Source organism: Gnatocerus cornutus, chromosome 5, assembly GCF_029298725.1.
Source record: "Gnatocerus cornutus isolate USDA-ARS CGAHR chromosome 5, icGnaCorn1.1, whole genome shotgun sequence".
In the NCBI taxonomy this organism is placed as follows: domain Eukaryota; kingdom Metazoa; phylum Arthropoda; class Insecta; order Coleoptera; family Tenebrionidae; genus Gnatocerus; species Gnatocerus cornutus.
Window position 1 is genome coordinate 17,582,344 of NC_142237.1, and position 56,462 is coordinate 17,638,805.

Sequence of the window (56,462 nt, forward strand, 5' to 3'; positions counted from 1 at the left end):
GGATAAATGATCAGACATTGATATATCAAATATACGCGCATACAATATTGTTCTTTAGAGATTCAGTTGCCGCCTAAATAACAATGCTGACTTTACAATAGAGTTAATATTAACTAAAAGGATAATGATAGAATTATTCGTTTACAATCAAGCGTGCATTGTTTGGTTAATGATTATTTTTACTGATGCGGCATTTTTGTGCAACGTGATGCTTTTTACGATTTGTTGGCGCTAACGTGTTGCTGAATTTATTTTTTAGGTCGAACATAATGTATGGTCATTGTATAAAATAATGACCTAAATTACAGAAAGAGAATGTGAATATAAAAAAGCAAGTTAGGTAACAACAGAAAGTACCTACACTATTATTATAAATAAAACAACAGCTAATGTTTAGGTATCCCTTTATTTGTTTATTTAGTATTTAATCAACAAAATTAACAGATATAAGAAAAAAACAGCATGTCTACATACCTTATGCTGTTTCAAAATATTAACATTAAATTAAATTAAATATTAAATATTAAATATTATATTTTTTTTGTACATTCATAACAATTTTCTCAAAATTTTTTTAATAAGAAGCAAAATATATGCCCATTCAAAATGAATTCAGTTTTAAATACTCAGTAAATTGTTCATAATCATAATTCATATTATAAAAAACCTGTTCGTTCAGTGCAAAAGTAAACCAAGTCCATTTGAGCTGAACTAGATATTTGTCGTCAAATCTGGGATTTGAAAATTTTAGGAAAGAAAAAAGAATGTTTTTTAATTCTGAAATAATAACCCATCAAAGAATCCAAAGCTGTACCTTTCTGTTATCCTTTTAATAAAATTGAAAACGCATTTTGTTCATAAATGGACTTAGCAACTAAACAACCTATGCCGACGACATTTGAACTCTGTGTTTATACTCATAATGTATTTAATACTCAAAATAATTTATTGTTTATACTCATAATTTATTTGTATTTTTTAATTTCATTTACTCTGCAACAACTATTTGAAGTCTTCTTGTCTTAAAGTCTATTAAGAGAAAAAAGTTTTAGTAAGTCTTTTTGTTTTCGAGATAAAATTATATAAAAATTTTAATAACTTTGATTGTGTAGCTACTGATTTAAAAGTGAACAAATAATAGAGTTTTTAGTTGCTTAAAAAACAAGTCATTTCAGGAGCGTTTTTTGCCAGTGGTGTAGAAAGTACGTGGATTGGAATTAAATTTACCTTGTCACTTTTTGATTTAAAAATTTACTTTTCATGCTCTTTCTGAAACAGCGCAAAACTGTTATGTATATGCATTTCAAAAACACCCTGTATTACATAGTTGACGCAGAAAATTTAATTTATGATCCTCTTGAACTCTGAACGCCCCATCTATAAAGTAAAAATGGTTATTTTTGGAATTATTTGGTAAGGTAAAAAATTATGCATACCTACATGAAACATTGGATCTGCTAACAAAACATTATTACCTTTTTATTTCAATGGTGCAATTAATGTACATAGTCCAAATTTAAAAAAAAAAACAAAAATAAAAAATATGTGTCATCTAAATTAATAAAATTTTTGTAAATTTCTATTTCTAATATTTCGTCATACATAATTGCAAATGTTGCATCCACTCGTACACCGGAACTACACAACCGTGAAAGACGTATTACGTCATAACTCGTTCGCCAACCAGATCTCCGAGAATTTTAAAAAACGAAAGTGGTCCAAAGGGTATTTTTCCTGCAAAAATTTTTATGTAGGCGTCAAATTTAAAATGCGGCTATGTGACTGGTTGTTCAACAGAGCGAATTACATGATGCTGATTTTTTAAACTTCTGCAATTCCTGCGGAATGTCAAACAAACACTCATATTTGTCACATTGCCACCAAATTGTAAGCGCATCAGCAATAAATTTGTCTGTGTTATTTTCAGTGCGAATTAGCAGATACTTTATTAGGTAAAATTGACATGTATCCACTAGTATCTAACTTATCTCTTTCAAATCGTGCTAATGCATATTTAACATTGCTCCTTTTTAAATCAGTAAATTAAAAAGACTCCCAGTTGTTTTTTACTACAAAAGTTATCTACTTGGATTAAAACAAAAACAAGCTTTAATCCGCAAGTAGACCAATAAAAAAAAGTATGATGAGCAAAGAGTGAGTCATGTCATGAATGAAGTAAGTTTCTTGTGATATGCAAAAGGTAATTAAATTACAGATAATTATAATTAATAACAAAGTTTGTTAATATTTGTATTATCTACGATTTAATTTTACTGTTGGTTCAATATAGAGGTGTCCGGAAAGTCGCGTACCACCGGACAATCCTATAGATCACCGAAAAAATGTTTAAAAAAATCGATGTCTTCAATTTTTCGAAATATGATGGATTGAAGAGTAAAAGTTTATTGTCAAAATTAACGATTTCTGTACTACAATTTCACTTTTAAATAAATTTAATACCTAAAGGCATTTTTCGCAAAGACATGGTGCAAAAAAAATCGGAAAAATCTTGTGAAAAAAAACTGTTAACAAGATTTTTGAATCAACAATGTCAATCAGTGTGGCATCGTTCACATACATGAAACCATAGTTACATTACTCGTTCATGAGCCAACTTGATTAACGCCAACAATACAACAGCAACCTTACTATGGTTTTGAATACTGGAAATTATTGGGGGAACACTTCAGCAATGTTGCCATTTTCCTAATTTTATTTTGGCCCTATTGCAAAAACAGAGAGTGTAGAATTTTTTTTTAAATTGTTTTGGTACTCTAGGAGGCCACCAAATTACTCCCATTCAAAGTCGTGCGTTACTTTCCGGACACCTGTATGTAATAATTTTGTATAAAATTTTGAGAGTTTCTTGTAGTTTTAAGTGTGATAAAGAAGTGTAAATACCTAATACATATCTACTTTTAAATACATATCACAAATTTCAACTATTCTGTTTACAATTGGCAGCATATAACCTATTTGTACAAATGTGTCAAAATTGGCAGATCAACACAATGAGATACACTGTAAACTGTAAAGCAATGTTACAAGTACTTAAATTCGAAAAAAAGATAAAAAACTTGGTAGATAAGTATAAATTAAACAAGAACAGAGTGAATATTTAGATTTATTTACGCTTAGATAGTAGGTACTCGTAGATACATTAAATAAATAAAAAAATAGCATATAAAGTGCTTGCAGTTTTGTAAGATTCATAAGTACATCGTTTAAAATTAAAAAAAAAACGCGGAAAAAAGCATATACCATCAGAAATAAGAAACCTTCAAAAGCAACATCATTATTCATTAAACAGATGGTTTTATAAAGTAATAAGTAGTCATAATTACTTCAAATTTGATAATTACGCAATAAAAAATAATCCAATCCGAATCATATTAGCCACCAGGCCACAAAATTATAAAACATAATTCTCATAAGTTAATAAGGCAAACGGTAATTAAAAGTGTAACCCTTAAGTAGGCACCCCCAACGAGCTTGTTTGAAAGTTGAGTTTCACCAGACTTCAGTTTTATAAGAAGATATACTGATATCATTAGAAGATATCTCAACCAATGAGAAACAAAATAGGCGGAGTTTAAACAATCGATGTGAATGGTGGGGGACGATCCTATGGCGACAGCAACAAGTGTTCAAGAATTCAAACCTGAGAAAATAAACCACTAATCCAATTCTTGTATTACAGGCCTATTAAATCCGGTTGCAGATTCAATTTCGCTAAACGGAAATTAAACGGCGTTTGTAATTTCACACGACATTTAACTATTAACTTCAAACTTGCGAAATTTTTTAAATAGATGACATGAGAAAAAAAGTAGCATTTATCTTGAAGCTCCTTCCACAGTTGAAGGTGTAAGAAATCTAATAGTAAAATTACACATCTGAGAATGCACAAAGTTGATCTTGAAGTGACCACTCTTGATTATCTTATCTACATTAAAAGAAAAAATACTTAGTAGACACCAATTTGTTGTAATCCCATAGAGTGACTTTGCATGTATCTACATCGTTTATCTATTATCTGCGGTAGGATTGGGGGCCGAAATTTGTATAATTCACGCGCATATCACGCCCTCTTTCATGTCCCTCCACCCTCCTAAATCAACAAGCTCGGGGAAGTGTTTTCAGATCACAGCGTGGTGCCAGTTCATCTCTATTCCAACCCAGTGCAAGTTCTAAAACTAACATTTTCACAATCGTGAGAAAATTATGCCCTGAATATCGTGACTTTGTGACAACCACCACAATGTCATCACCGAAACCCATTCACAACCAAGAACATATCAAGCGTCCCATGAACGCTTTCATGGTCTGGTCAAGAGGACAACGTCGGAAAATGGCCCAAGAAAATCCAAAAATGCACAATTCGGAAATTTCCAAACGTTTGGGCGCCGAATGGAAATTGTTAAGTGAATCAGAGAAAAGACCGTTCATTGATGAAGCCAAGCGATTAAGGTAAGTTGTTTGCATCCCTTAACAACGTGGTGATTCCCACACGTATTATTGGGGGTGGAATAATAGGAGCTCCTCATCTCAATAAACAGAGATTTAGAGCGATTTTGTAATACAAAGCAGGTCGTCTGTTTTACAAAAGATAACAGAGCACCCTGTGAAAATGGGCCTTATGGCTCCTTTTATAAGGGGTGGATTAGTCGCGGCATATTAATAAAGTCATAACGTGGTATTATAGGGTGGCATCTCTCTATTTTATGGATTATACTTAAACAATGCTGCGGAACTCAGGGAGTCATATAAAGGGTGAATTGATAACCCCCTAATCGGTCAATCAAAAACAAACATTTTTCTTGTAATCGTCGACGTAAAAAACGAAGCATTACGGCTATTTTTTATTATTATGAAATCAACAATAACATTGTTTGTTGTGTGTATTCCCAAGACAAGGTGTTTGTTGAGTGATAAACGAAAGAATGAACATTTATATCTATACAAAGGTGGGCATTATCTAATATACACACGTTTTTTCAAAAATATACCTACAAGGAACCGTGAATCAACGATTATTTCTGTTTTGTGTATAGGTAAATAAGGAAATGCTTTATCAGTAGTTCGGATGATAAAGTACTAAAGTGATATTTATTCAGGTTTAGAGTTTAGATCAATGTAATTTTCTCTATAGAATATTTCGAGGGTAAATAAAGAGAAGAGTGATTGCTTTGTTTGAAGAAGAGAGATGTGTTTTTCGTTAACTTCTTAGTTGTGGAGGAGCGCACATTTCTTATCAGTTTTATTTTGTCAATATTTAAGTCGACAAATTAAACAAATATAAATTTTTGAGCACAAAACTTAGAAGCACACATTATACAATAAAAAAGACGACGGTTGTAACAATTTAAGCCCCAATTTAACTGAATAAATAAAAATAACGACGACAACGTATTGAGCAGCAAAAATTTTATTAAAAATTTAAAAATTATTGTTTTATTCTAGTCATTGTCACTGTGTATTTATTTTTAAAATTACTTTAAGCAAATATAAACTTCGCCTAAGACTCATAACCCGTGGAGGATCCGACAACTACTTACGAATTCTGTCTTGCAATATAAATTTGGTTTGACGAACATAAGAATTGATCATTATATCTTTAATTAAAGCAACTTAAAGTTAAGAAATCACTAACGTTTATTGATTAATATTTAATTATACAGAGTGTTTTACTTAGCAACATAATTTTTGTCGCACTGAAAAACGCCTGGAATACTTATTTATCACCTGGTCCGTGGTTAAGTCCTTCGCGACTTCTGGGACAGCCTATATTTCATTACTCCGTACTTTCTATCTAATAATATAATATCACAAGTATACACAATTTAGTATAAACTTGTTATTTAATTCTTGTAGCGCAGTAAAGTCTAAATAGTAAAGCTGCAAGTTCACAATTAAGCTCAACTTCATAACCATAAACTTTAAATTTAAATAATTAGAAACAGTATAATTTAATATTTCATATTTCTAGAATTTAAATTGGATTTAGGTATTAATAAATTTTACGAAGTGTCCTCTCTTCTTAGTCTTCACACACTAGGTAATTTTTATACGGGGTATTGTAGGTGCCTACAACTATTTTTTCTTATAGGATCACAATTTACAATAAAAAAATCATGTTTAAAATTGGTAGTTAAAAATATCTATTAACTATTATTAACTATTAATTTTTTTTTGAAAATAGTTCTCACAATTCACGATTTTAAGTTTTCGGATACATAAATAACAATTTTAACAATTTTATTTTTTATTATTAGTTCGTAAAAATGCGTCTCTTTAAAATTAAGTTTAATTGTTCAAACTTCAATTAGCTTTAACACAGATGTTATCCAGACTCTAATAAAAGATTCTAACAAAATGAGTATTTTATCAGCATTTTAAAAATCATTGCTCACACGTTTTTGCGACTTTTTGTAAAATTTTGAATTTCTACTCTCCAATTACAACCTTATAATCCCCAGTTCCTCAGACATTTTCGGTAATTTCATTGTAATTTCCCCGCACGCTCCCATCCCTGAATGTGTTGGCGTCCTGGGAGCGGCGGTGGAGGTAAATACTCCAATTGCTCGGATAGAACAAAAGGAGGTGGCGCGTGAAAGAGGCATTGTAGTTGAAGGGATTGGAGACAGAGCGCGAGCCGAGACAATCTCCCTATGAATAGGATCACAGGAGGTACTCAATGTGTCTTTACAATAGAGGCATTATCTTTTGTCGCCAGCTGAATATGTTGGCTTAGATAGTGTATTGTTAGAATTCCAAGCTTCGAACTAGTGTCCTATTACATTTACAAATATTTTTATAGACGACATTCCGCAGAATAATAATTTACACAAAAATATGAGAGTCGCTTTACACAAAGCTTGATAAAGTGATAAAATGTTCCCATTTATTTGTACGAAATTTACTTAAAAAAGCGTCGCTGTCGTCTTATGCTACAATGTAGATAAAGAAAGGGGCATAAACAAATATCCGGTGTTTTGGGGTGGCTTGTGAACAAAACCACTTTTCGTATGTGTAAATAAGACTGATAACAAGCGCCCTTGTGTACTTCTTACCGGGGAAGGCATCCGGAAATGAATTATCTCGAGTTTTGTAATGAAGGTTCTTGAAAAGTGGGGATTTTAATTGGATAAATTTATCTTGTAATTTCAGTTCCAACTGACTTTATGGTCATTTGTAGCTTTTAAACCATATCGAAAATGTAATATTCTAATATTTCTCTCTTTCTTTTCAGGGCTCTTCACATGAAAGAACACCCCGACTACAAATACCGTCCACGTCGAAAACCCAAGCCCCTCCTGAAAAAGGAACCCAAATTTGGTTTCTCAATATCCCCCCTCATTTCGCCTCAGATGGACGGCCAAAATCTCCCCCGATCCATGATGCCTCCCATCTCAGCCGCGACGACACTTCCATCCCTCCTCAGTCACCATCCAGATCAAGATCCACTAAAAATCCCTCGTGGTCTCTTCCCCCCTCTTCCATATCTCTACCCATTCCGACATCCAGATGAATCAAAATTTGCAGCCGAGCTAGCACTTCTCTACAGTAACAGTCATTTGTATCCTCCTAGTATAAATTGGCCAATCAACAACCTCACCAACAGTGTCAATAGTCCTTGCAACATTTGTCCTCCCGCCTTTCCACGAAGAACTCCAAGCCCAGAAGGTATGAAGAGACCTGTTTGTGTAATCATGAAAAACGATGAATTTCGAACTGAAGGAATACCAGCAGGTCACGTTATATGAAAACCACTTCCGGTTCTTCCTGAACGGTTGAACCTGGGAACTTGGTTTAGTGATATTGCAAATTTAGCGACTAGTTCGGTAGGGTCATCATCACAAACGACGAGTTCTTTGAATGCGGGCCAAGATGGTGGCTCTGGAAGAGACAGCTGCAGTCCAGAAGCCATGAGTGACAAAATTATTAGTTCTTATAATAACTGAAGTTTGTTGTGTGATAAGGTGTCTATATTTACAAATATCAAATTTTAAAATAGAAGAATATCATGTGTTATAAAAATATTAACACGATTGTACGGTTTTAGAATTGTGGAGGGACAGTGCAATTTTTTTAACAGTTTCATGTTAAGATTGTGGGACGGTTTTGTTTTGCAAAGAATAACAGTTTCATTGTTAATTACATTTGTAATTGCTATTTTGTTATAACGTGTATCTATTACGGATAATTTTGTTATGTTCAGTACTGTTTGGTCCAGATAGGTTGTAGAATTAACTAAGTGTAATAAAATTGTTACGTACTATAGAAAAAATTAAATTTTTTCAGAAATGTCTGCGTCTTATTTTTAACCCAAAACAATATTAAAGCACAAACAAAAACAATAGATATAACGCACATGTAAGTATTTCTCGTTTTAGCAAAAATGGTGGATGCGCCGGGTTTAATTCATAATTACTAATTATACATACACATTTTGATTAGGATAGTTTTTTACAATAAATAACATAGTAAAATAATAATTCTTGTACATAAAATCAATGCAATTGAAAATAGTAAACCATAGAACCGCAGTTTTTCGAAAAAAATGTTTCTACATATTAAATTTACTGACAATTTGATACCTATAAAAATGTTCCTAAAAAGCTCAAAATAACAAAGTTAAGCTATAAATAACTCATTTCTCATTACTGATCTACCTGATTTGCTATAATTAAAAAAAAATACAGAATGTGCTTTCTTTTGTAGTTTACCGACTTAAAATTTTAAATCCGATTTAACTCAAAAAGTGTCAACACTAATGTAAAACATTACTTTCTAAAACTAAAAGATAAATTTCATTATTAGAATAATATATTTAATAGAATTAAGGAAATTAATGAAAGGAAAAGTAAAATCGGTAAGCCCTTAACAACCCATAAAATCCTTACAAATACAAGTCATTCAAAAACTACAAGTATGTACTTACTTTCAAATTTCTTCCCAAGAAGTATTATTTAATTTACTTAAAAATAAATTAAGCAAAATTAAGTGAATGGTACAGTATCCTCCCAGATTTTCCATGACAGTGTTTCATTTTCCTTGCCCAGTGCATTTATACACTGTCACATAATAGAATCTCTTCAATGTGAGCTGGAGATTCCCAATGAATATAGTCTTTGTACCGATGCATTCGGTCGTTACAAATAAAATAGGATTATTTTCACACATGTCGAGTTCGTGTGTATATTGTCGGAAAAATCAATGATAAAAGGAGTATTTTTTCCTAGATTGTTTCAGGATCTGTATTTAAATTGTTGCGATAAGGTTACGCCTCGAAGTCGCTGTTTGAGTTAATTACTTAGTTGAGACAACTTGGGCAATTTGTAACAATTAAAAAGTTTTGTTTGCTCTTAGCATCTGATACACACAGTGTACAAAGTTTACATATGCTAATTATAAGTTGGCGTTGTTAGGAAATGACACTTAATTACCAACTAAATGAACTATAAATCTCCGTTACTTTGAAAAGTTTAAGTGGATTCACTTGTTCGTTCCGAAACATAGAGATATAAGAGCGCTTCACGGCTTTATCTACACTGTTACCAACAGAGAAAATTAATTCATATGATCATGTCACTAACTAACAATCACAAATGTAGGTGGTCACTTTTTTACTAATCAGTGAGCATTTTAATAAGATGAGAACCGTCTTAGCATCGAGTTTCCTTCAAATGCGCAATAGAAATCTCGCTCAAGTTTTCCAGTGTACTCCATTACCATCGCTGATTATTCGCCTGATAATGTTTTCCTTATTAAATTTTGTAAGCGCCTCTAATGATGTTCTGATACGTTTAAGGCAGTTTAATTATCATGTGAATAATTACATTACACATCGTTTAATATTGTTATCTAAAGTTTCCGAGATTAACTTCTTCCAACTGCTAATTAATATCTCCACAACCCTTATCAATGTCTTGTTTGCTTACTTAACGGTTAAATAATAGCACTGCGTGTTAACATCGATGCTTTTTAATATCAGTCAACGGAAAATTCGCAAAAACAATTTTTAATATTTTGCTACCCATTTAAAATCAAAGAGCTCTTAATTTTTAACGAAATATTATTTTTTAATTTTTACGCAACCCCTATCGAACGCTCGTTCGCATCTGCAATAAGGACCCTTTAAATGCAACCGAGTGGAAAATAGAAACAAAAGTGGATACAACGGCACATTATCACATGGTAATAACGTTACTGAATTGAGATGCTAAATTACTTTCAATTGAGAAGCACGTATCTGGAAAAATAATATCTGATATCGAGATTATCTCAAATAATCCTGAATAATTAAAGTGGCAAAATCTGACTCTGTCGTTGTTTCTTCTTAAAATTTTCCCCATTTACTTTGTTATTTCTCCTGTTAGAGAAACCTGGAATAAAAGCCCGACAACAGTCCCACACAACAGCGATGATTCGTTGAATTGTGCCCGAATTGGCTAGCAACTCCAGTGAATGCACCCTAAAGACCACTCAGCTATTGCGTTATTCCATTCCTCTAGTGCCTTTCCTTTGTCGCGTTTTTCTGTCTCTACACTGATTTCCGCTTTTCTTGTAACCCTTTACAATCGGTGTACAGCGCCGCTTCCATATTCCATTGTAAAAGATAAAGTCATTTTGAAGGGAAAATATAATAGACTTGGACTCATTTCAAATTACATTCTTCATTTTGTTCTCTCCACAGAGTGATGATAATAACGTTTTCTGGAAGTGGACGTCAAGCGTCACAACGCGATAACAGCGTCTTCAAAATAACCAGCTGCGATTATTTCATTGCAAATAATAAATAGAAAAAGGGTTACTTAACAGTCCAATAAAACCATATGGACGCCTTTGGAACAAATCTGTTTGTTGATAAAGTGTAATTCGTTGTGTTTATTGAGTTTATTTACTACTTATCGTTTTATTGTTAAGGCTTAACGCGTGACAGAAGCTATCATTAATAATTTCGGTGCGAATCGATAAGCTCATTCATATTTTTACTTTAATTCAGTACATTGAGGGAACACAATCGCGAAATAGAAATCGAATTCACAATATTTAAAATAGACTGGAAATATTTATTCTGAAATATCTTTGTCGGTATCGGTGAACACATATTTCCACACATTTCGGGAGGCTTTCTATTTAGATAAACATTTGGCGGTCACGAATATATGAGCGTCTTTTGGTCAACTTCAGGAAATACAAGATGACTATCACATGACGTAGTGTCATAGCTGACCACTTGCTTCCTTTTATTTACTTGCCCTTTGCCATTTATTTTCAAACCCTAGCCAACAAAATCGACCAAAGAAATGTATTAATTTAGATCGATCTTTTTATTTTCCCACAAAAAATAACGGACGAGTTAATCAAATTTGCCGAACCAGTGTTTATTTGTTTTGAATCTATTAATTTTAAACAAATATTAAACATTCAATTCCACGAATCAGTTGAGATAAAGTTTGTATGATTTTGGGAGAAATTTTATCATCAAATTCTGTGCAAAATTTTCCATGATTTGTAGAAATGTAAAAAGTGGACACATTAGACTAAAAGCACTACCAATGTAAAACTTATTATAAGTTGATTAAGACGTTTAAAATCTTGTTTGGTTACTTTTTTCACATGAAATGCTGCGTCGTTTCAGATGTAAACAAGATCGCCGCCAAGCCTCTCATTGCGCCTCCCTCTTTACGAATGGACAATAGAATATCTGTCAGGATCCCCAGTCTGTGTCAACATGAATTAAACCCAACAAATACCGCAATAAAATGAATCTGAATTTAATCACATTTTTCCATCAACAATTACCGGTTTTAATCATGCAGAAGTAATTTCAAGTTTTAATTTAACTGCAGCATTGTCGAGAAATGAGGTTTTTAATTTGTTTGTTGTTAAGTAAATGGTTAAATATTTGGTCTATTTTCTATTTATCTGAAACCCGTGTTGGAAATTAAACCGATGATGGATTTTTTCGTCGAGGTGCTATTAAGCATTCGCAGCGTGTCTCTACACTTGGCATTGTAAATAACCCAATTACCAAATAGATCTTCAATCTTCAAACAATGAATGCGTGAATGCTAAACACCGAATATTCATGCTGAATACATTCGATCTGTGCGACATCTCGCGTTGTATTTGCTTCAGCCACTCTAGATCACGTGCAAATGCGAGCTTTTGTGCTCTGATTGGGCCCACACGTGACTTGAATGAGAGCTTTATGGTATGACGCGCCAATTCGCATCTTCATCCATATATTTTCCTCTATACATGATAGCGAATTTACATTCTGTACCAAAAAATAAAAAAAAACTCCCTTTGTGGGTATGTTAATTGTCCTGTTTGTTGCGCTTCACAAAGAGACCAAAGAAGAAAATCTTTGCCTTTTTTATCTAAAAAATCATGCCTAAGCAGTTTTATTTTAATCACGCTATGCTGATTAAGTTAGCCAGCATACAATTACTTTTTATTTGTCCCTTCATCCCTTGCGTCCTTATTTCAAAATCTTTGTCACTCCCCCCTCATCAAAGTATATACACAAATGTAGCCCTACCCCTCATCGTCAACCCTAGATGAAATTGATTTTTATGTGTGGGTACTTTCAATTAGAACCTCTAACTGTAAAAAGGAATTTGTTTGCGTGTTGATTAAACAGACATTTATACGGCTTTGCTCAATTCAATAAATGCAATATGGAAATAAGCATATGTATCCCATGCGACACTCCACTAAATCAAATAAGATTTAAATGCTGTTGTAAATCAAGCTAATTTTCATTTACACGGGGTTATCATTTATATGAGTAAAACTAAAACTGAAAAGATAAAAAGTGCAATAAAGATTATAAACAATGAATAAATAAAAATCCAAACCCGAATTACGATAATAAATCAACTGATATATCAAAGGTGCGAAAAGTTCCAATAATACAGTATAAACAAAAAACAGATACCTAATTTTTTTCTACGATTACTATTCAAACTTGCATTTTTCGCAAATCTAAACCATTCTTAAACGGTACTTTTGGTTAATTGGGTGTTTGTTTAATTGTTTAGTATTAAGTTAGATTGACAACAATAAGCATTTCATGTAAAGCCCGTTTTTTTTTAAAAACAACCACCAACCCACTCTCCCAACACTTTACAACCGGCAACGTCCTCTATGGTGACTTTTTGGTGAAAAAATCAAATACCTAGGTTAGGTTGCCTAATTGACAATTTGATTACACAAAACAGCCTTTCAAACAAAACAAAAACTATACCAAACTTCTGATTTTCCGATATCTCGCTAATTTTTTAGAGTAAACTTAAGTTATTTACATCAGTGTACGCAGAATTTTCCGCAGATTCCAAATCTGAGATTTAAATTTAGATCCGACAACAAATAACTGAGGTATGGCCGATCAAAGTTTAGGAAAGTTGATTTTCTTTTTTCCTCATTTTTCGTAATTTTTAAGGTTAAATATCTCGAAAACTATTTGAGATATTGAGATGCGGTTTGCGCCATTCTTTTTCTCGGCTCATTTTACGTTAGAAAATGTTCTCAAAAGCTTAAAATTCGATAGTCGATTTTTCGCGAAAAAAAAATCCGACTCAAACGATGAAAATTTTTCATTTTTTTTATTTTTGGCTATAGCTTGTAAACTATTTGTCCGATCGATCTCAAATTTACCCAGTAGATAGATTTCGCGCTCCTCTTTCGACTGATCTATAATTCAAAGCTTTTAAACGTCGTTTTCATTTTAAAAACATTGATTGAAAATCACCCTCAAATGACGTTTTCAAAACAGTTTTTGACCATTGCCTCGTTTATTTACTTAGCAAACTCAACAAATTGGGATATCATTTTACGCAGAATGTCACGCTGAATCCAAAAACATGAGAATTTTCAATTTTCGTCAACAAATAACTGAGTTATGGTCGTTTGAATTTTTGGGTTGTCGCCAGAGGGCCAAATTTTTTAAGGTTCGAAACAATTTGTGTTCGATATCTCGGAAACTATTTCAGATATTGAAATGCGGTTTACGCCATCGTTTTTCTCGCGATTTTTTACATAAGAAAAAGTTCTTTGATTTTTCTAAAGTCGAAATTTGCAAATTTTCGCAAAAATTCACGACTAAAACAATGCCAAGTTTCTGATATCGATATCTCGTTAATTTTTAAGAGTAAACTTAAGTTATTATATATCAGTGTACGCAGAATTTTCCGCAGATTCCAAATCTAAGATTTAAATTTAGATCCGACAACAAATAACTGAGGTATGGCCGATCAAAGTTTCGGAAAGTTGATTTTCATTTTTCCTCATTTTTCGTAATTTTTAAGGTTAAATATCTCGAAAACTATTTGAGATATTGAGATGCGGTTTGCGCCATTCTTTTTCTCGGCTCATTTTACATTAGAAAATGTTCTCAAACGCTCAAAATTCGATAGCCGATTTTTCGCGAAAAAAAATTCCAACTCAAACGATGAAAATTTTTCTTTTTTTTTTATTTTTGGCCATAACTTGTAAACTATTTGTCCGATCGATCTCAAATTTGGCCAGTAGATAGATTTTAAGCTCCTCTTTCGACTGATGTATAATTTAAAGCGTTTAAACGTCGTTTTCATTTTGAAAACATTGATTGAAAATCACCCTCAAATGACGTTTTCAAAACAGTTTTTGACCATTGCCTCGTTTATTTACTAAGCAAACTCAACAAATTTGGATATCATTTTACGCAGAATGTCACGCTGAATCCAAAAACATAAGAACTTTCAATTTTCGTCAACAAATAACTGAGTTATGGTCGTTTGAATTTTTGGGTTGTCGCCAGAGGGCCAAATTTTTTAAGGTTCGAAACAATTTGTGCTCGATATCTCGGAAACTATTTCAGATATTGAGATGCGATTTACGCCATCGTTTTTCTCGCGATTTTTTACATAAGAAAAAGTTCTTTGAATTTTCTAAAGTCGAAATTTGCAAATTTTCGCAAAAATTCACGACTACAACAATGCCAAGTTTCTGATATCGATATCTCGCTAATTTTTAAGAGTAAACTTAAGTTATTATACATCAGTGTACGCAGAATTTTCCGCAGATTCCAAATCTAAGATTTAAATTTAGATCCGACAACAAATAACTGAGGTATGGCCGATCAAAGTTTCGGAAAGTTGATTTTCATTTTTCCTCATTTTTCGTAATTTTTAAGGTTAAATATCTCAAAAACTATTTGAGATATTGAGATGCGGTTTGCGCCATTCTTTTTCTCGGCTCATTTTACGTTAGAAAATGTTCTCAAAAGCTTAAAATTCGATAGTCGATTTTTCGCGAAAAAAAAATCCGACTCAAACGATGAAAATTTTTCATTTTTCTTATTTTTGGCTATAGCTTGTAAACTATTTGTCCGATCGATCTCAAATTTAGCCAGTAGATAGATTTCGAGCTCCTCTTTCGATTGATGTATAATTCAAAGCTTTTAAACGTCGTTTTCATTTTGAAAACATTGATTGAAAATCACCCTCAAATGACGTTTTCAAAACAGTTTTTGGCCATTGCCTCGTTTATTTACTAAGCAAACTTAACAAATTTGGATCTCATTTTACGCAGAATGTCACGCTGAATCCAAAAACATGAGAATTTTCAATTTTCGTCAACAAATAACTGAGTTATGGTCGTTTGAATTTTTGGGTTGTCGCCAGAGGGTCAAATTTTTGAAGGTTCGAAACAATTTGTGCTCGATATCTCGGAAACTATTTCAGATATTGAGATGCGGTTTACGCCATCGTTTTTCTCGCGATTTTTTACATAAGAAAAAGTTCTTTGATTTTTCTAAAGTCGAAATTTGCTAATCATTTTTCCTAATTTGTCCGATCGATCTCAAATTTGGCCAGTAGATAGATCTCGAGCTTCTTTTTCGATTTACTAATTTGACCAAAGTCATTGGTGCGGGAGAAGCTGGTTGATATTATAAAATGTACATTTTTTTAATAAACAAAATTTTTTTTAAAAATGTATTTTTCTAAACTAAAAAAATGAAGCACAATTTTCAGCGGGGTGCGGAGACCTATTTTCAGGTTCAAAGGGGTGCGACTTGAAAGGTTAAGAAACAATGATTTATGGCAACAAACATTTGACGTGCATTTGAAAGCCAAGACATTGTGCATGCGGAGCGTTTTTCATCGGATTTTTGAGTCCGGCGATTTTCGAGCACTCTGTGCGTTCTTAGCGTGGTATTTATGAACGCTCAAAGTCGAGTGACAGAAAGCATTGCGCATCTTGATGAACGCTTTTGTGTCACATTTTACACAAATTTTACACCGAGTGATTTTTATGAACGCAGCCCTGGTATAGACTTTTATCCACAGTGAGATTAAAAATATCAAAATGTCAATTGTATTCAAATCAACAACACAGTTCCATAAAATCACTACTCTAGTAACAATGGTAACGTAAAAACTTACCTTAATCGCTCCTACTCGTATTTGTCTATTCAAATATCACGTTTTGAGCACTTTAAGCCTTTTTACAGGCTCTAGACTCTGTTCTCAGCACAAGCACTCACAAACCATAAAGCAACCACAATAAAACACAATTTTCACTGTTCACACGGCCATGTTCGCGCCGGAACCTACTTGATCCAAAATGTAAAAATCTAAGCGGCGAGTGCGGCGCGAAATTTGAATTTCGGTTACTGCCAATGATCAAACTTAGCTACCAAAATAAATTCTGTATGAGTTGGGTGCTGAAAAATGGGTCTCGTTTAGGTTGAATGAAAGAAAACAAAGTCCCGTTTCGATATTGTTTTTCTTTTTCTGTAAACACGTTAGTCAAGTTTTGATGAGAAATTTAATTAAAGGAAACATGAGAAAAGTGAAGTACCAATGTAGGTAGTAAGTACAACATTGAGTTTCCGTCATCAGGTAATGTACTTTTAAGATGGAACTGTTTTCAGACATGAAAAAGCCAAAGCACCTCGACAATGCCGCAGAACATCAGATAAATGTCGCCGATAAGTGGCAATAATAAGTTTGAAAGGTTTAATAAGGGTGTTTACGAGCATGGTCGCCCTTTGGTGAAAACAAGCCTTGGGCAATAAATCGAAAATATAAAATGAGTAAAGAAGTGACATTAGGATGTTTATGTGTTGGCCGGGCGCCGGGCGTTGTGCCCCCTTTGTAGGGCGCTAATTTCGGCAGTGTCTGCGCGCTATCTCCGGGAGCGGCGAAGAGCCGGCAATTTATAGCGGGCGGCGCACGTGCGAAAGATAGTGATAAAGTATACGGGTTGCCTCCCGTGATAACGCCCACTGTATAATAGGATTTACTATACGTAACATAATGGTCCATTCTGCGCCGTTTTCTTATTCTTTCTTGAGATAAAATGTTGGAATACTGGCGATATCTAGTTATCAGTGTTGCCGCAGCGAGCTCCCGGAAATGAACGAACCTGTGCGATATCAGCGCCACGACGCCACTCCACAATGCGAATATAATGTTATCTGGTGGGTTTTTATGCCTTTTGTGTTTAGACCGCGCTTCTTTCCAAGCCCTTTGTTTAATACAATCGACGCTGATTGTTAATTGAGTTTCGAGGATGTCGCTAAATGAATTTATGGAAGTTTTCTCTTCCAAACACTCTAACGATGGCGGCTTTTCAAGCATTTCAATCGCTGCCAACACCCAATTAGGGATTAGCCAAATGCCAATTCCTAACCAACTACCGGGCTTCCCCGGAGGTACAGGAATGCACTGCCGAAAGCTCCCTCGACGAATCAAAACTCTTTTCCCAAAAATGGACCTTTCTCTTCTTCAATCAACTTTCTTTTCATGCAGTACTAATAACGATAAAAATTATGTCTAAAACAAAAAAAAATAAGAAAACACAACTTCTCCAGCGCCAAAAACTAGATTTCCCTTTTCCCTTTTGTTTTGTCCTTGGGGGTTAACGCTTTGTCGCTTTAGATGATCGTATTTCGATGAACACCATCCGTGAAACAACGTGGGAGGTAGGAAATTGTTTCGCCTCTCCTTAAATTGTTTCATGCAGGCGATTAGAACTCGTCCATGTGTAACTTAACATTGTTATCCAGAAAATTGTCGTTGATGGAAATTTATGTTAGGTGCCAATACTTCGCCAGCGCCTCAAGCGATATTTGCAGTATTAAAATTATTTTATAGGTCAACAGTTTTTGTTTTAATACAAAAAATTCGGTCTTACATTATTGTGTTAACTTTGCAAACCGTTTTTCAGACGAACAATGCTGCTAACGAATACGTTTTTAAAAATGCACAGTTACAAATGAACACAAATAAGAATGAGCGTTCCTTGTAAACTTCTTCAAAAGCCAAACTCGATTATACTCAAACTCAGTTATAAGAAAATTAAAAGTGAATTTATAAAAGTTTTATGTTCTCGCAAACACATTTTTAACACTGCTTCATAAAGCGCGAGAACAGAGATCATCAAAATGTTGAAGCAGTTTTGTTATTACCTCTAGTTACTACAAATCCTGCTTCATCCCAATTAATACCAAATCTGCATTTAAAAGTGAGCGTCCAATTTTGAGAAACACTTTCGTTTGAACAATACCTCGTTGATGACACCCTCTCTCCGCTGAAACTGTTTGAGATTCACTCGTCACACAATTAGTTTAAAAATTGTTGGCTGAAAAAATATAAGCGGCAATTGGGCGCTGCTTCAATACCATCTAATTCAATGTCTGCAAATCTCGCGCGTCGCTTTATTAAAATTTAAGGGAAAAATCTTTTATAAGCTAAGTTTTTTAAAACTCTTTTAAAAGTTAGATGAATGCAGCATAACTAACGTCATGAATATTCATCAATTTAATTACATGATTCCATTTAAGGCAGCTTCAATCCATGCACTCGCACTAAATTGGGGCCATAATTTTAAAGTTGCATGCAAACAGACTTTTTCAGGATTCTAAACAACGTTTGGCGGAGGCGCCTGTTCACTTAAATGTTTACTACATTGAATAATAAAACTTGAACTGTGGACTGATTGGACATATTGAAGGCCTATTGATCGATCACTGTTCTGCCTCCAAAATTGCCAATTGTACCGCCAGTATTGTAACACAGTCTAATTTCGAGAGGTAATGAGCGATATCACGCCAATTTGGTGGTAGATACCTCGTTTCAGTTTCAGTTGATACCTCTTTAAACCACCGTGAACGACGTAAAACGAATTTTCTCGTCGCCGTGTTGTTATGATGAGTATTGCAAATGAGAGAGAGGCCGGTCTGTATTTTCTGCCAATTTGCACTAATTTTGATGGCGTTGTGACGTCGAGTTTTTCTATTTTTCCTGTGATGATTGTAATTTATTACGCTTGAAGGACTTCGACGCGCCATGGTTGTACATTATTGGGTTTCCGCATGACATTTTAAATTCATTTAACCAATAATATTTCAGCCAAAGGAGGTTCATCGCCTGCACGCTTATTTTACGAAATTACTGGATTTTTGGTGCGGAAGAAATGATCATATTTAAAACACATAATGTCTTGGCGGTATTATTTGAGCGTTGGAGTAATAGTCATTGTTTAAACTGAATCGCGTTTGCTACAAAGGCCATTGCGGTCCATTGTTGACTGAAGTCCTCCAGAATGTCCAATTCATCAAATTCAATTATCGCTTTTCAGATGGTGCTTTCTTTTCATTACAAAGCTATATTTGGTGTACAAACACTCAATAGCATCTGTGTATTTATTATTGCTTTCGCGACTTGCATCAGTTTTTCCGAGTTTCTCTTTGTAATTATCCGAAGAAATTGGCATTAAATTTACGGTAACTATTGAAATGGTTTCGTCCTCGTCAAAGAATCCCTTTGTGAGTCTTTGCGCGTACAAGCAAAGGGTATTTGTGTATCTTTTATAATAGTTTATTCGAATCCATTCAGAGTTAGGGTGCGGAAAATGTAAACGCATAACATAAATTGAACTTCAGACGAAAGATTTATTGAAATTTAATCCACACTTTGTAATTTATCCATGCGTCCATGCGACGGCGTAATTTGTTTAAGTTATTAAGGATTATGATCTTGTCTATATACGTCCTATTCAGACGAATATACAAGAACGATTTTGCTTGTTGAGGAAATTCGAAGACGCGGCAAAACGAGGTTTTTCATATTTTTTGGTCTATTTAACTTGTAAACCAATGCGTATATTGAAGCATATTGAAAGGCGCGTTCCGTTTACAATCGCTTTAGCATAATGTCGGCGGTAAAATAAATCGGCGCGGCAATAAAATTCTATCATTATTTAAGACAAAAAAACACGTCTTCTTGCAACCCTGTTTACTTAAAACAAAAATAAAAACAACATTCTAAACTTAACATTATTATGCCAAAGTAGCCCTGCTCCCGGGGGCAAAACCGCCGCTGCCGCCCCCTTCAAACTTACGATATCTGCAAGAAAGTGTTAAAATCAACAATAAACATACTCTTCTTACATTTGTTCATATTTCATTCGTTCCGCTTTGGTTAAAGATGGCCTCGTGTTTTCTAAGGCTTCCAACAACTGAACTTGCTGAATCTCCTGTTGAAATTCTTCCATGTTCGCCTGTAAAGTAGAAATGATTTGTTCTCAACGTGCCCCACAAATAATATAAAACAGAAAATGATTAATTAGTCTCATTGAAAATAATTCAAAGCAACAAATTCGATATGGTGTCAACAATGAGGCAACGAGGCTAAGTGAAGGTAAAATTAACAATCAAAGCTCATTCAATACACACACAAATTAAATTAAGCGAAATATAAGCATGTATTTAACAGGCGTTAATTGCGATCCCATATTGAAATTAAAACAGCCGGAACAAACGAACTCGAATCAAATATTGTAATTATGAGGGTGCTGAACGCACTGGTGGGATTCCCCGTTAAACTGGTTCTTGGAAAACCAAAACGACATCTATTAGAGGAATCATTGTTTGGGCATTAGTTACCAGGAGGAAAACCTCCAAGATAAATTAGCAGGAAAATAATCGCACAAAGTGGTTTTATCCACGTGTCTCTACGTAGAATTTTCGTACGCTCCCCTGTGCACTTGTGCTAGTTATATTTAATTAAGAGTGCAAAACGCACGCGGGATTCCCTTTAAAATGCGTATTTGTCAGAATGTGGCGCTCTTAAAACAACGCGAGGGGGCGACATCTATTAGAGCAATAATTGCCTCAGTCATTAGCCGTCTTCATTAACGGAATTAAGTTTTGAGCCACGAAATATCATTTCCGATTTTCTTTTCATTTGTGTACTTTCTTTTATTGGTTTTGACTCTTAGCGATATCCATTGTCAATGATCGATTGATGACACGGTTTTTACGCGATACCTCTTCAGAAGGAATCAACGGAAGTGACGTCAATAAGGAAACGACTGTGCCGGCAGGCTCAATACTTGCTTCTCATTATAAAGCAATCAAGATACTACCTAGCGCTGTATAATCCGAATGATATTGTTATCGTGTAATGTGCCTAGAGTAGTTAGCGGCAAACCAAGACTCCTATCTCACTAACTTGTCCAATAAAGCCCAAGAAAACGGTTTCGGGCGGAATTGCTTACCTCGTCTTCGAGGATGGCTTTCACTGAATCCAATTGAGCGCTATAGAGAACTGCTTGAAGATCCGCACCAGAAAAACCCTCACTCGCAACGGCCAGTTGAGCCAAATCCACGTCGGGCGACAACTTAAGGCGGTTGGACAACACTTTCAAGATGTCCAGTCTGGAGATCTAAATCGAAACTTAAATTTAAACATTAAAAACTCAATGGTACCACCTCATCAGGTAAAGGACAGTGAATGTGAATGTCCAGACGACCAGGACGCAAAAGAGCCGGATCAAGGAGATCCGGACGTGATGTGGCCGCCAACACAAAGACGCCAGAGAGGGATTCGATGCCGTCGAGTTGGGTTAACAATTGATTCACGACACGGTCGGTGACTCCTGTGTTGTCGTGGCCCCTCCTGGAGAAAAACGCCAAAAAGAAAGATTTGCATCTGGTAGCGATTTAACAGCGTGCAATTTTTTATTACAAAGTCGGAAATCCAAACTCAATAATCAAACAAAACGTCCGGGAATCTGTCGTATAACCAAATCAAATTATTTCATATTTTTACGCACCATTTAAAGTCAATAATGATAAAAAAGTCGTGATAAAAGAAATTAAATTTTGCAGCTAAATTATTAGGTACAAGTTACTTGATTATTCAGACCTCTATTATCCGGATCACCGATTTAAAAAAGAACACGTGGCGAAAGGTTTTCTGTTATCTCTTTAGATTACTGGTCTGACGCCAATAAAAAATGCGTGCCAAAGAGTTTCTTGGTATTGCGCGAATTCGAGACTTGGCCGCCATTAAGAAGAAAAATTGTACCTATCAAACAATTACAAGGTATTCAAAAAAAAAAACTTATCTAATATTTGTGTTTACATGTTTAACTTTTATAATAATCCTAGTTTTGCATTATTTTTTGTTTTTTCATATATTCTATTAAGCGGATTATCGATTATCCGGATCACCTCTGCAACAATTAGTCCGGATAATCGAGGTTCTACTGTATTTTTGAAATTAAGTCATACATGCCATCCATATACAGGTGTCCCAGAACTCGCGCCCCAGAAAGAAACGGCTTATGGAGGCAACAATTCTAAACCAAAATATTGAAACCATAATTTTTTAACTCAAAAAATAACCGAGATAAGACAAAAAAACTGTAGCCAATCCCAAAGCTGAACAGAATTTGAAAATTGGTAACTATGGACACATACTATCATCCATTGGTCAATTAAACATTAGACTCTCGTTGCCTAGGAAATTGGGATGGCCATTTACTCCACTTCGCGAATAAGCTTTTGGGATTGGTTGATAACTTTTTATCAGTTCTCGAATACTATTAAACTTAGTCAATTTTTGTTTTGAAATTTACCATCTGCATTGCTGTCGGCACCCTCCCTTGCTCTCTGGGGCGCGCGTTCTGGGACACCCTGTATTTCAACGTGTTAATTAGAAAATTCAAATTAACTTAAAAATGAATGATCACCAAATCCTCGAAAAACGGCCTTTTTTATTTCTAAAGTAATTACAAAATATCCAACGTCCGCATGCAAGTTCGCGGCACTCACCTGGGAGCCAAGCTGTCGAACTCGTCGAAGAACAATATGCAAGGTTTGGCGCTTTGTGCTCTACAAACAGGAAGAAATAAATCGCCAATTACACACTCACTCTTCCCGGTTCTCACCTTTGAAAAACATCTCGAACAGCTTGCTCGCTCGCTCCAATATACTTGGATAAAAGTTCCGGTCCCTTTATGGAAATTAAGCGAAGACCACAATGTTTGGCAGCTGCTCCTGCCAATAAAGTCTTTCCAGTACCAGGAGGACCATAAAGGAGCAACCCAGACGGTAAACGAAGGGGTGCATCGTTGAACAATTCAGGATACTAAAAACACTGCGATTTTACAGTTGCAAAGTAGAAAATCTGACCTACTTTAGAGGGCCACAGCATTGTTTCGCGTAGAATTTTTTTAGCTTCCGAGAGACCGCCGATATCGTCAAGATCTTTGTCACCAGGTGGATGTAAATTAATGTTGGATAGTGAGGTTTCGGTGACGGTTTTTAGAGCCGTGTTGAAATGCTCACAGGTGATTTTCATGATAGTTTGGTCGGGGTCTAAAATCGGACAAAATAAAAAGGTGCAAAAAGTGTCCCCCGAGAATTTACCCTCTTGATAAGACTCAAACAAGGTCTTATTGGCCAGATCAACAATATCTTGCATGACGAAACTCTCAGTTTTTTCTGCAATTTTTGTTAAAGCAACATCATCAAGTTCGTAGTCGCGAAACAAAAATTCCAATAGTTTCAATCTGTCTATCTATAAAGAAAAATTGAATTTTCCAACGGCACAAATTCCACTTACTCTAGTCAATTGTTTAATCTCGTGCACATTTTTAAACAGATGGTTGCCTCTTGTCGCGTAAATATTCTTGTTTAATTTAGAAGTGGATTCTGCAGTCGCCAAAATTCCAATCGCGTTATGTTCGCAAAAGTTTTGAAACAGACCTTCCAACATCTCGCTTACCCTAACAGTAAAAATTTGTTCCCTAGAACTTCAATGAATATCCTTTATAGTACCTGTTAAAATACACAGCTTGTTGTGCCAGAGCATCTCCTTCATTAACATTTTCGCATAAAACCTCCAGATCATCCAAGATCAAAACGGAAGGCTGATGGTGAATCAAATCAAAAAATGTCGTTGTAAATAATTTATGTAACGACTCCACGGTTTTTCCTTTGATCGATTTACAACTAATTTTTTTCGAATAAATGAAATAAGGGAACGAAGTGATAAGATTCCCAATCATTTTTAAAAGAGTGGTTTTGCCAGTTCCGATCTTCCCTGAAATATGATTTATAATCGAAAAAAACAACAAAAAGTGCAAATACCTGTCACCAAAATGTTATACATTTTCCGGAAAATTTTGGTATTGTAAGCAAACAAAAACAAACATTTATCGATAATATCCTGGTAATTCGCGATGTCTGTTGTGTATTTATCCACCGAAAATTCGCTTTTTTCCACAGGTTCTCGCTCGGGTACAGTTTCATTTACAACCACCAGTTTGCAAGTTCTTACAAAGTCAGAATTTACAATGCAGAAATGAGCCTGCGGAGGTTGAAATCTTAGAAAACATCTAAATTTACTGGTAACGTCCAGAACGACATCAGAACTGAGCACAAATTTTTGGTTTTTACAATTATCTGCTAAAAATTGTTGAAAAGTTTGAGCAACATCAAGAGCGTAGTTTTTTTTAGTGTGAATTTCCACCTCGTTGACATCAAAATAAGGTCCAGTGTGAGGCTCTAGAACTACTCTAGTACCTATATCACAATTAAAATAGTTCAAAAGTGCAGGACTTATGAAAATATTCTCTAAACAAACACTATTTAGTCTCAAGTTGGGTACAAGATCGTCAAGTACGTACAGATGAACATAAACTGCTTTTTCGTTTTCTGTGGTCAAAAGTTTCATTATAAAAACCTCAAGTTTGTTCGTTGCGTCATTGACGTGATTAGTAGCGGTGGGAATAAAAACATTAAAAGGTTGACAAAACGATCCAAGATCTTCGCTCAAATCAGTAAAAGGAACAATTCTTCGAACTAGTTTCTCTCTGTGGTTCATGTACTCTTCCAAAAAGTCAAATGTAACAGTACTACTTTCAGAACTTTTAGTTTTGCTGTTTTTTTCCGGATTTTCTTTTATTCTGCAGTCTTTTTCCGGCGGTTTTATAACAACTTCAGTTAGATTATCGATTTTACCCGGAGAAATCGGTTTTATCGTACCTACAACGCAGCTTAGTAACAAAATGACGTTGTAAAATCAATTACATACAAACTGAGACAGTAACATAGATGTTTTTGCCTATCCAGATCACAAATTTTTGTCCCTCATATAAAACCCTGATTTGATTAAGAAGCGTGGATTGAACAGTCTCCGCCAATGATTCCTAAAGTTATACAATTAATTCCTGAGTAAAAAGTAAAAAAAAATTACCAAAACTAAATGATCATTCTCATCTAAAGTTGTAATTGTGACACTCTGTATAGTTGGAACTTTAGTGACTTCAGATATGGCAACTAAAGTGTTCTCTTCGAGTCCTAGCGCCTTCGCATACAATGAATTTATACCAAAACTTTGGTCATCAAGAGCCCCAAAGGGGGCCACCGTGACATAAGCCTTTTCGTTATCATAAAGCAGCCTGACAACATTCTTTAAATGAAGAAACATAAAGTTAACGTTCTGACATCTACGGGACTACTCACACTTTGCAAATGCTTAAAATTCTTAAGGGATAAAGTACAAATAGAGTCTTTTGAGGTTAGATATTTGACAGTAAGCAAATCTTCGAACATTTTAAGTCTTCCATATAAGTTTAATTACTTGAACGAGGAGTAGTCGAGGTGACACGGCAGTTGGAAGTTAGCCCATCGCACAGATTTTCTTGGGAAAATGTTCGAAAATGTGCTGGAAAACCTACAAAACTTAGCGATTATCTAGTGTCCTGGAATGCGATAGGTGGCACCAGCTACACAACATTGATTTTCATTCTTTCGGCAAAATTAGCAATTCTGTGACGTGTTTAAAACTGTCACAGATTAATTAAGATCAATCGATCCCATTCGACTAATTTTGTTAAATTTGGAGTGACACTTAACCCGAAATTTGTTAAAAATAGAATTTAATTTAAATTTACCGGGGTTTTCCCTACTCCCCAAATTTGAATCCGACCAATGAGGTGCAAGCTGTTAAACGGTTCAAAACAACTGAAAGCTGAAAGCTTCAAATCAGCTAAACATCAACGAACTTCTCATGTGAATTTTACAATATTTTGTACATTTTCTACCCAAAAATTTACACTCATTTTATAAGGTACGTGGTCTTTAGACATTACTCTTCTTAGTTTTAATTAGCAGCGTCAAGAATTTTATCATTCTAATTTAAGTTCTAACGTTTTTGTCGGCGGTGTGGTAGCGACATTTAACGAACTTTTTGCTTGTTTTTCTAACATTTCTTGTGGTATTTTAACGTTTGATAAGTTTCGGAGCGTGTAATTTCATCGTTTAACTGGATTTTTGGGAAAACTTGCGATTTCGAGTATTGGGAAAAAGGCGGTAAAGGTTTGTTTGGGGTAGGTTACACTGCATGTTTACTAACTTTGATTCATGTTTCTGCAATAAAAACCGACCAGTTTGAATATTTATCATTACATTTAATCTGGTATCTAGAAATTACTCATAATTTACTAAAATTTTGGCCAGGGTGAGGTTATACAATGTGTGTTTATTTCGTTTTTTTTTCTTTCGCAAGGACTTTCGTCATAAAACGCCCCTTTTTGTGTGATGAAAGTTGTAACTGAGGTACGTGTTTGCCCACATGATGACCATTTTTGATTTCTTCCTTTTTTCCAGTTTTTCTCAGGAATGGCCCCCCTAAAACAAGTGAACCGGGTTCTTCCTAATCCGCCCCGAGCAATCCAAAAACCCGCTGCAATCACTACTAGAAGTAGAACGTCGGTATCAACAGCCCGAGCGAAACGAAAAGCCGAGTTTTCTCCAGTCAAAGAAAATGTCAAAAGAACCGCGATGGGTGACCTCACCAACTTCGGGAAGGCCGATGAGAAGAAGAAGGCCGCGGCAACGAAACAACCCATCAAAAAAGCGATAGCACAAGTTAAAACTCTGCCTTCAGTGAAAACTGTAGTTAAACCTAAAGCTAGCGAGAATGTGCCCCCGCCGAACGCGCCGTGTATTCACGGGGTCGTGACGAGAGCTGGGCTGAAAAATGTGGGGTCTAATCATACTGCTGTGAAACCAAAGGAGGTTTTAAAGGAGGCCAATGTGGCTAGAATTAAGACAAGATTAAGCAATGAGTTTGAAAAGACTGAAGAGTCTCTTTATTCTTCTGCTTTGGAAGAACTGTAAGTTGAATTTTATGAATATTTGCTATGATGATGGGATGATTTTCAGAAATGACTCAATTAGTTCCAGTGGAAAAATTAGGGAAGACAGGAGCAGATCCAAGGAAAGGTCGTCCGATGCCAACACCTCGTTGGTGTCGTTGATGGCCCAACAGTTGGAGAGCAAACTGAACTTAGGAAACCACGAGGTCCCTGAAGGAATCGTAGACTTTGATAAAGAAAACTGGAACGACACTTTCCAAGTATCACACTATGCGATGGATATCTTCAACTACATGAAGAGCAGAGAGGTAACTATCTGAAGAACTTATTGCCATTCTGAGAAAATATTTTAGCCACATTTCGAAATCCCCGATTACATGGACCGGCAAGTCTGTCTTACTGCCTGGATGCGATCTCTTCTGGTAGACTGGATGGTGGAAGTCCAAGAAAGTTTCGAACTCAACCACGAGACTCTCTATCTAGGTGTAAAACTCGTAGATCTCTACCTAAGTAGGATGACTGTCGGTAAAGAAACTCTTCAGTTGGTGGGCGCCGCTTCCATGTTTATTGCTAGTAAATACGACGAAAGAATTCCTCCAGCAATCGACGATTTTCTCTACATTTGCGATGGGGCGTACACTCGCCGCGAGCTCGTTCGCATGGAAATCAATTTGTTGAAAGTCTGTGATTTTAACTTGGGTATTCCCCTTAGTTACAGATTTCTCAGGAGATATGCTAGAGTAATGGTAGTAATGTTTAGTGACTGATTTATTACTGTTTACTTTTTAGTGTGCCAAAATCACCATGCCAGTTCTTACTTTAGCAAGGTTCATTTTAGAACACTCTTTGATGGAGTACACTACTGTTACTGTGCGTGACTCCAAGCTAGCTGCTGCTTCGCTGTATTTAGCTTTGAAAATGAAGAAAATCAGCGGTTGGACGCCGCCTCTGGAGTTCTATTCAGGTAATTTAGGAACTTGATTTTTATTGTTTCTAAATTTCTTTCTAGGATATAAATTAGAGGAGATAAAAAACGCGGCAACGCTATTGAACGACTGTCTTCACAAGAAGCCAAAAAATCCTTTAATGACTGTAAGAAACAAGTACTCTCATAAAATATTTTTTGAAGTGGCCAAGACGCCACTTATAGAAAATAATGAACTTTTTGTTTAGTATAATTACTAATCTTAATTGGGCCGTTTCTGCGAAGCGTATATCACTTTAAGACGACTAATGTTTTTGCATTGTACTCTAATTTCTATCTATGTTCTGTATTCTATATCGTTTTAAATTATATTAATTTTTTAATTGTGTGGTTGAAATTTCTACATGTATATTTTCGAATTAATTTATAAGGACCGTCATCATCAGTAATTGTTGTATGTTGAAATAATAATGAATTTAAGTTACAAAGGAAGCGAGTAATCTTATTTAAACTCCAGTCCCAGTGAATAAAACACATTTTAAATTTAAATTTTTTTCATACAAATATAAATACAAGTGACATTAGCCCAGTACCAAGTTATTTATAATTGTGAAAATTTACGAGCCTGATTAAAGACTGACCAGAATGTTCACAACATAAATGCTATTTCTAAGTCTTTCTTTGATTGCGTTGTTAAATCAGTCGTCACCTTCGGATAAATCTTCATCGGTGGTGTATTCCGATTCGTGCGCATCTTCTTTCGCCGAGCCTTCTTCTTCTTCTAAATCCTCCCATTGCGGATGCTCTGTAATCTCTGCAGGCGCTGCTTTGACATCCAGTTTTATGTCTTTTTGTTGATCAAATCCAATATAGGAGTCCGATCGCAAACAAACGGCGAAGGAATAAACTCCTTCCCAGTTTGGAGCAGTGAACTGAAAAAAGTTTAGTTTATAACGAGAAATGGAATAAAAGTTGTTTTACTTTTAAATGAACGACTTCTTGATCTATTAAACTGGTGACGTAATGAGGCACTGTTAAAAGCGTCCTAGACTTCCTATCGCAAATGTACGTCCACCAATATTCCTGCTTATCATTAGGGAAGAACGGACTATGCACAGGATGCGAGTTCTTTGACTTCCCCTGCAGAGCCTTCTCCCTCTCGTGCAGCTTCTGGAACTTGGCCCACTCCTGATCCTCTTGATCTTCATCTTCATGTTTAAACTTCCGCGCACTGTCATCCTCCGAAGACTTATCGTTAGTCTCAGCGTCACTCACATCCGATATTTCACTCTCTTCCTCTTTCGACTCTTCATCCTTGATTTTCTCTACCTTCGGACGTTCTTCTTTTTTGTCTTCTTTGGCTTTTTTCTTGTCAGCTGCCGGCGATTCTTCTACTTTTGGTTTAATGCCAGCAGCCGGTTTAGTCTGTTTGCTGGTCTTCTTACTCTTTTTTCCACCTCCACGCTTCTGCTTCAACCAAGCAGGACGTTTGGCGGCTGCAACTTGACTTTCTGCCTCTCCCGCACCTTCTTTCACTGGTTCTGCTTCAACGCTGTTTTCGTTGCTGAGGTTATTGTCTTCAGCGGTCTCGTCGCCAAACAGATTGCTCATGTTTCTGCGGATTAGGGTGACTATGACTGTGACGATGGCGCCGGCGGTCACTTCGGTGGGATTTTCATCGTCCATTACTAAAAGAGACATGAAAATTGTAAATAAAATGATGATATTGCAGGTGATTTCATAACAAATGTTTTTTGCTGCAAAAAACGCAATTTCCGGTTTTTATTGGTAAAAAATGAACTTGAGATTATAAACGATTTAAAAAATTCGGTTATCGCAATTGCATTGGCATTCAAATGATTACGGGAACATAAAAATTAATACAGTGGAAACAATTACACTTATTAGTAGTTATTTAATTTATGGCAAGTCAACAAACCATAAAAAATTCCCATAAGGTCGAGATTTGCTTTGTTTAGAACTTTGCACTTCCCAAAAAACAAATTACGCAAACATTTAAATATTTTACCAATTCTTACCTTCATACTTGACTTGGAAATCAATATAAGGCATGTTTCCAAGAACTTTGTTAACATCTTCATACTGCATATCGCTCAAATGCTTCAAGATGTTCCTCCTCTCCTCCTTCTTCAGTTGTGCATACTGTTGCAAAGACTTGATTGGCTTCTTCTTGTTGCTAAAATACTTTAAATTCTCTTCATTAACATGTGGTAACTGAAGCAAAGGCGATTTAAATTCCCACAGAGCTTGGACAATCATTGGGCACAATTTCATACAGTTTTCTATAGTTTCAATAGTGGGTAGTCTTTGTACTGCAACACAAAAGTTACAAACAATACTTTTTCAACCAAATGTCTTACTTCTGCGATTATAGGCGAGCACGATGAGCTGATTGACACAATTGACCTGTTCTTGGATTAAATATGGACATTTCGCTATAAGATATCTCCTATCTACTTCTAAAGTGTTGGGATTCAGAGGTATGCGCGATAAATGAGCATGAATTATAGCACGAGCCTTAATACTGTAGGTGTAACATAAAGGGGGTTCTTTGTTTTTTTCACTTAGATTTGGCAATTTCTTGATAAGTTGAGGGACTTCTTCATTGTCGGATTGTCTCTCTACTATTTCAGAATTGTGTTTCTTGTTGAATTCCAAACTGGCTGCAAGGATCATGATGACACGTTTCAAGGCCATGCTGGGGGTCTTATGGAAAAAGAAATAGTACATCTGAGTTGTATCTAACAGGACTTGATCTGTGAATTTGATGCTGCGGTACCACCAAGTACCCACCTGTGAAAATGGGGTGAGAAACCAATGGGGAATATATTGTGGTGACTTACAACAATGGGAAGAGCGACCATGAAGACAAGAGCATAGAGACCTAGTACCCATACACTATTTTCCTTTTCTACAATCCATGATGGCAAGGCTATTCCAAAACTCATAGCCCCTGGACCATCAGGGTTGCCGTATTTCTCCCAGTTCTTTCTAGCTTCATCATCAGTCAAAGCTTGATAGGCTTTTGATAGTTTCATAAACTCCTTTTCATCACCAGTATCTTTATCAGGATGGAGGATAAGAGACAATCTCCTGTAAGCTTTTTTGATTTCACCCTGGCTAGCCCCTAATGGGATGCCTAATATTTCGTAAGGATCAAAATTCGCCATTTCGTAATCAAATTGAGACACTTTGTAGGCTAACAACAATAATAAAATCCAGCCAATTATTATAACCAATTTGATTAAGTTTTTTTTTGTGCCTTTCCATGGATCCGCAGTTTTTTGGAACTCTCGTTTCTTTACGCAGTTGGGGCAATGACATTTTTTATTCTCTTCGTCTGGATCTAAAACAAGGTCAAAAAAATACTTATTAGTATTCCATATTTTAAAATTGAAATTCTAGGAGGTTAGGTTACCTCTTCTTTTTTCTCGTGGCCAATAGTATAACGTCGCCGGGATGAGAACCAAAGCTAGAAACGAGAGTAAAAAATAAAAAAACGTGGAGCCACTTTCATCATATTGGAATTTTTGCCCCATTTTAATGATTATTTAATAAAAATCAGGCGACGTGTAATGTTATTTGACAACTTGAATATCTTGGGTCTGTCATGCGCATGTGCGTGAAAACTGTTATTTCTACTGAACCTGAATTTAATTATTAAAAAACAGTTTTGGGGTCAAATTTTTTTATTCTTTTGACAAAAATTATATTTTGATTGTATAAATTTTTATAATTATTTCATGTTTAATGTTTTATCGAATTTTTATTGTTTGATATCTCCGAAACTACGTCAGATTAGAAAAACGCGGTGCGCGCAATGGTTTTTCTGCCTTTTTTTTGCGAAGAATCCGGTCTTTCCTATCCCAGATTCAAAAATTGTTTTTTTTAATTAAATTTTAATTTAGGTTTTTTGTGATTTTTTGAATACTGGAAGCTTGACATTTCCTGGTCTACTGCCACTACAGATAGAAATATGCGTTTGCGCTATTGCTTTTCTCGCGCTTAAATAGGAATGCGTCGTAACCGTAAGAAAATCAGTGACCTACATTTAGTTTTTAACCGTTAAAATATAAAAGAAAATATGTGCTCAAATGTTACAATCATTTCTGTTGACCAAATTTTCAAGTAGCTTACTTAACTGTTTTATTGAATTTAAACCAAAAACGTGAAAAAATGTGAACTCAAAAAATATATGATTCATTATTGCATAGATATTAAGTTTAATACTCTAATAGATTTTTATTTTAGGAATTTTAGAATTGATAACTAAACTTATTATCTTTCCTAAAAACTTACCTGTTGACAGTCAATATGTTACCGGACCGAACACTTTCCTGAACTAAAGTGATCGAAATAGAAAGTTAAAAAACGCTATTCATAACTAAAGAATTTAAATTTACCGCTTTTTCAGCGGAAGCTGCCAACTCCTATATTCCTACTTTATCGACTGACAACATGGCCATTTCCTTTTGCATGGCGGACGTTGTGTTCGCTTGATGTGTGAGACTAGTGGAAAATAGTTTTAAGTTTTACAAAAAATGGTAAGTTTTAAATAACTTTTTTCAAACTTAATCAATAAATTATTACTTTTTGAACACCTGTGTGTGGTAATTTAACGTAAAATTTAGTACTTTTGTCAAATTTCATGTAAATATGCTGTGACCACGTGTCCGCAACATTTCTTCTTCTAGATTCCGTGATGATTTGCTTTTGGTCCGTGTTTCTGAATACTCTTGATTATACTAATCAAAAGCTCTGATTTCTCGCTGTTCTTCCTACAAACTTGTTGTTATTTCCATTAAGTTTCTAATTGGTTTTTCTCCTAGTCGCTAGCCACCGCACGCCCCTTGGTGAGCGTGTACAATGAGAAATCTGAAGAAGTCAAAGGGGAGACTGTCGCCCTTCCAGCTGTCTTCAAAGCCCCCATCAGACCCGATGTCGTCAACTTTGTCCATCAGCAACTCTCCATGAACCATCGCCAAGCTTACTGCGTCAGCGACAAAGCTGGTAAGGCTCAGAAGCCCCCGCATTGATTTAAGACTCATCAAAAGTTGTATAGGTCACCAGACTTCAGCCGAGTCATGGGGTACCGGTCGTGCCGTTGCACGTATCCCGCGTGTCCGTGGTGGTGGTACTCATCGCTCTGGCCAGGGTGCTTTTGGTAACATGTGTCGTGGAGGTCGCATGTTTGCGCCGACTAAACCATGGCGTCGTTGGCATAGACGCGTAAATGTAAACCAGCGCCGGTACGCTTTGGCCTCTGCTGTTGCCGCCAGTGGTGTCCCCGCCTTGGTTTTGAGCAAGGGACATGTTATTGATCAGGTGCCTGAATTGCCTTTGGTGGTCTCAGACAAGGTCCAAGAGCTGACCAAGACTAAACAAGCTGTGCAGTTTTTGAGACGCATCAAGGCCTGGCCAGATATCCAGAAGGTAATACCAACATAATTTTAATTCTTATTCTAACTGGTGTTTTGTACTAGGTCTACAAGAGCCAGCGCTTCCGCGCCGGCAAAGGTAAAATGCGTAACAGGAGGCGTATCCAACGTCGTGGTCCTTTGGTGGTTTATCACAAAGATCAAGGCCTTCGCCGCGCATTCCGCAACATCCCTGGAATCGATTTGATCAGCGTGGAAAAACTCAACCTTTTGAAATTGGCTCCTGGTGGTCACGTTGGACGTTTCGTCATCTGGACCGAGTCCGCTTTCCAGAGATTAGACAAGCTGTTCGGCAGCTGGAAGACTGCATCTGCTGACAAGAAGGGTTACAACTTGCCCCAACCAAAAATGTCTAACACTGATTTGGCTCGTTTGTTGAAGGCTGATGAAATTAAGAAAGTTTTGCGTGTACCACAGTACGTATCTGGAAATTTCTATTTTTTATTTTATTTTTTTATATGATGATACGCTTTGAGCACTGGGTTATGATAATCAATGATTACTTAACTTTATACGTTGACATTTTTACTGAACGTTTTTACTCTTTGATAAGTTGATTATGTTTTGAATGTTTTCTAAGTTTGTTAACTTTTTTTTGCAGGAAGAAGGTTGTTCGTCGTGTACGTCGTCTCAATCCATTGACCAACACAAGAGCTATGTTGCGTCTTAACCCATACGCTGCTGTATTGAAACGTCAAGCAATTCTGACAGGTCAAAAACGCAAAGCTAGTAGAGATGAAGTTTTGGCTAAGAAGCGGAAGGTGAGAAAACTTTTAAAATTTCAGTTGAAAAAGAAATTAAAATGATGATTTGCTTTTGGTCCGTGTTTATGAATTATCACTGATTTTTCAATCAAAAGCTCTGATTTTTTAACTTTTTTTTTATTTTTTATTGTGTTTGTAGTAATTCTAATGTCACGATTTTATAGGTGGTTCTCCCTGAAACATCGCCCATCATCAGATCGGCGAAATTGCAAGCAAGAAGGAGGCAAGCAATTTTGAAAGCCAAGTCTGGCAAACCAAAAAAAGCTGTGAAGAAAGCTCCTGCGAAAAAATAATGGGATTAGTTTAGTTCTCATATAATTTTATATTTGGACTACATTGATTCTGGTTTATTTGTAATTAAAAATAAAAATTTGATTGACAGAAATGGTTTGTTTTTCTCCTTCCATCCAACAGAAAAAAAGGGAGATATTTTTGAATTAGTGTACAAAACTAATTCATAAAAAAAGAATCCGACATGGATAATGGTAAAAACATTCAGAAACATGTAATGTTTGTTTTGGTCCTTAATTGGATCATTTTTTATCGAGTTCAAACAAAATATACGGTTATCGCTAACATTACCTAATTTTTTTCGACTGTTGTCTTGCTTCGCTTAGATCGCTGTATCAATAGATTTATAAATCAGCCAGTGATAAGGTGGGTTTGACTTAGTCGGTCATTTCTTAATATCTGTCAATTATCTGACTTTTGTAAGTTATGTTAAACAGGTTCATAATATGCCTACCGACTAGATAAATAAAATTTGTAATCAGTGATGACTCACTGATGTAATTCAAGGTCTATAAGAAAAAAAAAGCGTTATAGAAACGATGCTGTCTGTTTATTAAAAAAGTCTTATATTTATAAATAACTATTTTAACTACAGAAAATCAAGTTTAATAAGTCTAAAACAGGAATTACAAACATCGACAGATTTTACTCCTATAAATAACTTAAATTTAATAATGTTTATTAGACCATGCCATTTATACAAATTTTAATTGTAAAGTAGACTACATTTATTACACCCACATTCTTTAATTAATTTATTAATCAGAGCTAAACCTTGGAAGCAGCTTTATATAAAATAAAAAATATGTATATTTCGACGAAGATCTCTTATTTTCTTTTATGTAACGCTTAATTAAAGAATTGACCCGTGAATTAAACATCCACTGATTGTTAATTATATCTGCACGTAAAATTCATTGATACACTTTGTAATTCCTAACAAGTTATAATTAAAAAACGTTAGGAGCAAATTTTACACTTTTAACGTAATATCCATGTTCGATAAACAACTCTAATTAGCTCTTAAGAGTGGTAAAAATAACATTTTATAGCATCCTTTTATGTTTTCAAGCTTTTTTTGGGGCCCATTTTATTAACACCGATAGCAAAAACGGCTCTCTTGTTGTAAAGACGCCCACTTTCAAATTGCTTCTACTAATTCTGCCTCATCCTCTTCAGGTTCGTTAATTTTTTCAAAGGCATTTTCAATTTCACTTAATAACTCTTCTGTAATTTCGAAACTGTATTGTGGTTCGATAATAATGGGTTTCTTCTTAGTTCTTGGACATCTTTTGGCTATTTTGTTTTTATCGATTCTTTGAAGAATTGAAAATTCGTCTTCTGGAGATAATTTACACATTCGGACGTCTAGCTTCGTTAGCGAGGTATTGTATCGGAGACCTTGTAGAATAATTTTGCCCATTTCCTGTAACCGGTGATAAAAAGTTGATGTTCTTCGAACTTAGAAAAGACATCCAGCGCTAGACGTGCCGGTAATTTAGTTATGTGCAATTTAATAGGAATATCAAGGTTCTTAGTTTGATGATTGGTAATAAACAATTAATTATACTGCACCTTTGTCGTTAATATAATATATAACACTGAATTTATTATTCTCCACAAGAAATGCAGGCGGTCTTAAGTACTCATTTGGCATATTAATTGCAGATTCATGTTTACATGAATTATTATAAAGATCTCGTGTAATATGAATTCCCACATGGAAAGTCCGCATCCGCTTTAATAAAATTAAAATAATTACCTGACCCAAACAATTATTACTGATATTAAGATGATCTAAACTCGAATTATGCTCAATCATGTCACCGAGAGCCGGCAAGTTCTTGATTCCACAACCGTTCAACAATAAACTTTTCATATTTCTAACATCTAACTGGAGCAACTTCATTAGATGACCAGCGCCGGTGTCTCCAAGAGGATTTAACTTTAAATCTAGCAATGTTACAAGCGAGTTTCGTTGACAAAGAGCGAAACAGAGAGCTTCAACACCTTTGGGACCTGGTAAAAGAGTCGTTACGAAAGTTTTTACAATTAGAAATTTACCTATTCGGTTATTGGCTAAAATTAATTCTTGAACTGAGTTGTGAAGACAGAATTTGCTTAGGGCAACGGAGGCATCGTCGGAGAGGCGACAGTGGGAAAAGTCCAGGGTTTGCAAGTCGTGTTTTAACAAAGATTTCATTATTATGGTGGCTTTTTCGTCATCGATTTCCGAGTTTTTTAGCCTACAATCAATCTGAATTGCTTCAGTAACGACAAGAATTACTCACCTGAACACTTTAAGATTGCATTTTTCTATGCCTTTGGCGAGGAGTTTTATGTCTTGGACAGGAATCCTCACCACGTCCCATGTGAATTTTTCGCCAACGTACGTCTAGCAACAAGATACGCAGTTTTAAACTTCCTGTCTTCTTTAACATGCAGTTATCATGTTTAAAAATTAAAATACGGAAGATATATAACGTAGTTCATCCATTACAATTTATTTCCAATAAATTGAAATTTCTACATGACTCTTTTCGCACATTTGTCTCATTATTAACTGCGTTTTTCTCTCAGAACTAATTACAATTTACTCAAATTGTTTTATCCTTGATTTTTTGCTGCCGTTGCCATTTATAATTTGTTTGCTCTTCCAAATTATGAACTCACATGTTCTCAATAGAAATATTTACCTGTTTAAAACAAATCGACAATTCTGTTAAATTTTCCAGCCCTGTTACAATCGCATTGAGAGGAATCCGATTTGAGGAATTTTCCGAAGCTTGTAGTTCCCTCAAGTCTAAATTTTTGACGAAGTTGCTGCACAAGTCCGAGAGTTCTTTCATCTAAAAATAATTATTAACAGAAACCGCAAAAATGTCGCGTTTGGTACTTTTTCAGCGTCATATTCTTCGGGTTTTAGCTTTTCGAGGTAGTCGCGGATGTACATTTCGAGAAAACATTCTTTCCATTTTCTTTTGTTTGTGGAAAAGTCCCGGCTGATGGTACTACTGCTATGTTTTCTGCTACCATTTCCATTGCCGTTTTTCACAATTTCGGTTATCTGGAAGTCTTGCTGGACATTGTTTGGTATTGATTTTGGCCACTTTTCCACATAGCAGCGCTTCCAGTAAATATCGTCATCGATCTTCGGGACTGTTAAAGTCAGTGGTAAAGCAGTTGGAAGAACATCCAGTAAGAAGCAATGATCGACTACCAGTGGAATCTCCTCAAGAATGGGATTAGCTGGAAGTTATTTCAGTAAAACTACGAGAAAAAGCACGATTTTACCTTCCCAGTTGCTTGCTATGGCTTCTAGACAAATTTCTTGTAAACTTTTCGGGACGTCTTGATCCCAGTCTGAAAGATTGTTACTCTGAAGACTGTTAATCCATTTCGTATCACTTCGATAGTCATTGTAAGTTTGTAAAGTGTTTTTATTGACCGTCACGGGTATTCTCATTTTGCTACGAATACATCATCGACCAAACAAACTTTCGCTGCTAGAAATTGTTTACTTTTCAAAACAAATAGGATTTTTTACCGGCCATCATTTTTGTCTAATTAGTGCTAGGATGCTAATTAAATCAAATTTAAATAATCAACAAGATCCGTGTCTCAAATTAATAAAAGCCGTAACGGTTGTTTAGTTAGAATCTGATACAGATTCTTGATATAAATAATAACCTTCGTGTTAAATTTATTCTTATTGTTTAGTGCATAGTTGATTTGTTGACCTAACACGGACTTTCCAGATGACTAATGTGATAAATTGGATTAAAAATTTATACTGTGCTAACGCACGATCCGCTTCTAAATAAAGAAAACTAAAAAGGTCGTTACTAATAAAGAAATTACTCTTGACGCATTTATTGTCAGAGTAACTACATATTTCTGGATATGAATGAGATCATACGAAAATGTTAATAACTGCCTACACGGTAACAAAGTGCATTTTAAGTGTTTTTCTATCAATTTTTATGACTTGTCTAAAGAACTCTTCAATTTTTCGTCTCCAATCTATTTTTAAATGACGTGGGCTTTTTTGTCAGTTTCTCAGAAATGTTTGAACAAGGATGTTGATGAAGAACAAAATTGACCGGCAATGAAACTGTTTTTAAGCTTTATAAATATGAATATTTATAGATAACGTCACAGCAGAAATGTTGACGGTGGAGAATACTCCTGTGGCGTCAAATTAACCTGAAATAGCCTTCGAAGGATGAAAAATGGAAACTGCCTTGACTGGATTCATATTTGTTTTTCTTAAATTACAGAGGTAAATGGACATGTGTTTCTACTGTTTAAAGATTTTATAATATGAAATTTGGAATTTTTGATTTAAATGAAATTTAATGTTATTTTCTATCTTAATATGTAATTAATTCTGGAAACTCCCAGAAACCTGCATTTTAATTGTTCAAGTAATATAAAACTTCGAAAATGCTCATTGCTATTATAGAATATCAAAGTTGAAATTTCCGGCTTAAATTACTCCGGATTCTTGTCTGGAGATTTGATAACTTAAAAAAGGTCGATTTTGGATGCACAATAAAAGTTGTAACGACTTTAACAACTTGATTATGAATTATACCTAAGAAACAAATTTTATTGCAGTTTTAGTGACGATAGAAGAACCAATAATAACACGCCGATAAAACATGCTTTTTTAAAAAAAGTCGCCTGACCTTGTTGGATGTTTTCACCTGCAATGACCCCAAAAGAAGAGCTCGGATTTTCCAATAATCAGCCCCGAAGATCGAACATTCAGATTAAATCAATTTGGAGGACTTGTTAAATTCAAAATCCCAAATCTGACAATATTTAAAACTCAAGAGATCAAGGCAAACAGAAGCAGTTTCTAAAATTGTTTTAATTTAATTTCGTTCGTTCAAGAAAAATTATAGAAATAATCAAAAAAATAATAAAAAAATCAAAAGAACTTTGCGCTCGGCCACATATTTTAAACGCAAACGAAGATCATCAGAGAGAATCTTTGAATTCTATATTGTCTTTCGAGTTCGACCCAAATTTTGAAAGTTTCTAAGAAATGTGCCTGCAATAACATTCAAATTTGAATGGACTGAAGCAGATGTCCATGAATTCTCGCTTTTTAACAGTTTAGCAGTTCAGCCTTAACCTTTATAAGTCGTGTGAGTCTACAATTGTTAAAATGAAGCTTAAATTCTCTTAAGGCACTAAACTCTCCCATTTCGAAACTGCAATATGTGGATCTGGAAACCTCTTAATGTAATTTATTCATATCAGATAGAAGTATTATTTATCTACCTAAGAGATGAGAAATTCCATACTCCATGTCATATTTAATTGCATAATATGATATACGAGATTGTAAACAAGTCTTTGTAGTAAAACCAAACAATTAATCAAAACAGTGTTATTTTACTAAAAAACCTATTTTTAGATCCAGGATCAAATCCTTGTACTAAATGTCAACGAGGATAATAACGCGGTTGGGTGCAGGCATTAGTCATTTTTGTGTAGGATGACAGGTCCTTAACGAATGCAAATTTATGCAAAATTGTTGGCCAAATACGACAATTATTTAACACTTACACAATTTCATTTAACATTATGCTTTCTGCATTTGGGGCCAAAACTGGATAAATAGATCAGCTCTGACGCAAACAATGACAAGTTTTATCGCAATTTCTAGTACATCTTATGCTAATTCAACCGTGGCCACTAAAATGTGTACTACCTGTTGATTCTTTTAGGAAAAAAATGGGATATTGGAGTTCCCATCACTTGGAGCCGTTACTTTTAACAGGCAATTAGTATAATGACAGCACGATTTCGTGTCCATTTAGTATGGAAAAAATCTTAAATACCAACACGAGGAGGATTAATGGTAATATTTCGCGATAAATAATTCTGAATAATAGGTGTCGATTGAGTGCCAAACTGAGCGATGCATACCTATTGACGCGATAATTGAACACTTGAAAACAAATCAATTATTTTATATTCTGGTGGTATTGGAATAAATTATCTTGCCCAATTTGTTTTCAGGAAAGGCTGAGGAGTGGGCTTCTGGGTATTGTCCTCACATCTCAAAATCACCTTGTCCTCATGACAGATTCAAAGAACTATAAATAAAAAAAAACACTTGCAGAATTTGGGCTTTTAACCACTCTCAACAAATTGTTTCAGATAAAATCAAGTATGAACGCCATTGGAAATCACAAATTATTCTGAACTTTGCATTACCGAGAAAAACCGAGCTGAGATGTAGATGCGCCGAGATCATTTTTTTTCGTCATCACGGATTATGTTGGTACTTTTTACCTACACAAACTCGTTATAATATAAATAAGCGCTGGACGCCTTCAGGATTGTAGTCTTCTCGAACCTGTAGATCTGATTAGTTGTCGACTACGCCGCTGACCATGAAACGTAAATTTTATTCAGTATTGTTCCTAGCTGTGGTGTCAATCAATTTGTGTAAGTGAAAAGTGGGAATTTATGTAATGACGGTAACTGTTAATTTTTGCAGCGGAAGAGCACGGCGTCAAAGGTGGTGGCTTCAGCGGCAGCTTCAGTAAGTACTCAAATCAATCCCCCAAATCTTTTAAAGTGTTCTAATTGCACTGTCTCAATTGCCCTTTTTAACAATTTTTTTTGGCAGGTTCGTCATCAGCCTCGGCACAATCTTCATGTAAGTTGCTTTTTTTTGGTGTTTGACCACTTTCCTAAAATCCTCTTCTTCAGCCTTCAGCAGTTCAAGTTCGGGGTCGTTCACGGGCAGTGGCTCTTTGAATGACATCGGTGCCGGATTCAAAGACTTGGTTGGGAATTTAGCGCAGGCTGGTGCATCAGCTGGAGCTGGTGCAGGTCTTATTGGAGGTGCATCAGCGGGAACCGGAAATGGAGCTTACAAAGGCGGCAGTTTTACAGGAAATGGAGCAGGTAATTTTGGTGGAAGCAGCGGTTCTAAAAGTGGGAGTTTTGCCAGTGCCGGAAGCTTCTCTGCAAGTGGTGGCGGCGGTTTTGGAGGAACCGGTGGAAGCGGAAGTTTAGTCATCGGAGGAGGTGGTTGTGGAAATAATGCGTGCAGTGGTTCGGGTGGTAAATACTACAAATAGAAAAGTAGAATCTTAGTTTACTGAGTTTTTAGCAGTTGGTAGTGGCACTGGGATTGGTTCTTCAGATGGATTAAAAATTAGTGGAAATGGAGGAGCGACTGTAACTGGAAGCCAAGGTAATTTTCTTCATAAATATTTGATTAGTCTTACTCTTGTATGTATAGGCGGTGCAGGAAGCGTTTGCGGGTTCGGAAATAAAGCCTGTGGCTCTAGTGGTGCTGCAATTTCTAGTGGAAGTTCTTTTGGTATGCATTACCACTCAAAGAAAATGTAAGTTTTAATTATGAAACTCTCTAGGTTCCAGCGGAAGCGGTTTCGCCGGACCAAAAGAAAATCTCAATCAAGGTCTTGGCGTTGGAGGAGGCATTGGAATTTCTGGATCTAACGGTAATAACTCAGACAGTTTAGAACTTCATTTTACTGATCAAATGATTTATATACATAGGTCCGTTCCCCGACGGCAATAACCCTTTAAACGGTGAAAGCACAGTTAAAGAAATTCCAGTCAAAGAAACTGAAGAACCTGGTGCGACATCCACAGGAAACACAGCTAATTCCATTGCAGGATCTTCCGGAGGTGGAAGTTATAACGCTCAACCGTTACCACTTCTTCCAACGACATCCTCACCTATTTTCACATCTCCAGACATCCAAAACCAACCAGACAATGTTGGCAGCGGCGCTTCAACAGTATCAGCAGGAAGTAGTTCTGGTTCAAGTTCAACGTTTATAAGCGGAGGAGCAGAATCTGGAAGTTACAAACCAGTTACCACTGGTTCTGTTTCTACTACATATGGTACAAATGGATCTGGAAAGAAACCATGCTGTAACGGTCCATTCCCTGGTCCTTCTGGAAGTATCCATGACAGTAAACCAGCTTCGTCTGTGCCTGCAGTTCCACAGTCGCCTGGAGTAGGAGGAACTTACCAACAAGAAGTCTCTCAAGGCAAACCCGCATCGACTGCTTCTGGAGGAAGTTATGTTGGTACATTTCCAGGGCCTTCTGGAAGTATCTATGACAGTAAACCTGCTACGTCTGTGCCTGCAGTTCCACAATCGTCTGGAGTAGGAGGAACTTACCAACAAGAAACTCCTCAAGGCAAACCTACACTATTTGTTCCTGCTGCTCCTGGAGGGTCGTATTCGTCAGGAGGAAGTTATGTTGGTACATTACCAGGTCCGTCTGGAAGTATCCATGACAATAAACCTGTTTCGTCAGTTCCACAATCGCCTGGAGTAGGAGGAAGTTACTATCATGAAACCCCGCACGGTAAACCTCCAGTATTTGTACCTGTTGCTCCATCATCTGGGGGAAATTATAACGGCCCGTTCCCGGGTCCTTCTGGAAGTATTCATGACAGCAAACCTGCGTCTTCTGTACCACCAGTTTCAAGCGTTGGAGTAGGAATTACTTCGGGATCTCAAGGAACTGATTATATTTCCCATGTTCCTTCACATCAAAAACCTTTCCCTGGTCCTTCTGGTAGTATTCACAGTAGTAAACCTGCATCTTCTGTACCATTACTTCCAAGTGCTTCGCCTGGAGGAACTTACTCTCATGGTAGTGCTGGTTCTGTTCCTTGCTGTAAAGGACCATTTCCAGGTCCACATGGTAGTATTCACGATTATAAGTTAGCATCTTCTGTCCATCCTCCACAACCTCAACACCCTTCCTATGTAAAGCCAACATTCCCAGGATCTCATGGAAGTATTCATGAAAGCAAACCAGTTCATCCTGTTTCCTCCACTGGAACCGGTTATCATACTCAACCCGAGAATCAATACTCTGGACATCCTATATGGCAAAAACATGATGGCCCAGGTAATGGACACTACTATCACGTAGCAAAACCACACTTAATTCTTGAACCACCAGTTTTAAGTGGTACAATTCACACAAAGCCACATGAAAGCTACAATCCTCTTAATCCAGACTTTATATTCGTAGGAAGTTACAAACCGCATGCTGGTGCTGGGCATGCAACTGGTGGTGTAATTGTGGAAAAACCTGTTGTAAAACCAGAATTTGATCATGGACATGCTGAAGAAGAGCCAGAAGTATTGCCAGAAGCTGAAAAATCAATCTCAGGATTTGGAAGTGGTGGCGTAGAAGTTCAAAAACCAGAGAGTCATGTTAAAGATACCTCATCTGTGTCGTTTGGAACATCATTTGGTAGCTCATCTACTAGCAGCGGCGTCGATAGCGTGCAGACACAACCAAAACCTGTGGAGACATCTACTACTAGTAGTAGCAGTAGTTTTGACACTAGTTTTGCGACAGGAGGGGCTACTGTTTCGGGCGAAAAAGATACTTCATCTGTTACTATTTCTGGTGCTAGTGCTGGTTCTGGTACTGGAATATCAACAGAGGGTGGTTATGCAACTGGGCATGGTCACACTCAACCGAAACCTACTGAAACTTCGTCTTCTGGCAGTGGTGGTGGTTTTGCCACAGGAGGTGTGGTCGTCCAAAAGCCTGATGATACACTAACTGGAGGAAAGGATATTCCATTTGGTAGTTGGTCTACTGGTGGGTCGGGCAGCGCAGTATCAGGATACAAACCTGGAGCAGAAAAGGACTTTACCTACGGCACTACAGGAGGTGGTTCATCAAGTGGTGGTTTTGCAACCGGAAACGTCGGAATTCAGAAACCCGACGGCAGTGTGTCTTCCGGGAAAGATTCTGGAAGCACTTTTACAACAGGAACTGGCTCAGAATCCTCCGGTGAAGGTTTTGCCACCGGAAGCGTCCTCATCAACAAACCAGATGGTTCAGTCACAGGAGGAAGAGACTTTCCATCCGGCGGATCGTTCGGATATTCAAGCGGTGGTTTAGGAGGTTTTGGAGTAAAAGGTTCCGGCGGTGGAAATTACGGCGGATTTGCTGGATCTCACAGTGGTGGTGGAGGCGGCGGAGGTTACGGAGTTAAAGGATCTTTCGGTGGATCTCACGGTGGTGGAAACTATGGAATTAAAGCACCTTTTGGAGCTGGGGGTCACGGAGGATCTTACAGTTCTGCTGGTTCATACAGTGGCGCCCATGCCGGAGCTGGATCTTTCGCTGGGGGCCAAAGCGGAAGTTATGGAGGCGCGCAAAGTGGTGCAGATGCGGGACTTGGAGGCTTATTGTTTGGTAAACACGGATTAGGAGGATTGGGAGTTGCAGGTTCTGGTTCTTTTGCCAAAGCGGGGTCATATGCAGGCAGTTCAAGTAAGTTATGCAGAGGTGATGGTCGTAAAAAATGTTATTTTTTTTTGTTTTAGGTTTTGCTGGAGCTAGTTCTGGCTCATATTCTGGACATTATTAGTTATAAGTTTATGTAAAGCAACGAACTTATCTGTGAATATTAGGAGTATTTTATAACGTGTAAACGACTATAATAATTATTATGTATCTTTTGTGATTTTTTTATAAATAAAAACGATTTTTTTTAATTAGTTTTTATTTTGCCATTTTGCATAACTACAGAACATTTAAAAAAGATATACAAAGTGTTTATAAATGTTTCAAGCATCAAGCATCATTTTGCCGCTTTTTTTATAGTGAATATAACTATCTTGAAAATCGTCAACGACGTTTCAGTTACGGTTTTATGTAGAAGTTTTTAATTTTCAGATTTCAAACCACAACTAGAACAGTTTTTTGTCAAAATTTACTTTGCTGTAGGACTAAAGGTTAACTACAAATGTTAGTTGAAAAATCTAAACCCACATTTATAATTAGCGGCAAATTTCTTTGTCATTTTATAGCCATCCTTGATCCTAGAAACATTTATAAACACCTTGTATAAATCTAATTTGCATTAGGCTTGTACCTACAGTACGATCTCAATTATCTAGGCAGAACGAAACTGAGCGTAGTCCGGATAACAGAAATGCACAGTTAATTGAAATTATTTATTTAGTTTCTTCAATACCATTTTTAAACCTGTATTAAAAATGTTTTTTTAAAAAAACTATTAAAATTTTGCTTTGTTTTCGTTTACTAAATAATCTCAGTTTTGTAGAGTAAAGTACTTATTATCACAATTTTCAAAATATTTTGTTGAAATAAGTGTTTGTTAATGGGAAATTTTTAATTTTTAAAATTTCTATATCTTATAATGTAAGTACATACACTCAAAAAGGCCAGAATTTTGGAATGCAAAAACAAAATAAATAAATCTTGAAAAAATTTCATACATGCTACCGATTAATAAGATGCCATTCATACATTAAAAATTTGAATAAAATAAACTGTTTACGCTGTTGCATTATAAGTGCAATAAGTGAATAAGGTAACACATATTTGTATGCAAAAGTCAGATAAACCAACTAAATATAATATTAATGTTTTAAACATTTTCGGCTATTCACGGATAACCGAAGCACTGTTATATTGCGTCCGGATTATCGAGGACCCACTATATACCCTAAAACTACATCAACTAAAACTATAATATTTTTATAACATATTTCATTTCTTGAATAAAATAGAAAATGATCTAGATATTGTTGCATAGGAAATCCGAGTGTGACATTTCTTCACAAAACTTACAAACTTATCAGATGATACGCTTTTCATTGTGCTCAAATTTGCAATAACTTAAGTCGTTGCATCACAGAAAAAGTAAAAGTCCTTTCAAAAAATAAAAACGCGAAGGGTACGTTTATTTACAATTTTTATTTCACAAGAAAATTCAAATTGCGCCACAAGGATTCTCCTAATGCAGTCGTACTTAAAAGCTTTCCATAATTATTGTTTAAGGTCTTTTTAATCAAAAATGAAAGGTAAAATGAATTCAAATTTGTTTACATAGCTCCTCGCAACAGTTAATTTTCATTAGCCATCGATTGGTTCCATTCTCATCTCAAGACACCGTACTTGACTCATTGCCAATAATGTCGACCTTCTTACCAAATTACCTTCGAAATTGGGCACACAGGTCCGATTTTGGCAAACTTCCTCAAAATGTCATAAATTTGCGTAAACTATAATGGTCCTAGTGAGTCTAAATGTTTTATTATAGTTTTATAGTGTCGCTGATTGCTTCAATTCAACACTGCGGAAGTAACTTTCGTGTAATGTTTGATGCAACAAATTTTTTTTATATGTGAGGATGAAAAACAAACATAATTGCCATAGAATATAGTTATTGTGTTTGTGCAAATAGAGGGGCCAAAGTGTTAAAATCAATTAATGGGCGAAAGAGGGGGCTTTGTTACTATATAAAATCTGGCTGAAGGGGTTTCAAATCAGTTACCTTTTGATAACTAACATGAAGGTAAAAAATAAATAACAAAAATAAAATAATGAATTAAAATAAAAATAATAATTGTTTTAGGTGTTCGTTTGTGCTCTTGTGGTTGCTGTGGCAGCTAACTTCGCTGAAGGTTTGTTGTTATTTTTGTAATATCTATTTAACTTGTTTTTGTTCTCTTTGACATTTTTTTATTGTAATTGCTTTCTTTTATCACAGTCGTCCGTAATAATTAGACAAACTCCAGAGACGTAAAGTAATAATTACGTCGTCACACATCGCGAATTTTTAATGTGGTTATCAAAGCCACTTAACACTTCTTCACTTATAAATTCAGTGAAAGTTATGTCAACAAATTACCAAATAATACTCATAATCCCCGAATTTCAGCCGGTCTTCTCGGCGGAGGCGGTGGTGGCGGCGGCTGGCAATCCGGCGGAGGAGGCGGTGGCTGGCAATCTGGCGGAGGAGGAGGTGGCTGGCAATCCGGCGGTGGCGGAGGCGGCGGCGGTGGCTGGAAACCTTTAGGAGGAGGTGGTGGTGGAGGAGGCTGGCAACAAGGTGGTGGAGGCGGCGGCTGGAAATCTGGAGGAAATGGAGGCGGTGGCTGGCAACAAGGTGGAGGAGGCGGCGGATGGCAACAAGGTGGTGGAGGCGGAGGATGGCAACAAGGTGGAGGAGGAGGAGGCGGTGGATGGCAACAGGGTGGTGGAGGAGGTGGTGGCCAAACCATCAAGATTATCAAGATTATTGTTCCCAACGGCGGAGGCAATGGAGGACATGGAGGTGGCGGTGGCGGTGGCGGTGGATGGAAATCCGGTAAGCTATGCATTAATTAACTGTGTCTTATTCAGAAGTTTGTTATAGGCGGTGGCAGCGGCGGCGGCGGATGGTAATCGACGCTAGATTCAAGCAGCACCATTTTGTACAGATTTCATTGGAGTCATTGGTCATTTTGCGGTTTTGTAAATATTTTTATATTTTTTTGTGCTGTAAATAATGCTCTTTGGAATAAATTTCTTATTTTGTATTTGAGAGTTTACTTTCCCTCAGAAATATGGCTGGTTTTATTAGCCTCATTTTATGTGTAAACTTTTTACTTTATGACTTATCACAGCATAAAACAAAGAAACAATAAAATGTGGATCCAATCTTTTTAAATTGCGTCAATTTGCAAAGAAAAACGGTTTTTACTTTTATTGGTATTCACTATTTGCAATTAAAACCAAAAAATAGTTTATTTGGAATAACATGATAAATTTATTTGATTCAGTTGCTCGTAGTTTATGTTCTTACAACTGCCAGCATTCTGTTTTTATTTCGGGTTCAAACTTTTTACAATTTAGTGTTGATACATTCAGCGACGTGAAAGTTAAAATAATGTGTTCAACACACATTTGTATAAATAGTTGCATAAATTTGGAGTTTATTTTGCTTTCAATTACTTTTTTCTACTTTTTTTAGGTTTTTTGTTTTATTATATTATTATAGATTTCATGATTTTAATTTTGATTCAAAACAACTAAATCCAAGTTTTATAAAAATTTATTTACACGTAGGTACATTTAACTTAAAAAATACAAAAAATATATACATTTTGGATGTAAATTTGAATGAACTGTATCACTGTGCGATGAGGTGCTTTCAGCTGAAATCATAAACTCTCCAGTTTACCACCAGCCGCTACTACCTAAAAGAACAACTTAGTATTTTTTTACAAAAAAAGTTTATCACCTCCGCCGCTGCTCCATCCACTTCCGCCACTGTTCCATCCTCCTCCGCCACTGCTCCATCCACCGCCACCACCACCGGATTTCCACCCGCTTCCACCTCCTCCTCCGCCAATCCATCCGCCGCCTCCTCCAGATTTCCATCCGCTTCCACCGCCATATCCACCGCCTCCTCCATGGCCACCCCCGAATCCACCACCGCCTCCGCTAGGAACAATGATCTTGATGATTTTCACGGTGCTTCCACCTCCGTAGCCACCGCCTCCTCCTCCGCCGCCGCTCCAACCACCGCTAGATTTCCAGCCACTGCCTCCTCCTCCGCCGCCGCTCCAACCACCGCTAGATTTCCAGCCGCTGCCTCCTCCACCGCTGCCTAACCAGCCTCCACCACCGCCGCTGCTGATCCAGCCGGAGGAGCCGCCGCCGCCGCCATAACCGCCTCCGCTACTGATGTAGCCGGCTGAAAAAGTTTTAATGTCAAAGGGCAGTTCTTTGGGTAGGTGAATGGTACTTTCTCTAGTTAATTGTTAGGTACAAATGTAGCGCTTCTTTGAAATTTTCGCTAGACGCGTTGTCATGAGATTTAATTAATTTTGTCTCGGATTTGAGTTATACAATAATAATGAATTATAATGATGGTTATAAATTATATAGCATCTAGGTGAGAGTTGAAATAATACCATAATGAATAAAATAGACGCAAATTTAAAAAATTTTGAAAATGCATTTGCCGCGACTTACCGTTAGCAAAATTGGTGGCTGCTGCCACGGCGAGTAAGCACACGAACACCTAAAAATAAAAGTGGTTTAATACAAACTTACTCAGTAATAACACATTTCATAGACACGATTCAAATAAATAATTAGTTACCTTCATGTTAAATCCAAAAAAGGTGACTGAATTTAGACCCCAATGTTCGTGTTTATATAGTAATACTTGGAGCCTTGGACCCCCCTTTCTAATCCCTCATCGCATCTTGGTAGGTTTAGCCCCTCTCATTTCAAACACAATACTACGCCTATCGTAATTGCACTATTTTCATTCATTTATAAAAAATCTCACCTCCGCTCTTCGCTCGAAAATTATTTCCTGCTTTGTGCCACTTCTTTTAGTAAACCTTCAGGCTTTGGAAGAACTGCTTTGAGTAATTTATTATGACATCACTGTGAATTCGGCGTTTGAGGCGTGCAGTGCAAGATCGTGGCAAATTTTATGATAATTATATCACTTTGTTATCAAAGATCGGAGTGATAGTGTGATGTAAGAAGCGGTGACAAAATTATATCAAAATGTTGTGATAACTTAATTGGGATTTTTCCTTAATTTAAGAGGTCCAGGTGGTGAAAGTGGTCAAAATTTTAGCAGAAAAACAATTAAAAAATGATATTAGTTTCATAACATAGCGTCAACCTGCAATTAGAAAACAGCTCGAAGGCTTGACACTTTGAATCCTATTAATGATTACAATCATCTGCATTTATGCCCTCGAGCCAAGAATATCGATAACGTTAATTTTGCTAACACACGATCATCTCTAAATTTTTAATTAATTTTCTGATCTCGTCCATTTTTGTTCTTAGAAGAGATGTTCCTGCTCACTTAAAAAATGAGCACATGTCGAAAAACTGACACATATCTTATCAGATGGTTTCTAATAATGAAGTTGCATGTACTAGAAGTGGGTTGAGTGAAATTCGACACAACTTTAATGTAACGTGGTACTTAAGCAACACTTTATTTATCTTTTTATGCATGCAAATCGCAGTATTGTTGCTCTCGATGTTGCGGTGATAGTACCTACAATTTTTTTGTATTGCAGTCAGGACATCAGAATATAACAATAAAATTGTGTTTGAAGGCTAAACTGATTTTAAATTTACATTCAGTAGCAAAGATGTTACATAAAATTGTTTGTTATGGTCAGAGCTATGTAAGTTTAAGGTTAATGAAAGGGAAATAAAGAAACTTGGTTGATTAACATGTAAGTAATTGCTTCTTGAGATTACTCATTGATTATTAATTTCTGAATTCATTGTATTGACTTTTTAGAAAAGTCAGAATTGTTGTGTTTTGTAAAATTAGAAAACTCATACTTTTGTTTTTATTTATTAAGAACAATAGCTTTTGAAAGTTAACTTAAATGCGTTTTCCATGAAGTGAAAAAAATATATAAGTACATATTTTTATTAAAGTCTCATTAGACGAAAAAAACATTTATTGAAAATAAGATTATTAATGAAAAAACAATGTTATTTATAATACATAAATAAATAGACAAAATAAATAATAACAAATGCATTATTATTAAAGGTTAAACAATAGAAAGATCACAGGCTCTTCACGGCTGGGTATACAGGGTCCGGCAACACTTGTGTCCACCCCCAAAATAGTCTTTAATTTTAAAGTTACAATTTTGAAAATTTGCGTACGCTCATAGTTGACAAAGCTCTAGAAGCTGACGCAAAAATTTATTTTTTATCACGGTTTGGTTGGCGTCGCGACGCCTAAGAAGTATAATTTTTAGCGACTTTTGAGTTTTTGCGGAAATATTCGCGAATTCTATTTTTTTTTTAACATAACAGTGATACAAATATCTGAGTTTTTATTTTAAATCTAATGCAAATTGTGTTTAAAATTTGCGAAAAAAACGCTGTTTTATCAAGTTAGTTTTTAGAATTATGACAGCGCAGTGGCAAACTACGTTTACACCAAAATTTCACAAGTCACTTTATTCACTCTTATAAAGGTTAATTTTGATTAACACGGGCATGTTGCACTTTATGGACACCAGAAATCGTTAATTAACATCGACAAAGCGACAATTTCACCAAGTAAGACTTCTGTTACAATCTAAAGCGAGCCAAAGGATAGATGTCATTTGTGACACAAGATGTTGACAGATGGGTGTAAACGTAGTTCCCAACTTTGACGTAATGAAATTGAAAACTAACTTGATAAAACAGCATTTTTTTCTCAAATTTTGAAGACAATTTGCATTGAATCTAAAATAACAACTGAGATATTTTTAACACATTTATATTCAAAAAAAATTAAATTAGGGGTTGATATCACAAACCCTTACAATTAAATAAAAATTACATTTTTAAGGCGTCGCGACGCTAAAACTATTGGTGATAAAAAACAAATTTTTGCGTCAGCTTCTAGAGCTTTGTCAACTGTGAGCGTATGCAAATTTTCAAAATTTTATCTTTAAAATTAAAGACGATTTTGGGGGTGGACACAAGTGTTGCCGGACCCTGTATACTGAAACTGATGGTTTGTCTTAGACTAATGAAGAAGGAGAAGAAGCACAAGAAGAGGAGGGGTCGTTTCTTCATACATAAATAAATTTTGCAATAAAAATTACGCATCTTCAAATTTTTGTTTAGTTCAATTTAAACTATTATTATAGTCGGAATTTTGTAACTTTGGTTTAACCCCGCCCACATGAACAAATGACGATTTGAATTTGTCGAATCAAGGAATGGCTAGCTTCCTTTACCCAACATAATAAAAAATCTGACAACTAATGTGTCACACGTGTCAAGAAGATTTGCAGTTTTGCGGGAATTCAATCAATCGTGAAACCATCGTCGATTTTGATGGTGTTTCGTCTTCTAATGTTTGGATATTTCTACCCCGGCTTCTCGCAATTATCAACGAACTATCAAAATGTTGCAGAATAAATCAGACTTTCAGCTAAAATTCAATTTGCCCAAAAGGTAGGCGGTGTTAAACCAAAGTTATAAAATTCTGACTATAGAACACCATTTGAAGTCTGGCAAGTTACAGGTGTCCCAAAACTCACGCTCCAGAGAAAAAGGGCTTATGGAGGCAACATTTCTAAACTAAAATTTTAAAACAAAAATTTTTTAGCTCAAAAAATTGCCCAGGAAATTGGGATGGGTTTTTGCTCCATTTCTAGAATACGCGTTCAGGATTGGTTGTTAATTTTTTATCCTTTCTCGAATACTATTAAACTTAATCAATTTTTGTTTTGAAGTTTACCAACTGTACTGCTGTCGGCACGCTTCCTTGCTCTCTGGGGTGAGTGTTCTGGGACACTCTGTATGTCTACGTTAAATCGGAAATGTTTCGTAAAAGTATAAATTCCTATGTCTAATAGAAGATAAACCTCACATTTACAGTGAAAAAAAATCACCGTATTGGGTCATAAATAACTATTGTTATAAAGAAATAAAATTTTTAATGTTAAATTACATAACCCACACCTAACTATAGTGAAGAGACATAAACTTCTAAGAAAAATCCGTTATACATATTTTTATTTTAGGTATTTTTAATAAATGCTATTTGGTAAATCTTCAAGAATGAAAATACGATTTCAACTTAAATAAAAACAAAGAATTGGTTAAAAGTCTCTAATCTCAGAGTTTGTAGACTAAAATTTTTTACAAGAAAAAACTGCCCGTCCGCAAAATCGACTTACCTACTCATTTAAAAAATGGCTGTGACGATTTACACCATTTTAACAGGAGTTTAATTTGCTAAATCATTTATAGAATAATCTGAAAATGCAAATTAAAGTCAAGCAGCAGCATTGTGAAATCCTTTAAGAACATTTTATTATCTGATTTAACATAAATGTGGCAAAAAATCGCTAAGTAATAAGAAGTCAGATTTGTTTCAAAATTTTAGGTCCGTACGATTTGAAAGATAAAAATACCAAAAACAATAATGCAAGCTATAACATAGCCAAAAAAAAGTAAGAGTACCTAATATAAAAACATCAAAATGCTAATTTCACGACATCATCAAAAAATTTATTTAATTTGAATCAAATGAGCAAAGGGTTCGTTATGTTGCAGAATCTTGATGAATGCAATTTTTTTTGTTACATCCTGCTAGTCATTTTATAGTGGCCACTTAATTGTTGCAATTACATAAATTTAATGGAAAATGTCTGCTGCATAAAACGTGAAGTGGATTTTCTAATTTATTATATAATTTCATAATTATCAACTCAGATGCGACATAATTTAATTTCCTAATAATGTTTATATTACAATAAACTGGATGCAACACTATTTAATTTGTTTTAGTTTTCTTCTGTGTCGGCTCAACCAGCACCTTCACTTTTGATTGCATCTAATTATTTTTTCTAGGCAATTTTGTGCACATTAACTTCAATTATATTGCTCTTTCCATTTTAGAAAAAAATTTTAAATGCACGCAATTAATTTCATTTAGAAGACTTTCGTTCAATAAAAATTAAAAGTAGAAATAATACTCCAAAGTCTTTAAGTTTAGTAGATATTAGTTTATTTTATTATCTAAACAGTTTTGAACATTTATTTACAAGTCCATGTTAAAAAACAAGATATCGACAGTTCTGACCCTCATCTTCGGGCAAGTTTGTGCTTGATAAAACAGTTTAGATTAAAAGTAACCTAGAATTAAATTAAAATAAAATAATTATAAAGTATATTCGAACAACTCACCTCCTGAAGGCCTATATCCTCCATACCCTCCGTAACCACCCCTGTAACCGCCATATCCACCATACCCGCCTCTGGAACCACCATATCCTCCGTATCCACCTCTGTAGCCATTATATCCGCCGTATCCACCTCTGTAACCACTATATCCGCCATATCCAGGGTAACCACCTCCGTAACCACCATATGCACCATGACCACCACCGTAACCACCCAAACCACCTCCGTATCCTCCGAATCCGCTGAATCCGGTCAGGCCTTCGCCTCCTATTATTTTAATAATTTTGACTGAACCTCCTAAATCTTCGTACCCACCGTATCCACCGTATCCTCCGTAACCACCGCCTAAATATCCGCCTAAAATCACTGAATTAACTAAATCCGAAGAACTCGAGGAATTACCTTCTGTAAAGCTAACAATGGCAGCCAAAGCCAACAGAGCGATGAAGACCTGTGAAACGACAAGAAAATTGTTTTAAACCAACACACCGACTGGAAAATTGTACACGAAACTGTCAAGTTGTCTCATTACCTTCATAATGAATTTAGTTCACGAAACTGATACCGAACCCTACGCCATTGGTGCTTATATAGGTACTTGGCGGCGTAAAAAATCCTTGGTAGAAATCATCCCCTCTCGATTTTCAGGCGGATTGATTTATTTCCACAAAATCATTTACATAAAAAAGCCGCCACAAGCAAAGTGTCGCGGTGGCCCGGCCCTGCACTTTTGAAAGAACACTTTAAATCGCATTGTTACTTCACATTATTTGTCCAAGAGTGAAACAGCACTGTTTCCGCTCGAACACGAGTTTTGCAAGTTTTCCTGTTGTGTTGACGAAATTTTTTTTTGAATATCATTGCCGATGCTACGGTTTTTGGGAAAATGAATCGCCCCTCATCATGCATTTTCTCCATATATTAATGAGTAATTACTAATTAAAAAGTTATGCAAGGGCTTAACAAGAATAATTCGAACTAGATAAGTATCATTAAGTGATTTTACCAACGCGGAAATGGACTTTATGTGCACCTAATATGCCACAACGTTTAATTAACATAAAAATTGAATTTTCTTTAAGTGCATGCTTATAATAAGATTGATTATAGATATAAGTGTTACGATATGGGATGTTCTTAATTAGGAGCTTCCTGCAATAAAGGTTAGCCTACGTGATATTTTATTTAATTGCTTCAATTTAAGAATTCAGATAATTAATTTAGGGGCCGTTGAAACGACAATGAAATTTTTTCTAATAAAAGTGAAAAGAGGCGCACCTTCACCAAAGCAGTAAACTTGTTAAAACACATCAAAATTTACAGCACGGTTCAAAAAGCGGAAATGTGGCTGAGGTTAAACATTTACGTTAAGACGCCCATACAAAAATGTTAATAGAAGTTAAATACGAGTCTTAAGCAATAATTTCGAGTTTTCTGGTCGGAGTTAATTGTTATAGCAGCTATGACAATATTTCAACGAGTTTTAATGTGGGATTAATGCAGTCAAACATTACTTTCTGCTCATAAATACGAGTGGGTTTAAACTGTTTCAGTACATACAAAAGAAGATTACATAATTTGGATTTTCCAAGGATGTTGTGAGAAACTGGTTCATGTAGTCATAAAACTTGGGCGGTATGTTGGATATGGACGTTTTTGATTTTTTTTATGACCTGCATTGTATATTTTCAATGTACCATGAAAAATGAGTAGGTGTTTTCGCAGGTAAATATTTATGTATTTTAGAAAATAAATACCTTTAAATCGAATAAAAGTGGTGTTTGTATACATACATTGGTAAATTTGGATTTTCAATTACAATTACAAATTAAGTATCAAAATCATTTGAAATTAAAATAGTCTAATCAGCTCAATTTTCATGTTTTTATGACCAAGTTAGTGACAAATACATAAAACAATTCTTACAATAAAATTTTAAAATTATTCTAAGAGAACAATAAAACCACATAATTAACATTTATTCTCTTAAAAATTACCGGCTTGTGCCAGTAATAAATACAAAAATAA

General features: G+C 35.7%; 8 protein-coding genes and 1 non-coding gene across 14 annotated transcripts; 5 read left to right on the forward strand and 4 right to left on the reverse strand.

Annotated features, from left to right (window-relative positions):
• The first annotated feature begins 4,112 nt into the window (after positions 1 to 4,112).
• Positions 4,113 to 8,259, forward strand: LOC148175243 (transcription factor Sox-14-like). The gene is made up of 2 exons (XM_088036197.1): positions 4,113 to 4,470; positions 7,253 to 8,259. Exons 1-2 carry the CDS (start codon positions 4,262 to 4,264, stop codon positions 7,764 to 7,766), a joined length of 723 nt encoding a protein of 240 aa, XP_087892323.1. The 5' UTR covers positions 4,113 to 4,261; the 3' UTR covers positions 7,767 to 8,259.
• Positions 8,260 to 20,282: 12,023 nt separating this feature from the next.
• Positions 20,283 to 26,088, reverse strand: Pex1 (peroxisomal biogenesis factor 1). The gene is made up of 14 exons (XM_088035293.1): positions 25,820 to 26,088; positions 25,551 to 25,766; positions 25,389 to 25,503; positions 24,443 to 25,339; positions 24,131 to 24,395; positions 23,916 to 24,078; positions 23,720 to 23,870; positions 23,487 to 23,668; positions 23,239 to 23,438; positions 23,123 to 23,182; positions 21,776 to 21,962; positions 21,562 to 21,729; positions 20,453 to 20,562; positions 20,283 to 20,408 (listed from the first exon to the last, which is right to left on the reverse strand). The coding sequence occupies exons 1-14, from the start codon at positions 25,907 to 25,909 to the stop codon at positions 20,342 to 20,344; spliced, it is 2,871 nt and encodes a 956-aa protein (XP_087891419.1). The 5' UTR covers positions 25,910 to 26,088; the 3' UTR covers positions 20,283 to 20,341.
• Positions 26,089 to 26,281: 193 nt separating this feature from the next.
• Positions 26,282 to 28,869, forward strand: CycB3 (cyclin B3). 4 transcript variants are annotated; one of them, XM_088035297.1, is made up of 7 exons: positions 26,282 to 26,426; positions 26,865 to 26,914; positions 26,966 to 27,474; positions 27,539 to 27,764; positions 27,810 to 28,196; positions 28,246 to 28,420; positions 28,466 to 28,869. In XM_088035297.1, the coding sequence occupies exons 2-7, from the start codon at positions 26,897 to 26,899 to the stop codon at positions 28,627 to 28,629; spliced, it is 1,479 nt and encodes a 492-aa protein (XP_087891423.1). In that variant the 5' UTR covers positions 26,282 to 26,426; positions 26,865 to 26,896; the 3' UTR covers positions 28,630 to 28,869. The 4 variants fall into 4 exon arrangements, with proteins under 4 accessions (XP_087891423.1, XP_087891424.1, XP_087891422.1 ...); XM_088035298.1 differs by having other exon boundaries at positions 27,545 to 27,764; XM_088035296.1 differs by having other exon boundaries at positions 26,283 to 26,426; positions 27,524 to 27,764.
• Positions 28,870 to 28,917: 48 nt separating this feature from the next.
• Positions 28,918 to 32,020, reverse strand: Sec63 (translocation protein Sec63). Its single transcript, XM_088035294.1, has 6 exons — positions 31,821 to 32,020; positions 31,246 to 31,748; positions 30,763 to 31,195; positions 30,421 to 30,714; positions 29,363 to 30,069; positions 28,918 to 29,313 (listed from the first exon to the last, which is right to left on the reverse strand). The coding sequence occupies exons 1-6, from the start codon at positions 31,939 to 31,941 to the stop codon at positions 29,080 to 29,082; spliced, it is 2,292 nt and encodes a 763-aa protein (XP_087891420.1). The 5' UTR covers positions 31,942 to 32,020; the 3' UTR covers positions 28,918 to 29,079.
• Positions 32,021 to 32,831: 811 nt separating this feature from the next.
• On the forward strand, positions 32,832 to 34,989 carry RpL4 (ribosomal protein L4). The gene is made up of 6 exons (XM_088036203.1): positions 32,832 to 32,946; positions 33,232 to 33,412; positions 33,465 to 33,835; positions 33,886 to 34,256; positions 34,442 to 34,601; positions 34,769 to 34,989. Exons 1-6 carry the CDS (start codon positions 32,944 to 32,946, stop codon positions 34,895 to 34,897), a joined length of 1,215 nt encoding a protein of 404 aa, XP_087892329.1. The 5' UTR covers positions 32,832 to 32,943; the 3' UTR covers positions 34,898 to 34,989.
• Positions 34,638 to 34,709, forward strand: LOC148175248 (small nucleolar RNA SNORD18). Its single transcript, XR_015770221.1, has one exon. It is a non-coding gene; the product is annotated as a small nucleolar RNA SNORD18 (small nucleolar RNA).
• Positions 34,990 to 35,599: 610 nt separating the features above from the next.
• On the reverse strand, positions 35,600 to 38,367 carry LOC148175249 (dynein regulatory complex subunit 5-like). Its single transcript, XM_088036202.1, has 7 exons — positions 38,190 to 38,367; positions 37,792 to 38,144; positions 37,592 to 37,744; positions 37,187 to 37,290; positions 36,960 to 37,141; positions 36,658 to 36,914; positions 35,600 to 36,321 (listed from the first exon to the last, which is right to left on the reverse strand). The coding sequence occupies exons 1-7, from the start codon at positions 38,359 to 38,361 to the stop codon at positions 36,037 to 36,039; spliced, it is 1,506 nt and encodes a 501-aa protein (XP_087892328.1). The 5' UTR covers positions 38,362 to 38,367; the 3' UTR covers positions 35,600 to 36,036.
• A 2,854-nt stretch (positions 38,368 to 41,221) lies between these two features.
• LOC148175250 (uncharacterized) lies at positions 41,222 to 45,439 on the forward strand. 3 transcript variants are annotated; one of them, XM_088036260.1, is made up of 10 exons: positions 41,223 to 41,363; positions 41,416 to 41,460; positions 41,548 to 41,577; positions 41,631 to 41,987; positions 42,037 to 42,120; positions 42,169 to 42,249; positions 42,302 to 42,391; positions 42,450 to 43,826; positions 43,953 to 45,215; positions 45,269 to 45,439. In XM_088036260.1, exons 1-10 carry the CDS (start codon positions 41,309 to 41,311, stop codon positions 45,310 to 45,312), a joined length of 3,426 nt encoding a protein of 1,141 aa, XP_087892386.1. In that variant the 5' UTR covers positions 41,223 to 41,308; the 3' UTR covers positions 45,313 to 45,439. The 3 variants fall into 3 exon arrangements, with proteins under 3 accessions (XP_087892384.1, XP_087892385.1, XP_087892386.1); XM_088036258.1 differs by having other exon boundaries at positions 41,222 to 41,363; positions 42,450 to 45,215; XM_088036259.1 differs by having other exon boundaries at positions 41,222 to 41,363; positions 42,040 to 42,120; positions 42,450 to 45,215.
• Positions 45,440 to 54,235: 8,796 nt separating this feature from the next.
• Positions 54,236 to 55,023, reverse strand: LOC148175251 (uncharacterized). Its single transcript, XM_088036552.1, has 5 exons — positions 54,967 to 55,023; positions 54,837 to 54,885; positions 54,750 to 54,791; positions 54,438 to 54,701; positions 54,236 to 54,386 (listed from the first exon to the last, which is right to left on the reverse strand). The coding sequence occupies exons 1-5, from the start codon at positions 54,970 to 54,972 to the stop codon at positions 54,376 to 54,378; spliced, it is 372 nt and encodes a 123-aa protein (XP_087892678.1). The 5' UTR covers positions 54,973 to 55,023; the 3' UTR covers positions 54,236 to 54,375.
• Between the last annotated feature and the right edge of the window lie 1,439 nt (positions 55,024 to 56,462).

Excerpts from the sequence above, each read along its gene's own strand:
- LOC148175243 (XM_088036197.1), top strand. The coding sequence starts at position 4,262 with ATGTCATCACCGAAACCCATTCACAACCAAGAACATATCAAGCGTCCC. Across the intron at positions 4,471-7,252 it reads GATGAAGCCAAGCGATTAAG|GGCTCTTCACATGAAAGAAC; the intron begins GTAAGTTGTTTG and ends CTTTCTTTTCAG.
- Pex1 (XM_088035293.1), bottom strand. The coding sequence starts at position 25,909 with ATGTTCGAAGATTTGCTTACTGTCAAATATCTAACCTCAAAAGACTCT. Across the intron at positions 23,439-23,486 it reads CAATGCTGTGGCCCTCTAAA|TATCCTGAATTGTTCAACGA; the intron begins GTAGGTCAGATT and ends CAGTGTTTTTAG. Across the intron at positions 21,730-21,775 it reads ACTGTCCTTTACCTGATGAG|ATCTCCAGACTGGACATCTT; the intron begins GTGGTACCATTG and ends GTTTCGATTTAG.
- CycB3 (XM_088035296.1), top strand. Across the intron at positions 28,197-28,245 it reads TTCTCAGGAGATATGCTAGA|TGTGCCAAAATCACCATGCC; the intron begins GTAATGGTAGTA and ends TTTACTTTTTAG. Across the intron at positions 28,421-28,465 it reads GCCTCTGGAGTTCTATTCAG|GATATAAATTAGAGGAGATA; the intron begins GTAATTTAGGAA and ends ATTTCTTTCTAG.
- Sec63 (XM_088035294.1), bottom strand. The coding sequence starts at position 31,941 with ATGGGGCAAAAATTCCAATATGATGAAAGTGGCTCCACGTTTTTTTAT. Across the intron at positions 30,070-30,420 it reads TTTCCAAGTCAAGTATGAAG|TAATGGACGATGAAAATCCC; the intron begins GTAAGAATTGGT and ends TGTCTCTTTTAG. Across the intron at positions 29,314-29,362 it reads AAGAAGTCGTTCATTTAAAA|TTCACTGCTCCAAACTGGGA; the intron begins GTAAAACAACTT and ends AACTTTTTTCAG.
- RpL4 (XM_088036203.1), top strand. Across the intron at positions 34,257-34,441 it reads AAAGTTTTGCGTGTACCACA|GAAGAAGGTTGTTCGTCGTG; the intron begins GTACGTATCTGG and ends TTTTTTTTGCAG. Across the intron at positions 34,602-34,768 it reads TTTTGGCTAAGAAGCGGAAG|GTGGTTCTCCCTGAAACATC; the intron begins GTGAGAAAACTT and ends ACGATTTTATAG.
- LOC148175249 (XM_088036202.1), bottom strand. The coding sequence starts at position 38,361 with ATGAGAATACCCGTGACGGTCAATAAAAACACTTTACAAACTTACAAT. Across the intron at positions 36,915-36,959 it reads TTTAGCCAATAACCGAATAG|GTCCCAAAGGTGTTGAAGCT; the intron begins GTAAATTTCTAA and ends CTCTTTTACCAG. Across the intron at positions 36,322-36,657 it reads GTAATAATTGTTTGGGTCAG|GAAATGGGCAAAATTATTCT; the intron begins GTAATTATTTTA and ends CACCGGTTACAG.
- LOC148175250 (XM_088036258.1), top strand. The coding sequence starts at position 41,309 with ATGAAACGTAAATTTTATTCAGTATTGTTCCTAGCTGTGGTGTCAATC. Across the intron at positions 42,250-42,301 it reads TTCTAGTGGAAGTTCTTTTG|GTTCCAGCGGAAGCGGTTTC; the intron begins GTATGCATTACC and ends GAAACTCTCTAG. Across the intron at positions 45,216-45,268 it reads GTCATATGCAGGCAGTTCAA|GTTTTGCTGGAGCTAGTTCT; the intron begins GTAAGTTATGCA and ends TTTTTGTTTTAG.
- LOC148175251 (XM_088036552.1), bottom strand. Across the intron at positions 54,792-54,836 it reads CATTGTTAGCTTTACAGAAG|GCGGATATTTAGGCGGTGGT; the intron begins GTAATTCCTCGA and ends CAGTGATTTTAG. Across the intron at positions 54,702-54,749 it reads CGGAGGATACGGTGGATACG|GAGGCGAAGGCCTGACCGGA; the intron begins GTGGGTACGAAG and ends TTAAAATAATAG.